Below are 72,089 nucleotides of genomic sequence, written 5' to 3'. Positions count from 1 at the left end.
ATCTTATGGTCACTGTAAAACCCCAATCGCTCTTATGGTCACTGTAAAACCCCCACAGCTCTTAGGACCACTGTAAAATCACTGTTGCTCCTTTGGTCACTGTAAAACCCCTACAGCTCTTATGGTCACTTTAAAACAACTGTAGCTCTTATGGTCACTGACAAAACGACTACAGTTCTGATGGTCACTCTAAAACTACTGCTGCTCTGATGGTCACAGTAAAACCCCTCCAGCTCTTATGGTCACTGTAAAACCAGTGTATCTCTTATGGTCACTGTATAACCACTGCAACTCATATGGTCACTGTGAAACCCCTGCCGCTCTTATGATCATTGTAAAACCACTGCAGCTCTTATGGTAACTGTAAAACCACTACAGCTCTTATGATCACTGTAAAACTACTGCAGCTCTTATGATCACTGTAAAACCACGACAACTCTGATGGTCACTGAAAAAACCTTTACAACTCTTATGATCACTGTAAAACCACTGCAACTCTTACGGTCACTGTAAAACCCCTATAGCTCTTATGGTCACTGCAAAACACCTGCAGCTCTTATGGTCACTGTAAAACCACGAAAGCTCTTATGGTCACTGTAAAACCACTACAGCTCTGATGGTCACTGTAAAACCACTGCAGCTCTGATGGTCACTGTAAAACCTCTACAGCTCTTATGGCCACTGTAAAACCACTATCGCTGTTATGGTCACTGAAAACCCTTACAACTCTTATGATCACTGTAAAACCACTGCAGCTCTTATGGTCACTGTAAAATCACTACAGATCGTATGGTCACTGTAAAACCCCTATAGCTCTTATGGTCACTGTAAAACCCCCACAGCTCTTATGACCACTGTAAAACCCCTACAGATCTTATGATCACTGTAAAACCACTGAAGCTCTTATGGTCACTGTAAAACCACTACAGCTCTGATGGTCACTGTAAAACCACTGCAGCTCTGATGGTCACTGTAAAACCACTACAGCTCTTATGGCCACTGTAAACCCACTATCGCTGTTATGGTCAATGAAAACCCTTACAACTCTTATGATCACTGTAAAACCACTGCAGCTCTTATGGTCACTGTAAAATCACTACAGATCGTATGGTCACTGTAAAACCCCAATAGCTCTTATGGTCACTGTAAAACCCCCACAGCTCTTATGACCACTGTAAAATCACTGTTGCTCTTGTGGTCACTGTAAAACCCCTACAGATCTTATGATCACTTTAAAACCACTGAAGCTCTTATGGTCACTGTAAAACCACTACAGCTCTGCTGGTCACTGTAAAACCAATGCAGCTCTCGTGGTCACTGTAAAGCAATACAGCCCTTATGGTCACTGTAAAACCCCTACAGCTCTTATGATCACTGTAAAACCACTGCAGGACTTATGGTCACTGTAAAACCACTACAGCTCAGATGGTCACTGTAAAACTACTGAAGCTCTTACGATCACTGTAAAACCAGTACAGCTCTTATGGTCACTGTTAAACCACAGCAGCTCTGGTGGTCACTGTGAAACCACTGCAGCTCTGATGGTCACTGTTAAATCCCAATAGCTCTTATGGATAGTGTAAAACCCGCACAGCTCTCATGGTCACTGTAAAACAACTATAGCTCTTATGGTCACTGTAAAACCACGACAGTTCTGATGGTCACTGTAAAACCACGACAACTCTGATGGTCACTGTAAAACCACTACAGCTCTTATGATCACTGTAAAACCACGACAGCTCTTATGGTCTCTGTAAAACCTCTGCAGATTTTATGGTCACTGTAAAACCAATACAGCTCTTATGGTCACTGTAAAACCCCTATAGCTCTTATGCTCACTGTAAAACTACTACAGCTCTTATGGTCACTGCAAAATCCCTGCAGCTCTTATGGTCACTGTAAAACCCTTACAACTCTTATGGTCACTGTAAAACCACGACAGCTCTCATGGTCACTGAAAAACCTCTTCAGCTCTTATGGTCACTGTAAAACAACTACAACTCTTATGGTCACTGTAAATCCCCTACAGCTCTAATGGTCACTGTAAAACCACTATCGCTGTTATCGTCACTGAAAACCCTTACAACACTTATGGTCACTGTAAAACCACTGCAGCTCTTATGATCACTGTAAAACCACTGAAGCTCTTATGGTCACTGTAAAACCACTACAGCTCTGCTGGTCACCGTAAAACCACTGCAGCTCTTATGGTCACTGTAAAACAATACAGCTCTTGTGATCACTGTAAAACCACTGCAGAACTTATGGTCACTGTAAAACCTCTACAGCTCTTATGCTCACTGTAAAACCACTGTAGATCTTATGATCACTGTTCAACCACTGCTGGACTTATGGTCACTGTAAAACCCCTATAGCTCTTATGCAGAGTGTAAAACCACTACAGATCTTATGGTCACTGTAAAACCCCAATAGCTCTTATGGTCACTGTAAAACCCCCACAGCTCTTAGGACCACTGTAAAATCACTGTTGCTCCTTTGGTCACTGTAAAACCCCTACAGCTCTTATGGTCACTTTAAAACCACTGTAGCTCTTATGGTCACTGACAAAACGACTACAGTTCTGATGGTCACTCTAAAACTACTGCTGCTCTGATGGTCACAGTAAACCCCCCCCAGCTCTTATGGTCACTGTAAAACCAGTGTATCTCTTATGGTCACTGTATAACCACTGCAACTCATATGGTCACTGTGAAACCCCTGCCGCTCTTATGATCACTGTAAAAGCACTGCAGCTCTTCTGGTCACTGTAAAACCCCTATAGCTCTTATGGTCAGTGTAAAACCACTGCAACTCTTATGGTCACTGTAAAACCCCTATAGCTCTTATGGTCACTGCAAAACACCTGCAGCTCTTATGGTCACTGTAAAACCACTGTAGCTCTTATTGTCACTGTAAAACCACTACAGCTCTTATGGTCACTGTAAAAACTCTACAGCTCTTATGGCCACTGTAAAACAACTACAACTCTTATGGTCACTGTAAATCCCCTACAGCTCTAATGGTCACTGTAAAACCACTATCACTGTTATGGTAACTGAAAACCCTTACAACTCTTATGGTCACTGTAAAACCACTGCAGCTCTTATGGTCACTGTAAAACCAATACAGATCGTATAGTCACTGTAAAACCCCAATAGCTCTTATGGTCACTGTAAAACCCCCACAGCTCTTATGACCACTGTAAAATCACTGTTGCTCTTATTGGTCACGGTAAAACCCCTACAGCTCTTATGGTGACTTAAAAACCACTGTAGCTCTTATGGTCACTGAAAAAACGTCTACAGCTCTGAAGGTCACCATAAAACTACTGCTGCTCTGATGGTCACTGCGAACCCCCTCCAGTTCATATGGTCACAGTAAAACCCCTCCAGCTCTTATGGTCACTACAAAACCAGTGTATCTCTTATGGTCACTGTATAACCACTGCAAGTCATATGGTCACTGTGAAAACCCTGCCGCTCTTATGATTACTGTAAAAGCACTGCAGCTCTTATGGTAACTGTAAAACCACTACAGCTCTTATGATCACTGTAAAACTACTGCAGCTCTTATGATCACTGAAAAACCACGACAACTCTGATGGTCACTGAAAAAACCTTTACACCTCTTATGGTCACTGTAAAACCACTACAGCTCTTATGATCACTGTAAAACCACTGCAACTCTTATGGTCACTGTAAAACCCCTATAGCTCTTATGGTCACTGCAAAACACCTGCAGCTCTTATGGTCACTGTAAAACCACTACAGCTCTGATGGTCACTGTAAAACCACTGCAGCTCTGATGGTCACTGTAAAACCTCTACAGCTCTTATGGCCACTGTAAAACCACTATCGCTGTTATGGTCACTGAAAACCCTTACAACTCTTATGATCACTGTAAAACCACTGCAGCTCTTATGGTCACTGTAAAATCACTACAGATCGTATGGTCACTGTAAAACCCCAATAGCTCTTATGGTCACTGTAAAACCCCCACAGCTCTTATGACCACTGTAAAACCCCTACAGAACTTATGATCACTGTAAAACCACTGAAGCTCTTATGGTCACTGTAAAACCACTACAGCTCTGCTGGTCACTGTAAAACCACTGCAGCTCTTGTGGTCACTGTAAAACAATACAGCCCTTATGGTCACTGTAAAACCGCTACAGCTCTTATGATCACTGTGAAACCACTGCAGGACTTATGGTCACTGTAAAACCACTACAGCTCAGATGGTCACTGTAAAACTACTGAAGCTCTTACGATCACTGTAAAACCAGTACAGCTCTTATGGTCACTGTTAAACCACAGCAGCTCTGATGGTCACTGTGAAACCACTGCAGCTCTGATGGTCACTGTTAAATCCCAATAGCTCTTATGGATAGTGTAAAACCCGCACAGCTCTCATGGTCACTGTAAAACAACTATAGCTCTTATGGTCACTGTAAAACCACGACAGCTCTGATGGTCACTGAAAAACCCTTCCAACTCTTATGGTCACTGTAAAACCACTACAGCTCTTATGATCACTGTAAAACCACTGCAGCTCTTATGGTCACTGTAAAACGCCTATAGCTCTTATGGTCACTGTAAAACCACGACAGCTCTGATGGTCACTGAAAAACCCTTCCAACTCTTATGGTCACTGTAAAACCACTACAGCTCTTATGATCACTGTAAAACCACTGCAGCTCTTATGGTCACTGTAAAACGCCTATAGCTCTTATGGTCACTGTAAAACCACTGTAGCTCTTATTGTCACTGTAAAACCACTACAGCTCTTATGGTCACTGTAAAACCCCCACAGCTCTTATGACCACTGTATAATCACTGTTGCTCTTATTGGTCACCGTAAAACCCCTACAGCTCTTATGGTGACTTAAAAACCACTGTAGCTCTTATGGTCACTGAAAAAACGTCTACAGCTCTGATGGTCACCATAAAACTACTGCTGCTCTGATGGTCACTGCGAACCCCCTCCAGTTCATATGGTCACAGTAAAACCCCTCCAGCTCTTATGGTCACTACAAAACCAGTGTATCTCTTATGGTCACTGTATAACCACTGCAAGTCATATGGTCACTGTTAAACCCCTGCCGCTCTTATGATCACTGTAAAACCACTGCAGCTCTTATGGTCACTGTAAAACCAATACAGATCGTATAGTCACTGTAAAACCCCAATAGCTCTTATGGTCACTGTAAAACCCCCACAGCTCTTATGACCACTGTAAAATCACTGTTGCTCTTATTGGTCAATGTAAAACCCCTACAGCTATGAGGGTCACTGTAGAACCCCTACTGCTCTGATGGTTACTGTAAAACCACTGCAGCTCTTATGGTCACTGCAAATCCACTGCAGCTCTTATGGTCACTGCAAAACCCCTGCAGCTCTTATGGTCACTGCAAATCCACTGCAGCTCTTATGGTCACTGCAAAATCCCTGCAGCTCTTATGTTCACTGTAAAACCACTACAGCTCTGATGGTCACTGTAAAACCATTGCAGCTCTGATCGTCACTGTAAAACCCCTACAGTTCTTGTGGTCACTGTAAAACCACTAGAGCTCTTATGGTCACTGTAAATCCCCTACAGCTCTTTTGCTCACTGTAAAACTACTTCAGCTCTTATCGTCACTGTAAAACTACTACAGCTCTTATGGTCACTGTAAAACCATGACAGCTCTGATGCTCACTGTAAAACCCTTACAACTCTTATGGTCACTGTAAAACCACTAGAGCTCTTATGATCAGTGTAAAACCACTACAGTTCTTATGGTCACTGAAAAACCCTTGCAACTCTTATGGTCACTGTAAAACCACTACAGCTCTTATGATCACTGTAAAACCACTGCAGCTCTTATGGTCACTGTAAAACCCCTATAGCTCTTATGGTCACTGCAAAACCCCTGCAGCTCTTATGGTCACTGTAAAACCACGAAAGCTCTTATGGTCACTGTAAAACCACTGCAGCTCTGATGGTCACTGTAAAACCACTACAGCTCTGATGGTCACTGTAACACCACTATCGCTGTTATGGTCACTGTAAATCCTTACAACTCTTATGGTCACTGTAAAACCACTGCAGCTCTTATGGTCACTGTAAAACCACTACAGATCGTATGATCACTGTAAAACCCCAATAGCTCTTATGGTCACTGTAAAACCCCCACAGCTCTTATGACCACTGTAAAATCACTGTTGCTCTTATGGTCACTGTAAAACCCTTACAGCTCTTATGAACACTGTAAAACCACTGAAGCTCTTATGGTCACTGTAAAACCACTACAGCTCTGCTGGTCACTGTAAAACCACTGCATCTCTTATGGTCACTGTAAAACAATACAGCTCTTATGATCACTGTAAAACCACTGCAGAACTTATGGTCACTGCAAAACCCCTACAGCTCTTATGCTCACTGTAAAACCACTGTAGATCTTATGATCACTGTAAAACCACTACAGATCTTATGGTCACTCTAAAACCCCTATAGCTCTTATGGTGAGTGTAAAACCCCCACAGCTCTTATGATCACTGTAAAATCACTGTAGCTCTTAGGGTCACTGAAAAACCACTGTAGCTCTTATGGTCACTATTAAACCACTACAGATCTTATGGTCACTGAAAAACCACTACTGCTCTGATGGTCACTGTAAAACCCCTCCAGTTCTTATGGTCACAGTAAAACATCTGAAGCTCGTATGGTCACTGTAAAACCAGTGTATCTCTTAAGGTCACTGTATAACCACTGCAACTGATAGAAAACCATAGAACATAGAACATGGAAAAATACAGCGCAGTACAGGCCCTTCGGCCCTCGATGTTGCGCCGACCAAATCCTACCTAACCTACACTAGCCCAATAACTTCCATATGCCTATCCAATGCCTGCTTAAATGACCATAAAGAGGGAGAGTTCACCACTGCTACTGGCAGGGCATTCCATGAACTCACAACCCGCTGCGTAAAGAATCTACCCCTAACATCTGAACTATACCTACCACCCCTTAATTTAAAGCTGTGTCCCCTAGTAACAGCTGACTCCATTAGCGGTAAAAGGTTCTCAGTGTCTACCCTATCTAAACCCCTAATCATCTTATACACCTCTATCAAATCTCCCCTAAACCTTCTTTTCTCCAATGAGAACAGGCCCAAGTGCCTCAGCCTTTCCTCATACGATCTTCCTACCATTCCAGGCAACATCCTGGTAAACCTCCTCTGCACTCGTTCCAATGCCTCCACATCCTTTCTATAGTATGGCGACCAAAGCCGCACACAATACTCCAGATGAGGCCGTACTAGAGTCTTATACAACTGCAACATGACCTCAGGACTCCGAAACTCAATTCCTCTACCAATAAAGCCCAGTACACCATATGCCTTCCTCACAGCACTATTTACCTGGGTGGCAACTTTCAGAGATCTGTGTACATGGACACCAAGATCCCTCTGCTCATCCACACTACCAAGTAGCCTACCATTTGCCCAGTAATCCATCTTCTTGTTACTCCTACCAAAGTGAATGACCTCACACTTAGCTACATTGAATTCCATCTGCCACCTTTCTGCCCAGCTCTGCAACCTGTCTATATCCCGCTGTAACCTGCCACATCCTTTTTCACTGTCCACAACTTCACCGACCTTTGTGTCATCCGCAAACTTGCTCACTCAGCTTTCAAGCCCCTCCTCTAGATAATTTATAAAGATGACAAACAGCAACGGTCCCAAAACAGATCCCTGTGGTACACCGCTAGTAACTGCACTCCAAGATGAACCTAGTCCATCAACTACTACCCTCTGTCTCCTTCCAGCCAGCCAATTCCTAATCCAAACCTCTAATGCACCCTCAATGCCATACCTCCGTAGTTTTTGCATTAGCCTACCATGGGGTACCTTATCGAACGCCTTGCTAAAATCCATATACACTACATCTACTGCTTTACCCTCATCCACCTCCTTAGTAACCTTCTCAAAGAACTCAATAAGGTTTGTGAGGCACGACCTACCCTTCACAAAACCATGCTGACTATCCTTGATCACAATATTCCTATCCAGATGTTCACAAATCTTATCCCTTACAATTCTCTCTAAGACTTTGCCCACAACAGAAGTGAGACTCACTGCCCTATAGTTACTATATGGTCACTGTGAAACCCCGGCAGCTCTTATGATCACTGTAAAACCACTGCAGCTCTTATGGTAACTGTAAAGCCACTACAGCTCTTATGATCACTCTAAAACCACTGCAAATCTTTCGATCACTGTAAAACCCCTCCAGCTCTTATGATCAGTGTAAAACCCCTGCAGGTTTGATGGTCACTGTAAAACCACTACAGCTCTTACGGTCACTATAAAACCACTACAGCTCCTATGATCACTGTAAAACCCCTACAGCTATGAGGGTCACTGTAGAATCCCTACTGCTCTGATGGTTACTGTAAAACCACTGTATTTCTTATGGTCACTGTAAAACCACTACAGCTCATATGGTCACTGCAAAAACCCTGCATCTCTTATGGTCACTGTAAATCCACTGCAAAACCCCTGCAGCTCTCATGGTCACTGTAAAACCACTACATCTCTGATGGTCACTGTAAAACCCCTACAGTTCTTATGGTCACTGTAAAACCACTACAGCACTTTTGGTCACTGTAAAACTACTACAGCTCTTATGGTCACTGTAAAATCACTTCAGCTCTAATGCTCACTGTAAAACCCTTACAACTCTTATGGTCACTGTAAAACCACTACAGCTCTTATGATCAGTGTAAAACCACTACAGCTCTTATGGTCACTGCAATATTCCTGCAGCTCGTATGGTCACTGTAAAACAACTACAGCTCTGATGGTCACTGTAAAACCACTGCAGCTCTTATGGCCACTGTAAAACGACTACAGCTCTTATGGTCACTGTAAAACCACTACAGCTCTTATGGTCACTGTAAAACCACTACAGCTCTAATGATCACCGTAAAACCACTGCAGCTCTTATGGTCACTGTAAAACCCTTCCAACTCTTATGGTCACTGTAAAACCACTTCAGTTCTTATGGTCACTGTAAAACCACTGCATCTCTGATGGTCACTGTTAAACCCTTACAAATCTTATGATCACTGTAAAACCACTGCAGCTTTTATGGTCACTGTAAAAACACTACAGATCGTATGGTCACTGTTAAACCCCTCTCGCTCTTATGGTCAGTGTGAAACCCCCACAGCTATTACGACCACTGCAAAATCACTGTAGCTCTTATGGTCACTGTAAAACCACTACAGCTCTTATGGTCACGGTAAAACCCCTGCAGATCTTATGGTCACTGTAAAACCACTACACCTCTTATGGTCACTGTAAAACTACTACAGCTCTTATGATCACTGTAAAACCACTGCAGCTCTGATGCTCACTGTAAAACCCTTACAACTCTTATGGTCACTGTAAAAACACGGCAGCTCTGATGGTCACTGTGAAACCACTGCAGCTCTGATGATCACTGTAAAACCCCTATCGCTCTTATGGTCAGTGTAAAACCCCCACAGCTCTCATGGTCGCTGTAAAACCACTATAGCTCTTATGGTCACTGTAAAACCACTACAGATCTCATAGTCACTGTAAAACCACTGCAGCTCTTATGGTCACTGCAAAACCCCTATAGTTTTTATGGTCAGTGTAAAACCCCCACAGCTCTTATGGTCACTGTAAAACCACTGTATCTCTTATTGTCACTGTAAAACCACTACAGATCTTATGGTCACTGTAAAATCCCTATATCTTATGATCAGTGTAAAAGTCTCACAGCTCTTATGAAAACTGTAAAATCACTGTAGCTCTTATGGTCACTGTAAAAACCACTACAGCTCTGATGGTCACTATAAATCTATTGCTGCTCTGATGGTCACTGTAAAACCCCGATAGATCTTATGGTCACTGTAAAACCCCTATAGCTCTTATGGTCAGTGTAAATACCCAACAGATCTTACGATCATGTAAAATCACTGTAGCTCTTATGGTCACTGAAAAACCACTATAGCTCTTATGGTCACTGTAAAACCACTACAAATCTTATGGTCACTGTAAAACCACTACTGCTCTGATGGTCACTGTAAAACCCCTACAGCTCTGATGGTCACTGTAAAACCCCTGCAGCTCTTATCACTGTAAAACCACTACAGCTCTTAAGGTCACCATAAAACCACTACAGCTCTGATGGTCACTGTAAAACCTCTGTAGCTCATATGGTCACTGTAAAACCACCATAGCTCTTATGGTCACTGTAAAACTACTGCAGCGCTTATGGTCACTGTTAAACAACTCCAGCTCTTATGATCATTGTAAAACCAGTATAGCCCTGATGGTCACAGGAAAACTACTGCAGCTCTGATGGTCACTGTAAAACCCCTCCAGCACTTATGGTCACTGCAAAACCACTATCGCTCTTATGCTCATTGTAAAACCACTACAGCTCTGATGGTCACTGTAAAACCCCACCAGCTCTTATGGTCACTGTAAAACCACTTAATCTCTTATGGTCACTGTAAAACCACTGCAGCTCTTATGATCCCAGTAAAATCCCTACAGGTCTTATGGTCACTGTGAAACCACTACAGCACTTATGGTCACTGTAAAACCACTACAGCTCTGATGGTCACTGTAAAACCCCTCCAGCTCTTATGATCACTGTAAAACCACTGCAGCTCTGATGGTCACTGTAAAACCCTTACAGCTCTTATGGTCACTGTAAAACCACTGCAGCTCTTATGGTCACTGTAAAACCACTGCAGCTCTTATGGTCAGCGTAAAACCCCCACAGAGCTTATGAACACTGTAAAATCACTGTAGCTCTTATGGTCACTGTAAAACCCCTACAGCTCTGATGGTCACTGAAAAACCCCTACAGCTCTTATGGTCACTTAAAAACCACTCAAGCTCTTATGTTCACTGTAAAAAACACTACAGCTCTGATGGTCACTATAAAACTACTGCTGCTCTGATGGTCACTGTAAAACACCTCCAGTTCTTATGGTCACAGTAAAACCCCTCCAGCTCTTATGCTCACTGCAAAATCTGTGTATCTCTTATGGTCACTGTATAACCACTGCAACTCATATGGTAACTGAGAAACACCTGCAGCTCTTATGATCACTGTAAAACCATTGAAGCTCTTATGGTAACTGTAAAACCACTACAGCTCTTATGATCACTGTAAAACTACTGCAGCTCTTATGATCACTGTAAAACCACTGTAGCTCTTATGGTCACTGTAAAACCCCTACAGCTCTTATGGTCACTGTAAAACCATTGTAGCTCGTTTGGTCACTGTAAAACCCCTATAGCTCTTATGGTCACCGAAAAACCACTGCAGCTCGTTTGGTCACTGTAAAACCACTACAGGTCTTTTGGTTTCTGTAAAACCACTACAGCTCTGATGGTCACTGTAAAACCACTGAAGCTCGTATGGTCACTGTAAAACCACTACAGCTCTTACCGTCACTGTAAAACGCTTACAGCTCTGATGGTCATTGTAAAACCACTACAGCTCTTATGGTCACTGTAAAATCACCACAGCTCCTATGATCACTGTAAAACCCCTACAGCTATGAGGGTCACTGTAGAACCCCTACTGCTCTGATGGTCACTGTAAAAACAAAGTATTTCTTATGTTCACTGAAAAACCACTACAGCTCATATGGTCACTGCAAAACTTCTGCAGCACTTATGGTCACTGCAAAACCACTACAGCTCTTATGGTCACTGCAAAATCCCTGCAGCTCTTATGGTCACTGTAAAACCACTACAGCTCTGATGGTCACTGTAAAAGCATTGCAGCTCTGATGGTCACTGTAAAACCCCAACAGCTCTTATGGTCACTGTAAAACCACTACAGCTCTATGGTCACTGTAAATCCCCTACAGCTCTTATGGTCACTGTAAAACTACTACAGCTTTTATGCTCACTGTAAAACCACTGCAGCTCTGATGCTCACTGCAAAACCCTTACAACTCTTATGGTCACTGTAAAACCACAACAGCTCTTATGATCACTGTAAAGCCACTACAGCTCTGATGATCACTGTAAAACCGCTGCAGCTCTGCTGGTCACTGTAAAACCTCTACAGCTCTTATGATCACTGTAAAACCACTGCAGCTCTGTTGGTCACTTTTAAACCCTTACAACTCTTATGATCACTGTAAAACCACTGCAGCTCTTACGGTCACTGTAAAACCACTACAGATCGTATGGTCACTGTAAAACTCCTATAGCTCTTATGATAAGTGTAAAACCACCACAGCTCTTATGACCACTGTAAAATCACTGTAGCTCTTATAGTCACTGTAAAACCACTACAGATCTTATGGTCACTGTAAAACCACTGCAGCTCTTATGGTCACTATAAAACCACTACAGCTCTGATGGTCACTGTAATACCACTGCAGCTCTTATGGTCACTGTATAACCCCTACAGCTCTTATGGTCACTGTAAAACCACTGTAGCTCTTATGGTCACTGTAAAACCCCTGCAGCTCTTATGATCACTGTAAAACCCCGATAGCTCTTATGGTCACTTTAAAACCACTGTAGCTCGTTTGGTCACTGTAAAACCCCTCCAGCTCTAATGGTCACCGAAAAACCACTGTAGCTCGTTTGGTCACTGTAAAACCACTACAGGTCTTTTGGTTTCTGTAAAACCACTACTGCTCATATGGTAACTGTGAAACCCCTGCATCTCTTATGATCACTGTAAAACAACTGCAGCTCTTATGATCACTGTAAAACCCCTCCAGCTCTTATGATCACTGTAAAACCCCTGCAGGTCTGATGGATACTGTAAAACCACTACAGCTCTTACGGTCACTGTAAAACGCCTTCAGCTCTGATGGTCACTGTAAAACCACTACAGCTCTTATGGTCACTGTATAACCAGGACAGCTCCAATGATCACTGTAAAACCCCTACAGCTATGAGGGTCACTGTAGAACCCCTACTGCTCTGATGGTTACTGTAAAACCACTGTATTTCTTATGGTCACTGAAAAACCACTACAGCTCATATGACCACTGCAAAACACCTGCAGCTCTGATGGTCACACTAAAACGACTACAGCTCTTATGTTCACTGTAAAACCACTACAGCTCTGATGGTCACTGCAAAACCACTACAGCTCTGATGGTCAATGTAAAACGACTACAGCTCTTATGGTCACTGTAAAAACACTGCAGCTCGGTTGGTCACTTTTAAACCCTTACAACTCTAATGAAAACTGTAAAACCACTGCAGCTCTTATGGTCACTGTAAAACCACTACAGATCGTATGGTCACTGTAAAACCCCTATAGCTCTTATGATATGTGTAAAACCCCCATAGCTCTTATGACCACTGTAAAACCACTGTAGCTCTGAAGGTCACTGTAAAACCCCTACAGCTCTTATGGTCACTGTAAAACCACTGCAGCTCTTATGGTTACTGTAAAACCACTACAGCTCTGATGGTCACTGTAATACCACTGCAGCTCTTATGATCACGGTATAACCCCTACAGCTCTAATGGTCACTGTAAAACCACTGTAGCTCTTATGGTCACTGTAATACCACTACAGCTCTTATGGTCACTGTAAAACCACTGTGTCTCTTATGGTCACTGTAAAACCACTGCAGCTCTTATGATCACAGTAAAATCCCTACAAGTCTTATGGTCACTGTAAAACCACTACAGCTCTCATGGTCACTGTAAAACCACTACAGCTCTTATGGTCACTGTAAAACCCCTATAGCTCTTATGTTCAGGGTAAAAAACCCACAGCTCTTATGGTCACTGTAAAACCACTGTAGCTCTTATGGTCACTGTAAAACGACTACAGATCTTATGGTCACTGTAAAACGACTACAGCTCTGATGATCACTGTAAAACCACTGCAGCTCTGATGGTCACTGTAAAACCTCTACAGCTCTTATGGTCAATGTAAAACGACTACAGCTCTTATGGTCACTGTAAAAACACTGCAGCTCGGTTGGTCACTTTTAAACCCTTACAACTCTTATGATCACTGTAAAACCACTGCAGCTCTTATGGTCACTGTAAAACCACTACAGATCGTATGGTCACTGTAAAACCACTGCAGCTCTTATGGTCACTGTAAAACCACTACAGCTCTGATGGTCACTGTAATACCACTGCAGCTCTTATGATCACGGTATAACCCCTACAGCTCTTATGGTCACTGTAAAACCATTGTAGCTCGTTTGGTCACTGTAAAACCCCTCCAGCTCTTATGGTCACCGAAAAACCACTGCAGCTCGTTTGGTCACTGTAAAACCACTACAGGTCTTTTGGTTTCTGTAAAACCACTACAGCTCATATGGTAACTGTAAAACTACTACAGCTCTTACGGTCACTGTAAAACCCCTGCAGCTCTTATGATCACTGTAAAACCACTACAGCTCTTATGGTAACTGTAAAACCACTACAGCTCTTACGGTCACTGTAGAACGCATACAACTCTGATGGTCACTGTAAAACCACCACAGCTATGAGGGCCACTGTAAACCCCTACTGCTCTGATGGTTACTGTAAAACCACTGTATTTCTTATGGTCACTGAAAAACCACTACAGCTCATATGGTCACTGCAAAACTTCAGCAGAACTTATGGTCACAGCAAAACCACTACAGCTCTTATGGTCACTGCAAAATCCATGCAGCTCTTATGGTCACTGTAAAACCACTACAGCTCTGATGGTCACTGTAAAACCATTGCAGCTCTGATAGTCACTGTAAAACCCCTACAGCTCTTATGGTCACTGCAAAACCACTACAGCTCTATGGTCACTGTAAAACCACTGCAGCTCTGATGCTCACTGCAAAACCCTTACAACTTTTATGGTCACTGTAAAACCACAACAGCTCTTATGATCACTGTAAAACCACTGCAGCTCTCATGGTCACTGTAAAACCCCTATAGCTCTTATGGTCACTGCAAAACCCCTGCAGCTCTTATGGTCACTGAAAAACCACGACAGCTCTCATGGTCACTGTAAAACCACTACAGCTCTGATGATCACTGTAAAACCACTGCAGCTCTGGTGGTCACTGTAAAACCTCTACAGCTCTTATGGTCAATGTAAAACGACTACAGCTCTTATGATCACTGTGAAACCACTGCAGCTTTTATGGTCACTGTAAAACCACTACAGATCGTATGGTCACTGTAAAACCCCTACAGCTCTTATGATAAGTGTAAAACCCCCACAGCTCTTATGACCACTGTAAAATCACTGTAGCTCTTATGGTCACTGTAAAACCCCTACAGCTCTTATGGTCACTGTAAAACCACTGCAGCTCTTATAGTCACTGTAAAACCACTACAGCTCTGATGGTCATTGTAATACCACTGCAGCTCTTATGGTCACAGTATAACCCTTACAGCTCTTATGGTCACTGTAAAACCACTGTAGCTCTTATGGTCACTGTAAAACCCCTACAGTTCTTATGGTCACTGTAAAACCCCTGTAGCTCTTATGGTAACCGAAAAACCACTGTAACTCGTTTGGTCACTGTAAAACCACTACAGGGCTTTTGGTTTCTGTAAAACCACTACTGCTCATATGGTAACTGTGAAACCCCTGCTGCTCTTATGATCACTGTAAAACCATTGAAGCTCTTATGGTAACTGTAAAACCACTGAAGCTCTTATGATAACTGTAAAACTACTGCAGCTCTTATAATCACTGTAAAACCCCTCCAGCTCTTATGGGCATTGTAAAACCCCTGCAGGTCTGATGGATACTGTAAAACCACTACAGCTCTAACGCTCACTGTAAAACGCCTTCAGCTCTGATGGTCACTGTAAAACCACTACAGCTCTTATGGTCTCTGTAAAACTACTACAGGTCTTATGGTCACTGTAAAACCACTACAGCTCTTATGGTCACTGTAAAACCACTGTGACTCTTATGGTCACTGTAAAACCACTGCAGCTCTTATGTTCACAGTAAAATCCCGACAGGTCTTATGGTCACTGTAAAACCACTGTAGCTCTGATGGTAACTGTAAAACGACTACAGCTCTTATGGTCACTGTAAAACCACTACAGCTCTGATGGTCACTGTAAAACCACTGCAGCTCTGATGGTAACAGTAAAACCCTTACAACTCTTATGGTCACTGTAAAACCACTACAGCTCTTATGGTCACTGTAAAACCACTGTGTCTCTTATGGTCACTGTAAAACCACTGCAGCTCTTATGATCACAGTAAAATCCCTACAGGTCTTATGGTCACTGTATAACCAGGACAGCTCCAATGATCACTGTAAAACCCCTACAGCTATGAAGGTCACTGTAGAACCCCTACTGCTCTCATGGTTACTGTAAAACCACTGGATTTCTTATGGTCACTGACAAACCACTACAGCTCATATGGCCACTGCAAAACACCTGCAGCTCTTATGGTCACTTTAAAACCATTGCAGCTCTGATGGTCACCCTAAAACGACTACAGCTCTTATGTTCACTGTAAAACCACTACAGCTCTGATGGTCACTGTAAAAGTACTGCTGCTTTGATGGTCACTGTAAAACCCCTCCAGCTCTTATGGTCACTGTAAAACCCCTCCAGCTTTTATGGTCACTGAAAAACCACTGTATCTCTTATGGTCACTGTAAAACCACTGTAGCTCTTATGGTCACTGTAAAACCCCTACAGCTCTTATGATCACTGTAAAACCCCTGTAGCTCTTATGGTCACCGAAAAACCACTGTGGCTCGTTTATTCACTGTAAAGCCACTACAGGGCTTTTGGTTTCTGTAAAACCACTACTGCTCATATGGTAACTGTGAAACCCCTGCTGCTCTTATGATCACTGTAAAACCACTGAAGCTCTTATGGTAACTGTAAAACCACTGAAGCTCTTATGATCACTGTAAAACCCCTCCAGCTCTTATGATCACTGTAAAACCCCTGCAGGTCTGATGGATACTGTAAAACCACTACAGCTCTAACGCTCACTGTAAAACGCCTTCAGCTCTGATGGTCACTGTAAAACCACTGCAGCGCTTATGGGCACTGTAAAACTACTACAGGTCTTTTGGTTTCTGTAAAACCACTACAGTTCTTATGGTCACTGTAAAACCACAGTGTCTCTTATGGTCACTGTAAAACCACTGCAGCTCTTATGATCACAGTAAAATCCCGACAGGTCTTATGGTCACTGTAAAACCACTGCACCTCTTATGGTCACTGTAAAACCCCTATAGCTCTTATGTTCAGCGTAAAAAACCCACAGCTCTTATGGTCACTGTAAAACCCCTACAGCTCTTATGGTCACTGTAAAACCCCTACAGCTCTTATGGTCACTGTAAAACCACTGCAGCTCTTATGGTCACTGTAAAACCACTACAGCTCTGATGGTCACTGTAATACCACTGCAGCTCTTATGTTCACAGTATAACCCCTACAGCTCTTATGGTCACTGTAAAACCACTGTAGCTCTTATGGTCACTGTAAAGCCCCTACAGCTCTTATGATCACTGTAAAACCCCTGTAGCTCTTATTGTCACCGAAAAACCACTGTGGCTCGTTTATTCACTGTAAAACCACTACAGGGCTTTTGGTTTCTGTAAAACCACTACTGCTCATATGGTAACTGTGAAACCCCTGCTGCTCTTATGATCACTGTAAAACCACTGAAGCTCTTATGGTAACTGTAAAACCACTACAGCTGTTATGATCACTGTAAAACCCCTCCAGCTCTTATGATCACTGTAAAACCACTACAGCGCTTATGGGCACTGTAAAACTACTACAGGTCTTTTGGTTTCTGTAAAACCACTACAGCTCTTATGGTTACTGTAAAACCACAGTGTCTCTTATGGTCACTGTAAAACCACTGCAGCTCTTATGATCACAGTAAAATCCCGACAGGTCTTATGGTCACTGTATAACCACTGCACCTCTTATGGTCACTGTAAAACCCCTATAGCTCTTATGTTCAGCGTAAAAACCCCACAGCTCTTATGGTCACTGTAAAACGACTACAGATCTTATGGTCACTGAAAAACCCCTATATCGTATGGTCAGTGTAAAATCCCCAAAGCTCTTATGAACACTGTAAAATCACTGAAGCTCTTATGGTCACTGTAAAACCCCTACAGCTCTTATGGTCACTGAAAAACCGCTGTAGCTCTTATGGTCACTGTAAAACCACTACAGCTCTTATGGTCACTGTACAAACCACTACAGCTCTGATAGTCACTATAAAACTCCTGCTGCTCTGATGGTCACTGTAAAACACCTCCAGATCTTATGGTCACTGTAAAACCTCTATATCTTATGGTCACTGTAAAACCAGTGTATCTCTTATGGTCACTGTATAACCAGTGCAACTCATATGGTCACTGTGAAACCCCTGCCGCTCTCATGATCACTGTAAAACCACTGCAGCTCTGATGCTCACTGTAAAACCCTTACAACTGTTATGGTCACTGTAAAACCACTGCAGCTCTGTTGGTCACTGTGAAACCACTGCAGCTCTGATGATCACTGTAAAACCTCTATAGCTCTTATGGTCAGTGTAAAACCCCCACAGCTCTCATGGTCACTGTAAAACCACTATAGCTTTTATGGTCACTGTAAAACCACTACAGATCTCATGGTCACTGTAAAACCACTGCAGCTCTTATGGTCACTCTAAAACCTGATAGCTCTTATGGTAAGTGTAAAACCCCCACAGCTCTTATGGTCACTGTAAAACCACTGTAGCTCTTATTGTCACTGTAAAGCCCCTACAGATCTTATGGTCACTGTAAAATCCCTATATCTTATGGTCAGTGTAAAAGCCCCACAGCTCTTATGAACACTTTAAAATCACTGTAGCTCTTATGGTCACTGTAAAAACCACTACAGCTCTGATGGTCACTATAAATCTATTGCTACTCTGATGGTCACTGTAAAATCCCAATAGATCTTATGGTCACTGTAAAACCCCTATAGCTCTTATGGTCAGTGTAAAAACCCAACAGATCTTATGATCATGTAAAATCACTGTAGCTCTTATGGTCACTGAAAAACCACTGTAGATCTTATGGTCACTGTAAAACCACTACAGCTCTTATGAACACTGTAAAATCACTGTAGCTCTTATGATCACTGTAAAACCCCTGCTGCTCTGATGGTCACTGTAAAACCCCTCCAGTTCTTATGGTCACAGTAAAACCCCTCCAGCTCTTATGGTCACTGTAAAATCAGTGTACTTCCTATGGTCACTGTATAACCACTGCAACTCATATGGTCACTGAGAAACGCCTGCAGCTCTTATGATCACTGATAAACTACTGCAGCTCTTATGATCACTGTAAAACCCCTGCAGGTCTGATGGTCACTGTAAAACCACTGCAGCTCTTACGGTCATTGTAAAACGCCTACAGCTCTGATGGTCACTGTAAAACCACTACAGCTCTTATGATCACTGTAAAACTACTGCAGCTCTTATGATCACTGTAAAACCCCTCCAGCTCTTATGATCACTGTAAAACCCCTGCAGGTCTGATGGTCACTGTAAAACCACTACATCTCTTACGGTCAATGTAAAACGCCTACAGCTCTGATGGACACTGAAAAACCACTACAGCTCTTATGCTCACTGTATAACCACTACAGCTCCTATGATCACTGTAAAACCCCTACAGCTATGAGGGTCACTGTAGAACCCCCACTGCTCTGATGGTTACTGTAAAACCACTGTATTTCTTATGGTCACTGCAAAACCACTACAGCTCATATGGTCACTGCAAAACCCCTGCAGCTCTTATGGTCACTGCAAAACCACAACAGCTCTTATGGTCACTGCAATACCCCTGCAGCTCTTATGGTCACTGTAAAACCACTACAGCTCTGATGGTCACTGTTAAACCAATGCAGCTCTTATGATCACTGTAAAACCACGGCAGCTCTTATGATCACTGCAAAACCACGGCAGCTCATATGATCACTGTAAAACCACTACAGCTCTGATGGTCACTGTAAAACTGCTGCAGCTCTGATGGTCACTGTAAAACTACTGCAGCTCTTATGATCACTGTAAAACGCCTATAGCGCTGATGGTCACTGTAAAACCCCTACAGCTCTTATGGTCACTGTAAAACACCTACAGCTCTGATGATCACTGTAAAACCACTGCAGCTCTAATGGTCATTGTAAAACACTGACAACTCTTATGGTCACTGTAAAACCACTACATCTCGTTTGGCACTGTAAAACCACTGCAGCTCCTTTGGTAACTGTAAAACTCCTACAGCTCTTATGATCACTGTAAAACCACTGCAGCTCTTATGGTCACTGTAAAACCCCTATAGCCCTTATGGTCACTGCAAAACACCTGCAGCTCTTTTGGTCACTGAAAAACCACTGTAGTTCGTATGGTCACTGTAAAACCACAACAGCTCTGATGGTCACTGTAAAACCACCGTAGCACTTATGGTCACTGTAAAACCCCCACAGCTTTTATGGTCACTGTAAAACCACTACAGATCTTATGATCACTGTAAAACCCCTATAGCTCTTATGGTGAGTGTAAAACCCCCACAGCTCATATGATCACTGTAAAATCACTATCGCTCTTATGGTCACTGTAAAACCCCTACATCTCTTATGGTCACTGAAAAACCACTGTAGTTCTTATGGTCACTGTAACACCACTACAGCTCTTATGGTCAATGTTAAACTACTACAGCTCTTAATGTCACTGTAAAACTCATACTGCTCTTATGGTCACTGTAAAACCACTACAGCTCTGATGGCCACTGTAGAACCACTGCAGCTCTTATGTTCGCTGTAAAAGCCCTACAGCTCTGATGGTCACTGTAAAACCACTGTATTTTTTATGGTCACTGCCAAACCATTACAGCTCTTATGGTCACAGTAAAACCACTGTAGCTCTTATGGTCACTGTAAAACCACTACAGCTCTTATGGTCACTGTAAAACCACTACAGCTCTGATGGTCACTGTAAAACTACTGCACCTCGTATGGTCACAGTAAAACCCCTCCAGCTCTTATGGTCACTGTAAAACCACTACAGCTCTGATGGTCAATGTAAAACCATTGCAGCTATGTTGGTCACTGTAAAACCCCTACAGGTCTGTTGGTCACTGTAAAACTACTGTATTTCTTATGGTCAGTGCAAAACCACTACAGCTCTGATGGTCACTGCAAAACCACTGCAGCTCTTATGATCACTGTAAAACCACTACAGCTCTTATGCTCACTGTATAACCACTACAGCTCCTATGATCACTGTAAAACCCCTACAGCTATGAGGGTCACTGTAGAACCCCTACTACTCTGATGGTTACTGTAAAACCACTGTATTTCTTATGGTCACCGAAAAACCACTACAGCTCATATGGTCACTGCAAAACCCCTGCAGCTCTTATGGTCACTGCAAAACCACTACAGATCTTATGGTCACTGCAAAACCCCTGCAGCTCTTATGGTCACTGTAAAACCACTACAGCTCTGATGGTCACTGTTAAACCAATGCAGCTCTTATGATCACTGTAAAACCACGGCAGCTCTTATGATCACTGCAAAACCACGGCAGCTCATATGATCACTGTAAAACCACTTCAGCTCTTATGATCACTGTAAAACGCCTATAGCGCTGATGGTCATTGTAAAACCCCTACAGCTCTTATGGTCACTGTAAAACACCTACAGCTCTGATGATCACTGTAAAACCACTGCAGCTCTAATGGTCATTGTAAAACACTGACAACTCTTATGGTCACTGTAAAACCACTACATCTCGTTTGGCACTGTAAAACCACTGCAGCTCCTTTGGTAACTGTAAAACTCCTACAGCTCTTATGATCACTGTAAAACCACTGCAGCTCTTATGGTCACTGTAAAACCCCTATAGCCCTTATGGTCACTGCAAAACACCTGCAGCTCTTTTGGTCACTGAAAAACCACTGTAGTTCGTATGGTCACTGTAAAACCACAACAGCTCTGATGGTCACTGTAAAACCACCGTAGCACTTATGGTCACTGTAAAACCCCCACAGCTTTTATGGTCACTGTAAAACCACTACAGATCTTATGATCACTGTAAAACCCCTATAGCTCATATGATCACTGTAAAATCACTATCGCTCTTATGGTCACTGTAAAACCCCTACATCTCTTATGGTCACTGAAAAACCACTGTAGTTCTTATGGTCACTGTAACACCACTACAGCTCTTATGGTCAATGTTAAACTACTACAGCTCTTAATGTCACTGTAAAACCCATACTGCTCTTATGGTCACTGTAAAACCACTACAGCTCTGATGGCCACTGTAGAACCACTGCAGCTCTTATGTTCGCCGTAAAACCCCTACAGCTCTGATGGTCACTGTAAAACCACTGTATTTTTTATGGTCACAGTAAAACCACTACAGCTCTTATGGTCACAGTAAAACCACTGTAGCTCTTATGGTCACTGTAAAACCACTACAGCTCTTATGGTCACTGTAAAACCACTACAGCTCTGATGGTCACTGTAAAACTACTGCACCTCGTATGGTCACAGTAAAACCCCTCCAGCTCTTATGGTCACTGTAAAACCACTACAGCTCTGATGGTCACTGTAAAACCATTGCAGCTATGTTGGTCACTGTAAAACCCCTACAGGTCTGCTGGTAACTGTAAAACTACTGTATTTCTTATGGTCAGTGCAAAACCACTACAGTTCTGATGGTCACTGCAAAACCACTGCAGCTCTTATGATCACTGTAAAACCACTACAGCTCTTATGGTCACTGTAAAACCTCTACAGCTCTGATGGTCACTGTAAAACTACTGCAGCTCTTAATGGCACTGTAAAACCACTACAGCTCTTATGGTCACTGTAAAACCTCTACAGCTCTGATGGTCACTGTAAAACCACTGCAGCTCTTATGGTCACTGTAAAACCACTACAGATCTTACGGTCACTGTAAAACCACTACAGCTCTGATGTTCACTGCAAAACCACTGTATCTCTTATGGTCACTGTAAACCCACTACAGCTCTTATGGTCACTGTAAAATCACTACAGCTCTGATGGTCACTGTAAAACTACTGCAGCTCTTATGATCACTGTAAAACCACTGCAGATCTGATGCTCACTGTAAAACCCTTACAACTCTTATGGTCACTGTAAATCAGCTACAGGTCTTATGGTCACTGTAAAACCCCTACAGCTCTTATGATCACTGTAAAACCACTGCAGAACTTATGGTCACTGTAAAACCCCTATAGCTCTTACGTTCACTGTAAAACCACTACAGATCTTATGGTTACTGTAAAAACCCTACAGCTCTTATGGTGAGTGTAAAACCCCCACAGCTCCTATGGTCACTGTAAAACCACTTCAGCTCTGATTGTCAATGTAAGATCCCCACAGCTCTTATGGTCACTGTAAAACCAATACAGCCCTGATGGTCACTGTAAAACTACTGCAGCTCTTATGATCACAGTCAAATCCCTACAGGTCTTATAGAACATAGAACATAGAACAATACAGCACAGAACAGGCCCTTCGGCCCACGATGTTGTGCCGAACATCTATCCCAGATTAAGCACCCATCCATGTACCTATCCAATTGCCGCTTAAAGGTCGTCAATGATTCTGACTCTACCACTGCCACGGGCAGCGCATTCCATGCCCCCACCACTCTCTGAGTAAAGAACCCACCCCTGACATCTCCCCTATACCTTCCACCCTGCACCTTAAATTTATGTCCCCTTGTAATACTCTGTTGTACCTGGGGGAAAAGTTTCTGACTGTCTACTCTATCCATTCCTCTGATCATCTTATAAACCTCTATCAAGTCAACCCTCATCCTTCGCCGTTCCAACGAGAAAAGGCCGATAACTCTCAACCTATCCTCGTACGACCTATTCTCCATTCCAGGCAACAACCTGGTAAATCTTCTCTGCACCCTCTCCAAAGCTTCCACATCTTTCCTAAAGTGAGGCGACCAGAACTGCACACAGTACTCCAAATGTGGCCTAACCAAAGTCCTGTACAGCTGCAACATCACTTCACGACTCTTGAATTCAATCCCTCTGCTTACGAACGCTAATACACCATAGGCCTTCTTACAAGCTCTATCCACCTGAGTGGCAACTTTCAAAGATCTATGTACATAGACCCCAAGATCCCTCTGTTCCTCCACCTGACTAAGAACTCTACCGTTAACCCTGTATTCCGCATTCTTATTTGTTCTTCCAAAATGGACAACCTCACACTTGGCAGGGTTGAACTCCATCTGCCACTCCTCAGCCCATCTCTGCATCATATCTAAGTCCCTTTGCAGCCGACAACAGCCCTCCTCACTGTCCACAACTCCACCAATCTTCGTATCATCTGCAAATTTACTGACCCACCCTTCGACTCCCTCATCCAAGTCATTAATAAAAATTACAAACAGCAGAGGACCCAGAACTGATCCCTGCGGAACTCCACTTGTAACTGGGCTCCAGGCTGAATATTTACCATCTACCACCACTCTCTGACTTCGACCGTTCAGCCAGTTTTCAATCCAATTGGCCAGGTTTCCCTCTATCCCATGCCTCCTGACTTTCTGCATAAGCCTACCATGGGGAACCTTATCAAATGCCTTACTAAAATCCATGTACACTACATCCACTGCTCTACCATCATCCACATGCTTGGTCACCTCCTCAAAGAATTCAATAAGACTTGTAAGGCCAGACCTACCCTTCACAAATCCGTGCTGGCTGTCCCTAATCAAGCAGTGTCTTTCCAAATTCTCATAAATCCTATCCCTCAGTACCCTTTCCATTACTTTGCCTACCACAGAAGTAAGACTAACTGGCCTGTAATTCCCGGGGTTATCCCTATTCCCTTTTTTGAACAGGGGCACAACATTCGCTACTCTCCAGTCCCCGGTACCACCCCCGTTGACAGTGAAGACGAAAAGATCATTGCCAACGGTACTGCAATTTCCTCTCTTGCTTCCCACATAATCCTAGGATATATCCCGTCAGGCCCGGGGGACCTGTCTATCCACAAGTTGTTCAAAATGTCCAACACATCTTCCTTCCTAACAAGTATCTCTTCTAGCTTACCAGTCCGTTTCACACTCTCTTCTTCAACAATACGGTCCCTCTCGTTCGTAAATACTGAAGAAAAGTACTTGTTCAAGACCTCTCCTATCTCTTCCGACTCAATACACAATCTCCCACTACTGTCCTTGATCGGACCTACCCTCGTTCTCGTCATTCTCATGTTTCTCACATACGCATAAAGTGCCTTGGGGTTATCCTTGATCCTATCCGCCAAGGATTTTTCATGCCCTCCCTTAGCTCTCCGAATCCCTTTCTTCAGGTCCCTTCTGGCTATCCTGTATCCCTCCACTGCTCTGTCTGAACCCTGTTTCCTCAACCTTATGTAAGCCTCCTTCTTCCTCTTTACTAGACATTCAACCTCCCTCGTCAACCAAGGCTCCCTCACACGACCATTTCTTTCCTGCCTGATAGGTACATACATATCAAGGACGCGTCATATCTGCTCCTTGAAAAAGTTCCACGTTTCCACCACATCCTTCCCTGACAGCCTATGCTTCCAACTTATGCTTCTCAAATCCTGTCTTACAGCATCGTAACTTCCCTTCCCCCAATTGTAAAATCTACCCTGTTGTGCGCACCTATCTCTCTCCATGACCAAGGTGAAAGTCACAGAATTGTGGTCACCATCACCAAAATGTTCACCCACTAACAAGCCCATCACTTGTCCCGGCTCATTACCGAGTACCAAATCCAATATGGCCTCCCCTCTGGTTGGACAATCTACATACTGAGTTAGAAAAGCTTCCTGGACACACTGCACAAACACCGCCCCATCCAATCTACTTGATCTAAAGAGCTTCCAATCAATATTTGGGAAGTTGAAGTCGCTCATGACTATGACCCTGTGGCTTCTGCACCTTTCCAAAATCTGTTTCCCAATCTGTTCCTCCACATCTCTGCTGCTATTGGGGGGCCTATAGTAAACACCCAACAATGTGACTGCACCTTTCCTATTTCTGACTTCAGCCCATACTACCTCCAAAGGCAGATCCCCCTCAAACTTCCTTTCTGCAGCCGTTTTACCATTTCTAATTAGCAAAGCCACCCCCTCCTTTTTTACCACCCTCCCTAATCTTACTGAAACATCTGTAATCAGGAACCTCCAACAACCATTCCTGTCCCTCATCTATCCACGTTTCCGTGATGGCCACAACATCATAGTCCCAGGTACCGATCCATGCCTTAAGTTCACCCACCTTATTTCTGATACTTCTTGCGTTGAAGTATACGCACTTGAGCCCATCTCTGTGTCCGCAAGTACTCCCTGTCAGTGCTACCTTCTCCACAGCCTCCCTACATTCTTGGACATCCTGAAACACAGCTAGCTTACTTGCTGGACTACAAGTCTGGATCCCATCCCCCTGCCAAATTAGTTTAACCCCCACCCCCCCGAAGAGTGCTAGCAAACCTACCCCCCAGGATATTGGTGCCTTTCTGGTTCAGGTGCAACCCGTCCTGTTTGTACAGGTCCCACCTTCCCCAGAATGCAGTCCAATTGTCCAAATACCTGAAGCCCTCCCTCCTACACCATCCTCGCAGCCACGTGTTCAACTGCACTCTCTCCCTATTCCTTGCCTCACTGTCACGTGGCACCGGCAACAACCCAGAGATGACGACTCTGTCTGTCCTAGCTTTTAGCTTCCAGCCTAACTCCCTGAGTTCTTGAATGACCTCCCCATCCCTCTTCCTACCTATGTCGTTGGTGCCAATGTGTACCACGACTTCTGGCTGCACACCCTCCCCCTTAAGGATTCTGAAGACACGGTCCGAGACGTCTCAGACCCTGGCACCCGGGAGGCAACAAACCATTCGAGAGTCTCGCCCATGTCCACAGAACCGCCTGTCCGTCCCTCTAACTAGAGAGTCTCCTATAACTAGCGCTCTCCTGCTCTCCCCCTTTCCCTTCTTAGTCTCAGAGCCAGACCTCACGCCACTGACCCCTTCACTGCAGCTTACACCTGCAAGGCTTTCCCATCCAACAGTTTCCAAAGCTGTATACCTATTTTTTAGGGGAACGACCACAGGGGAACCCTGCACTGCCTGCTTCTTCCCCTTCCCACCTCTAACTGTTACCCAGCTACCTCTGTTCTCTGGCGTAACTATGTCCCTGTAGCATCTATCAATCAGCCTCTCGAATAACCCTCAGTTCATCCAACTACAGTTGAAGTTCCCTATCTCGTTCGGTGAGGAGCAGGATCTGACTGCATTTCCTGCAGACGAAGTCGGCAGGAGTATCGGTGGTCACCCCTACTCAAACATCCTGCATGAAGAACATTGCACTGCCTGCGCTGCCATGACTGTACACTTTGTCTCCAAAACAAGAACACTGAGTCAATAACACTGAGTCGCTTACCAGTGGACTTTAAAGTTAGGTTAGAGGAGGCCCTAGAAAGTAGGGCCTGGGGTCTAGAACACACCCACTCAAATACTACTCACTCACTTTCCCGACCAGCTCTGCGCTCCGACCTCACTTCCGCCCGGCTCGGGCCGCTCTCCACTGTAAAACCACGACAGCTCTGATGGTCACTGTAAAACCACTACAGCTCTTATGGTCACTGTAAAACCACTACAGCTCTGATGGGCACTGTAAAATTACTGCAGCTCTTATGGTCACAGTAAAACCCCTCCAGCTCTTATGGTCAATGTAAAACCACTGTAGCTCTTATAATCACAGTAAAATCCCTACAGGTCTTATGGTCACTGTAAAACCACTACAGCTCTTATGTTCACTGTAAAGCCACTACAGCTCTGATGGTCACTGTATAGCTACTGCAGCTCTTATGGTCACTGCAAAACCCCTCCAGCTCTTATGGTCACTGTAAAACACCTCCAGCTCTGATGGTCACTGTAAAACCACTACAGTTCTGGTGGTCACGGTAAAACCCTTACAGCTCTGATGGTCACTGTAAAACCACTACAGCTCTTATGGTCACTGTAAAACCACTACAGGTCTGATGGGCACTGTAATATTACTGCAGCCCTTATGGTCACAGTAAAACCCCTCCAGCTCTTATGGTCACTGTAAAAACCACTCTAACTCTTATGGTCACTGTAAAACCACTGTAGCTCTTATAATCCCAGAAAAATCCCTACAGGTCTTATGGTCACTATAAAACCACTACAGCTCTTATGTTCACTGTAAAACCCCTCCAGCTCTTATGGTCACTGTAAAATTACTGCAGCTCTTATGGTCACAGTAAAACCCCACCAGCACTTATGGTCGCTGCAAAACCACTGCAGCTCTGATGGTCACTGTAAAACCATTACAGCTCTTATGGTCACTGTAAAACCACTGCAGCTCTGGTGGTCACGGTAAAACCCTTACAGCTCTGATTGTCACTGTAAAACCACTACAGTTCTGATGGTCACTGTAAAACCACTGCAGCTCAGATGGTAACTGTGAAACCCCTGAGGCTCTTATGATAACTGTAAACCACTGCAGCTCTTATGGTCACTGTAAAACCCACTACAGATCTTATGATCACTGTAAAACCCCTCCAGCACTTATGACCACTGTAAAACTCTGACAACTCTCATGGTCACTGTATAAACACTACAGCTCTTATGGTCACTGTAAAACCACTACAGCTCTGATGGTCACTGTAAAATTACTGCAGCTCTTATGGTCACAGTAAAACCCCACCAGCACTTATGGTCGCTGTAAAACCACTACAGCTCTGATGGTCACTGTAAAACCACTGCAGCTCTGGTGGTCACGGTAAAACCCTTACAGCTCTGATTGTCACTGTAAAACCACTGCAGCTCTTATGGTCACTGTAAAACCCCTATAGCTCTTATGGTCGGTGTAAAACCCCGACAGCTCTTATGTTCACTGTGAAACCACTACAGCTCTGATGGTCACTGTAAAACCACTACAGCTCTGATGGGCACTGAAAAATTACTGCAGCTCTTATGGTCACGGTAAAACCCCTATAGCTCTTATGGTCGGTGTAAAACCACTACAGCTCTTATGGTCACTGTAAAACCACTGCAGATCATATGGTCACTGAAAAACCTCTGCAGCTCTTATGTCACTGTAAAACGCCTCCATCTCTTATTGTCACTGTAAAACCACTACAGTTCTGATGGTCACTGTAAAACCACTGCAGCTCTGGTGGTCACTGTAAAACCCTTACAGCTCTGATTGTCACTGTAAAACCACTGCAGCTTTTATGATCACTGTAAAACCCCTATAGCTCTTATGGTCGGTGTAAAACCCCCACAGCTCTTATGGTCAATGTAAAACCACTGTAGCTCTTATGGTCACTGTGAAACCACTGCAGATCATATGGTCACTGAAAAGTCACTGTAGCTCTTATGGTCACTGTAAAACCGCTACAGCTCTTATGGTCACTGTAAAAACCACTACAGCTCTGATGGTCACTGTAAAAGTACTGCTGCTTTGATGGTCACTGTAAAACCCCTCCTGCACTTATGATCACTGTAAAACTCCGACACCTCTCATGGTCACTGTCTAACCACTACACATCTTATGGTCACTGTAAAACCCCTCCAGCTCTTATGGTCACTGTAAAACCACTACAGCTCTGATGGTCACTGTAAAACCCCTTCAGCTCTGATGGTCACTGTAAAATCACTACAGCTCTGATGGTCACTGTAAAGCCACTACAGCACTTATGGTTACTCTAAATCCCCTATAGCTCTGATGGTGACTGTAAAACTACTGCAGCGCTTATGATCACTGTAAAACCCCTATAGCTCTGATGGTCTCTGTAAAAACACTGCAGCTCTTATGGTCACTGTAAAACCACTACAGCTCTGATGGGCACTGTAAAACCACTGCAGCTCTTATGTTCACTGTAAAACCCCCACAGCTCTGATGGTCACTGTAAAACCACTGTATTTCTTATGGTCACTGCAAAACCACTACAGCTCTTACAGTTACTGTAAAACCACTGTCGCTCTTATGGTCACTGCAAAACCACTGTATGTCTTATGGTCCCTGTAAAACCACTACAGATCTTATGTTCACTGTAAAACCCCTATAGCTCTTATGGTCACTGTAAAACCACAACAGCTCTGATGGTCACTGTAAAACACCTACAGCTCTTATGGTCACTGTAAAACCACTACAGCTCTGATGGTCACTGTAAAACCCCTCCAGCTCTTAATGTCACTGTAAAACCACTGCAGCTCTGATTGGCACTGTAAAACCACTGCAGCTCTTATGTTCACTGTAAAACCCCCACAGCCCTGTTGGTCACTGTAAAACCACTGTATTTCTTATGGTCACTGTAAAACCACTACAGCTCTGATTGGCACTGTAAAACCACTGTTGCTCTTATGGTCACTGCAAAACCACTGTATGTCTTATGGTCCCTGTAAAACCACTACAGATCTTATGGTCACTGCAAAACCCCTATAGCTCTTATGGTCAGTGTAAAACCCCCACAGCTCATATGATCACTGTAAAATCACTGTCGCTCTTATGGTCACTGTAAAACCCCTACATCTCTTATGGTCACTGAAAAACCACTGTAGTTCTTATTGTCACTGTAAAACCACTACAGCTCTTATGGTCAATGTAAAAACCACTACAGCTCTGATGGTCACTGTAAAACTACTGCAGCTCTTATGATCACTGTAAAACGCCTACTGCGCTGATGGTCACTGTAAAACCCCTACAGCTCTTATGGTCATTGTAAAACCCCTATAGCTCTGATGGTCACTGCAAAACCCCTAAAGCTCTTATGGTCACTGCAAAACCTCTACAGCTCTGATGGTCACTGTAAAACCACTACAGCTCTGATGGTCACTGGAAACCCCTCCAGCTCTTAATGTCACTGTAAAACCACTGCAGCTCTTATGGTCACTGTAAAACCACTACAGCTCTGATGGCCACTGTAAAACCACTGCAGCTCTTACAGTCACTGTAAAACCCCCACAGCTCTGATGCTCACTGTAGAACCACTGCATTTCTTATGTTCACAGCAAACCACTACAGCTCTTATGGTCACAGTAAAACCACTACAGCTCTTACAGTTACTGCAAAACCACTGTCGCTCTTATGGCCACTGCAAAACCACTGTATGTCTTATGGTCCCTGTAAAACCACTACAGATCTTATGGTCACTGTAAAACCCCTATAGCTCTTATGGTCAGTGTAAAACCCCCACAGCTCATATGATCACTGTAAAATCACTGTCGCTCTTATGGTCACTGTAAAAACCCTACATGCCTTATGGTCACTTAAAAACCACTGTAGTTCTTATGGTCACTGTAAAACCACTACAGCTCTTATGGTCAATGTAAAAACTCCTATATCGCTGATAGTCACTGTAAAACCCCTACAGCTCTTATGGTCACTGTAAAACACCTACAGCTCTGATGATCACTGTAAAACCACTGCAGCTCTAATGGTCATTGTAAAACACTGACAACTCTTATGGTCACTGTAAAACCACTACATCTCGTTTGGCACTGTAAAACCACTGCAGCTCCTTTGGTAACTGTAAAACTCCTACAGCTCTTATGATCACTGTAAAACCACTGCAGCTCTTATGGTCACTGTAAAACCCCTATAGCCCTTATGGTCACTGCAAAACACCTGCAGCTCTTTTGGTCACTGAAAAACCACTGTAGTTCGTATGGTCACTGTAAAACCACAACAGCTCTGATGGTCACTGTAAAACCACCGTAGCACTTATGGTCACTGTAAAACCCCCACAGCTTTTATGGTCACTGTAAAACCACTACAGATCTTATGGTCACTGTAAAACCCCTATAGCTCTTATGGTGAGTGTAAAATCCCCACAGCTCATATGATCACTGTAAAATCACTATCGCTCTTATGGTCACTGTAAAACCCCTACATCTCTTATGGTCACTGAAAAGCCACTGTAGTTCTTATGGTCACTGTAACACCACTACAGCTCTTATGGTCAATGTTAAACTACTACAGCTCTTAATGTCACTGTAAAACCCATACTGCTCTTATGGTCACTGTAAAACCACTACAGCTCTGATGGCCACTGTAGAACCACTGCAGCTCTTATGTTCGCTGTAAAACCCCTACAGCTCTGATGGTCACTGTAAAACCACTGTATTTTTTATGGTCACTGCAAAACCACTACAGCTCTTATGGTCACAGTAAAACCACTGTAGCTCTTATGGTCACTGTAAAACCACTACAGCTCTTATGGTCACTGTAAAACCACTACAGCTCTGATGATCACTGTAAAACTACTGCACCTCGTATGGTCACAGTAAAACACCTCCAGCTCTTATGGTCACTGTAAAACCACTACAGCTCTGATGGTCACTGTAAAACCATTGCAGCTATGTTGGTCACTGTAAAACCCCTACAGGTCTGTTGGTCACTGTAAAACTACTGTATTTCTTATGGTCAGTGCAAAACCACTACAGCTCTGATGGTCACTGCAAAACCACTGCAGCTCTTATGATCACTGTAAAACCACTACAGCTCTTATGGTCACTGTAAAACCTCTACAGCTCTGATGGTCACTGTAAAACTACTGCAGCTCTTAATGGCACTGCAAAACTACTACAGCTCTTATGGTCACTGTAAAACCTCTACAGCTCTGATGGTCACTGTAAAACCACTGCAGCTCTTATGGTCACTGTAAAACCCCTCCAGCTCTTAATGTCACTGTAAAAACACTGCAGCTCTTATGGTCACTGTCAAACCCCTCAGCTCTTCTGTTCACTGTAAACCCACTACAGCCTTGATGGTCACTGCAAATCTCCTGCGGTTCTTATGATCACAGTAAAATCCCAACTTGTCTTTTGGTCACTGTAAAACCACTAAAGCTCTTATGGTCACTGCAAAACCCCTACAGTTCTTATGATCACAGTAAAATCCCTACAGGTCTTATGGTCACTGTAAAATCACTGCAGCTCTTATGGTCACTGAAAAACCACTGTAGCTCTGATGGTCACTGTAAATCTACTGCAGCTCTTATGGTCACTGTAAAACTCCTCCAGCTCTTAATGTCACTGAAAAACGACTACAGCTCTGATGGTCACTGTAAACCACTGCCGCTCTGATGGTCACTGTAAAACCTCTACAGCTCTTATGGTCACTGTAAAAGTACTACAACTCTTATGGTCACTGTAAATCCCCTACAGCACTAATGGTCACTGTATAACCACTACAGCTTTGATGGTCACTGTAAAACCCTTACAACTCTTGTGGTCACTGTAAAACCACTGCAGCTCTGATGGTCACTGTTAAGCCCTTACCACTCTTATCATCACTGTAAAACCACTGTATTTCTTATGGTCAGTGTAACACCCCTATAGCTGTTTTGGTCACTGTAAAACCACTACAGCTCTTATATTCACTGCAAAACCACTGTAGCTCTTGTGGTCACTGTAAAACCACTACAGCTCTTATGGTCACTGTAAAACCACAACAGCTTTGATGGTCACTGTAGCACTACTGCAGCTCTTATGATCACTGTAAAACCACTACAGATCTTATGGTCTCTGCTAAACTACTGTAGCTCTTATGGTCACTGTAAAACCACTGTATTTCTTATGGTCACTGTAAAACCCCTATAGCTCTTATGGTCAGTGTAAAATCCCCACAGCTCTTAAGATCACTGAAAAACCACTGTAGCTCATATGGTCACTGTAAAACCACTGTAGCTCATATGGTCACTGTAAAACCCCCACTGGTCTGTTGATCACTGTAAAACCACTGTATTTCTTATAGTCAGTGCAAAACCACTACAGCTCTTATGGTCACTGTAAAACCACTACAGCTCTTATGGTCACTGTAAATCCCCTACAGCACTAATGGTCACTGTAAAACCACTACAGCTCTGATGGTCACAGTAAAACCCTTAAACTCTTATGGTCACTGTAAAACCACTGCAGCTCTGATGGTCTCTTTTAAGCCCTTACCACTCTTATCATCATTGTAAAACCACTGTATTTCTTATGGTCAGTGTAAAACCCCTAAAGCTCTTATGGTCACTGTAAAACCACTACAGCTCTTATGGTCACTGTAAAACCTCTACAGTTCTGATGGCCACTGTAAACCACTGCCGCTCTGATGGTCACTGTAAAACCTCTACAGCTCTTATGGTCTCTGTAAAACCACTACAGCTCTTATGGTCACAGTAAATCCCCTACAGCACTAATGGTCACTGTAAAACCACTACAGCTCTGATGGTCACTGTAAAACCCTTACAACTCTTATGGTGACTGTAAAACCACTGCAGCTCTGTTGGTCACTTTTAAGCCCTTACCACTCTTATCATCACTGTAAAACCACTGTATTTCTTATGGTCAGTGTAAAACCCCTATAGCTCTTATGGTCACTGTAAAACCACTACAGCTCTTATATTCACTGCAAAACCACTACAGCTCTTATGGTCACTGTAAAACCACTACAGCTCTAATGGTCACTGTAAAACCACTACAGCTCTGATGGTCACTGTAAAACTACTGCACCTCGTATGGTCACAGTAAAACCCCTCCAGCTCTTATGGTCACTGTAAAACCCCTACAGCTCTGATGGTCACTGTAAAACCATTGCAGCTATGTTGGTCACTGTAAAACCCCTAAAGGTCTGTTGGTTACTGTAAAACTAATGTATTTCTTATGGTCAGTGCAAAACCACTACAGCTCTGATGGTCACTGTAAAACCTCTACAGCTCTGATGGTCACTGTAAAACCACTGCAGCTCTTATGGTCACTGTAAAACCACTACAGATCTTATGGTCACTGTCAAACCACTTCAGCTCTGATGATCACTGCAAAACCACTGTATCTCTTATGGTCACTGTAAACCCACTACAGCTCTTATGGTCACTGTAAAACCACTACAGCTCTGATGGTCACTGTAAAACTACTGCAGCTCTTATGGTCACTGTAAAACCACTCAGCTCTTCTGTTCACTGTAAACCCACTACAGCCCTGATGGTCACTGCAAATCTCCTGCAGTTCTTATGATCACAGTAAAATCCCAAATTGTCTTTTGGTCACTGTAAAACCACTACAGCTCTTATGGTCACTGTAAAACCACTGCAGCTCTAATGGTCACTGCAAAACCCCTACAGCTCTTATGATCACAGTAAAATCCCTACAGGTCTTATGGTCACTGAAAAACCACTGTAGCTCTGATGGTCACTGTAAATCTACTGCAGCTCTTATGGTCACTGTAAAACTCCTTCAGCTCTTAATGTCACTGAAAAACGATTACAGCTCTGATGGTCACTGTAAACCACTGCCGCTCTGATGGTCACTGTAAAACCTCTACCGCTCTTATGGTCACTGTAAAAGTACTACAGCTCTTATGGTCACTGTAAATCCCCTACAGCTCTTATATTCACTGCAAAACCACTGTAGCTCTTGTGGTCACTGTAAAACTACTACAGCTCTTATGGTCACTGTAAAACCACTACAGCTCTGATGGTCACTGTAAAACTACTGCAGCTCGTATGGTCACAGTAAAACCCCTCCATCTCTTATGGTCACTGTAAAACCACTACAGCTCTGATGGTCACTGTAAAACCATTGCAGCTATGTTGGTCACTGTAAAACCCCTACAGGTCTGTTGGTCACTGTAAAACTAATGTATTTCTTATGGTCACTGTAAAACCACAACAGCTTTGATGGTCACTGTAACACTACTGCAGCTCTTATGATCACTGTAAAACCACTACAGATCTTATGGTCTCTGCTTAACCACTGGAGCTCTTATGGTCACTGTAAAACCACTACAGATCTTATGGTCACTGTAAAACCCCTATAGCTCTTATGGTCAGTGTAAAATCCCCACAGCTCTTAAGATCACTGAAAAACCACTGTAGCTCATATGGTCACTGTAAAACCACTACAGCTCTTATGGTCACTGTAAAAACCACTACAGCTCTGATGGTCACTGTAAAACCCCTACAGATCTTATGGTCACTGTAAAACCACTACAGCTCTGATGGTCACTGTAAAACCCCTACAGATCTTATGGTCACTGTAAAACCACTGCAGCTCTGATGGTCACTGTAAAACCCCTACAGATCTTATGGTCACTGTAAAACCACTACAGCTCTGATGGTCACTGTGAAACCACTGTATTTCTTTTGGTCACTGCAAAACCACTACAGCTCTTACTGTCACAGTAAAACCACTACAGCTCTGATGGTCACTGTAAAACCACAGCCGCTCTTATGGTCACTGCAAAACCACTACAGCTCTTAACGTCACTGTAAAATCACTACAGCGGGTAACCTGGGAAGTAACCGAAGGGGATCGCCTCCTCTGGACTTTGATACCCATGTATGGGAATGCGAGCAGGATTAGAAAGTTGGCAGCTTCCCTGGAATTGTTGGCCAATAATACTGCCGATGCATTGGCCGAAACCCAATTTCTACATGGCAGCCATAACTACCGAAATGATTGCCACTAGACTAACGACGCTTCAGAACAGGATGGCTCTGGTTTATTTTCTACTGGAGAAGGGTAGAACCTGTGCACTAATTGGAGGGGAATGTTGTACGTACATACCTGAAATCTCCTCTAACATTACTGATATCTCCAAACACGTGCGAGACAAAATCACCAAGATAAGGGAGGCCAGTAATTGGTATAAAAATGAAAAAGCATGGGAATGGGGGATTTGGGGATTGACAGGTTGGTGAAGGTGGTTAGTCAATCTAGCTATCTATGGATTATTGATATTAATGGGTCTGGTGGTTGGGTTCAATGCCCTAAAATGGGTAATGAGCTGACTGATGACATCCCTTGGGGGAGGAACCCAAATAAATCATCAGATGCTTTTACAATCAGCAGGTGATATGCACCAAGGAGGAAGTCAAAGAATGCTTCTAGAGTTCGAGGGACAAACAACACAAATGTAAAATATAAGATTGTGATTCTCATTGCCAAAAGGCGTAAGAGGGCAGAAAATAAGAAAATGGATGAAAGGAGACTTAGTAAGTGCAGAAACTACAGATTTAAAAAGGGGGACGGGGGAATTGTGGAAAATAAGAAATGTAGTTTTCTGCAGGCGATATAGAAATGTAATTGTTGTAAGTGCTAGTGGAGTGTAATTTCTGTAGATGGGGAGGGGTGAGTCATGGAATTCTTGTAACATGTAGTATGCTTCAGAGTAAGATTTCAATGAACATAGGGGGTCTTTCAAAGAAGTAGTTTTAAAGAAAATAGTTTTAAGTTGGGAAATAACTATGGACTGCCGCTGGACAGGACTGCTCCGAGTGCTATCTTACAGGAGCCGAGTGCTGGCATAAACCAGCTGGTGGCCGCCATGCTGTGGTACCGGCTGGTCACTTTGGTCCCTCCTCCTGGCTTTGTCGCTGACATCCAGAGAACGTTGGTCGACTACTTCTGGGACAAAAAGATGCACTGGGTCGCTGCGCAGGTTCTGAGTCTCCCCATTGAGGAGGGTGGTCAGTCGCTGGTGTGCGTCCGCACCCAGGTCGCGACCTTCCGCCTTCAGACCTTGCAGCGATACCTTTACGCCGAGCCTCCTCCTAGGTGGTGCGCCCTGGTGACGTATTTTTTCCGCCAGGTGCGTAACCTCAACTACGACACGCAGCTCCTGTTCGTCGATCGTGACGGTTTGGAGGTCGCCCTCAAGGTGCTGCCTGTCTTTTACCAGGACCTGATCACTGTCTGGAACATGGTCGAATCGCGTCGCACCTACCCTCCGGCAGGAGTAGCGGCTGTCGTCAGGGAGCCGTTGCTCAGGAATCCGCACCTCCGTGCTCGCGGGTTCGAGTGGCTGTCAGAGGGGAGGGCCGTGGGGGCGAGGGCGACCAGGGTCGGGGACGTACTGGGTGCCGGGGGCCTGGGCTGGACGTTGCCGCAAGACATAGCGAGCAGGGCAGCGGTAGACGTCCGGTACGTGGCCACCGGCATCCGACGCCTTAAAACGGCGGTGCTCGGACCCGACGTAGTGCACCAGTTGGAGGACGCTCAGGTGTGCGGTGGGATCCCGTCCGCGCTCACCCCTGCCCGGACGGAATTTCACATCGGCCCCAAGGTCCCGTACTTCCCGCGGGAGCCTGTGCCCCACAACCTGAGCCGCCTCCGAAATTTTAATTTTGTCCCGTTCAAGGACGTTAAAAGGTGTGCCCTGTACAGACTGCTGCTGCACACCATCCACCTCTTCTCCCTCATCCACCGCCCGGACACGCCCTGGCGTGCCCATTTGCCACCGGGCGGTGGGGATCCCCAGTGGAGGGCCCTCTACGCTGGAGTCCTCCCCCTTTCTCTCGGGGATCTGGGGTGGAGGGTGCTGCACGCAGCAGTCCCCTGCAACCGCAGATTGCGGTGGTTCACGGACTCCCAGCCCAACTGCTTGTTCTGTGGTGCTGTGGAGTCCGTGGACCATGTGTATATTGGGTGTGGGCGTTTGCACTTCCTTTTTGATTTTCTTAAAAACCTCCTCCTCTGCTTTTGGTTGCACTTCAGTCGCACGCTCCTGATCTTCGGGCACCCGGTGCGGAGGAGGGAGGGCAGGTCTGAAGCCCTCCTCGTGGGTCTGCTCCTGGGCCTGGCCAAACTGGCCATAAACAGGTCCAGGCAGCGGGCCGTGGAGGGGGTCGTTAGGGCCGACTGCCTGCCCCTCTTCCGCGGTTACGTTAGGGCCCGGGTGTCCTTGGAGAAGGAGCACGCGGTGTCCACCAACACCCTGGAGTTGTTCAGGGAGAGGTGGGCGCCACAGGGAATGGAGTGCATCATTTCCCCCTCCAACTCTATTTTGATTTAGTCCCTGCCCTCCCCTTCACTGTTTGTTCACACAGCATTGCCCTTTGACGTGAAGGGCACTGCTTGTCACAGGCCACTCGGGTGTTTTCCTTCTTCTCCTGGTGGTGGATATTGAATAAAGATTTGTGCACTTTGCGTCTCTCACTGTGTCTCACAACTACACACACACACCATGGGTGCTGGGGAAAATAAGCACTACCGCAGTTAGGCGGTAGTGTGGGGTTAATTAGGAAAAAAAATAGGAGACCCCTGAAAAAAAAACTATGGACTGTTGTAGCTGACCACAAAAGAAGAAGTAAGGGTATTGTCACAATAAAGCTTATAGTAACAAAAGGAATGCAGTCATTCAAGAACACGGACAGCCTGACACGGAGATAAGGAAAGAGAAAAACAAGTGAAGCAATTATGTTAATATTAGACAAATAAGGGAATGAAATGAAATAAATGATTATGATAAGGTGAGAATAGGGAAAAGGGATGTGAGCCTGCAACACACAAACTGTATAAAATGATTGTAGAGCTGATATCTGTTCACTTATTTCCATTCTAGCGGGGTGCCCGGACTTGCAAGTTTGTAATAAATTTTCCTTGTTTCCATGGCTTTGTCTCTGGATGATTTGTAAGTGAGTTTTGTTTCTAACGTTGTGTGACTGAGGTTTATGTGAAAATGAACAGGAAGGAAAAGTGAAAAGTAGTGAAAAGTAATTGCAGCTCCATGAATTTAAAGCCTGTGATTCCCGTGATCATTCAAATAAGCAAACATCAGTTATTTATAATGAATGTTGGGTGCAAGTCATTGGATCCATTGTGGGATACTTGATCTGAAAGTAAGATGCAGTTTCATTCAGCAGTATTAGTACTCATAAACAATTGATTACTATACTTGTTCAAAAGACTTGCTTAAGTAATTGTGCAATTATTGTCATTACAATGACTTGATAATTAATGTTATAATATGAGCTATTAAAATGATTCATTATTTCAAAAACGCTTTGATGTAATGTTGATTGGATATTTATTAAGATCAGTAAAGTAAGGAATAAAATATAGCAGCTAGGTTTATGGATTAGTGGGCGGCACTGTGGCACAGCGGTGAGCACTGCTGCCTCACAGCGCCTGAGACCCGGGTTCAATTCCCGACTCAGGCGACTGACTGTGTGGAGTTTGCACGTTCTCCCCATGTCTGCTTGGGTTTGGTCCGGTTTCCTCCCACAGTCCAAAGATGTGCGGGTCAGGTGAATTGGCTATGCTAAATTGACCGTAGTGTAAGGTAAGGGGTATATGTAGGGGTATGGGTGGGTTGCACTTCAGCGGGTTGGTGTGGACTTGTTGGGCCGAAGGGCCTGTTTCCACACTGTAAGTAATCTAATCTAATTTTAAAAAGATTTTAAAAAATTCAGTCATTATAGAACTGGAGTTAGATGAACTTAGGATCATTCGCGAGGCAGAGGGTGTCATAGATCGGAGCTTGAGGGAAGTAGTAACTCCAAAGATTGCAGACAGATGGGTGACAGTGAGGGGGACTGGGAGGAAGCAGCCAGTGCTGGGACCCCCGAGGTCGTTCCCCTCAAGAGCAAGTATACCTTTTTGGATACTTGTGGGGGGTACGACTTAACCGGGGGAAAGCAATGGGGTTCAGGACTCTGGCAGAAGGGAAGGGTGGAGAAAAGCAGAGCAATAGTTATTGGGGACTCGATAGTTTGGGGCACAGATAGGCGATTTTGCGGGGGCGAGAGAGAGACTCACGACTGGTATGTTGTCTCCCAGGTGCAAGGGTACTTGTCGTCTCTGATCGTGTTTTCTGGATCCTTAAGGGGGAGGAGGAGCAGCCCGAAGTTGTGGTCCACATTGGCAACAACGACATAGGTAGGAAGAGGGATGAGGATGTTAGGCAGGCTTTCAGGGAGCTAGGTTGGAAGCTCAGAGCTCGAAAAAACAGATTTGATATCTCTGGTTTGTTACTCGTGCCACTTGATAGAGAGTCGAGGAATAGGGAGAGAGAACAGTTAAATGCGTGGCTACAGGGATGGTGCAGGAGTGAGAGATTCCGGTATCTGGATAACTGGGGTTCTTTCTGAGGAAGGTAGTCCTATAAACAGGATGATCTACACCTGAACCTGATGGGCACTAGTATCCTTAGGGGGAGGTGTGCTCGTGCTCTTTGGGAGGGTTTAAACTAACTCTGTAGGGGGATGGGAACCTGGACTGTAGCTGTAGGGTGCAGGACCTGGAGTGTAGGGAGGTTAGGAACATGGCATCAATCTCCAAGGAGGGTCCCTGTAAACAGGAAGGTGTCTTGAAGTGTGTATACTTCAATGCGAGAAGTATACGAAATAAGGTAGGTGAACTTGCAGAGTGGGTTGGTACCTGGGATTTCGATGTTGTGGCTATTACGGAGACATGGGTAGAACAGGGACAGGATTGGTTGTTGCAGGTTCCAGAGTTTAAATGTTTTAGTAGGGTCAGAGGTGGGGGTAAAAGAGGGGGAAGTGTGGCATTGCTTGTCAAGGATAGTATTACAGCGGTGGAATGGACGATGGATGAAGACTCGCCATTTGAGGTAGTTTGTGCTGAGCTTAGAAATAGGAAAGGTGAGGTCACCCTGTTAGGAGTTTTTTACAGGCCTCCTAATAGTCCTAGAGATGTAGAAGAAAGTATTGCGAGGATGATTCAGGAGAAGAGTGAAAGTAATAGGGTGATTGTTATGGGGGACTTTAACTTTCCAGATATTGACTGGGAAAGCTATAGCTCGAGTACGTTACATGGGTCGGTGTTTGTTCAATGTGCGCAGGAGGGTTTCTTGACACAATATGTAGACAGGCCAACAAGAGGTGAGTCCATACTGAATTTGGTTCTAGGTAACGAACCACGCCAGGTGTTAGAATTGGAGGTAGGTGAGCACTTCGGGGACCGTGACCACAATTCGGTGACTTTTACTCTAGTGATGGAGAGGGATAAGTGTGCACTGCAGGGCAAGAGTTATAGCTGGGGACAGGGAAATTATGATGTGGTGAGGCATGACTTAGGATGCGTGGCTTGGAAAGGTAGGCTTCAAGGGAAGGGCACAATCGATATGTGGAGCTTGTTCAAGGAGCAGCTATTGGATGTCCTTGATATGTATGCACCTGTCAGGAAGGGAGGAAAGGGTCGTGTGAAGGAGCCGTGGTTTAATAAGGAATTGGAATCCCTTGTTAAAGGGAAGAGGGCGGTCTATGTAAAGATGAAGCGTGAAGGTTCAATTGGGGCGATTCAGAGATATAAGGTAGCCAGGAAGGATCTAAAGAGAGAGCTAAGAGCAGCAAGGAGGTAACATGAAAAGTCCTTGGTTGGTAGGATTAGGGAAAACCTAAAGGCTTTCTAGAGGTATGTCAGGAATAAAAGAATGACTAGGGTAGGAATAGGTCCAGTCAAGGATAGTAGTGGGAAGTTGTGCATGGAAGCTGAAGAGATTGGATAGAAACTGAATGAATACTTTTCGTCAGTATTCACTCAGGAACAGGACATTATTGCCGATGTGAATATTGAGTCACAATTAATTAGAATGAATGGGGTTGAGGTATGTAGGGAAGAGGTGTTGGAAATTCTGGAAAGGGTGAAAATAGATAAGTCCCCTGGGCCTGATGGCATTTATCCTAGGATTCTCTGGGAAGCAAGGGAGGAGATTGCAGAGCCATTGGCCGTGATTTTTATGTCCTCGTTGTCTACAGAAATAGTGCTAGATGACTGGAGGATAGCAAATGTAGTTCCCTTGTTCAAGAAGGGGAGTAGGGATAATCCTAGTAACTATAGGCCGGTGAGTCTCACTTCTGTTGTGGGCAAAGTCTTAGAATTGTAAGGGATAGGATTTATGAATATCTGGATAGGAATAATGTGATCAAGGATAGTCAGCATGGTTTTGTGAAGGGCAGGTCGTGCCTCATAAGCCTTATTGAATTCTTTGAGAAGGTGACTAAGTAGGTGGCCAGGGTAAAGCAGTTGATGTGGTGGATATGGATTTTAGTAAGGCGTTTGATAAGGTTCCCCATGTTAGGCTATTGCAACAAATACGGAGGTATGGCATTGAGGGTGCATTAGAGGTTTGGATTAGGAATTGGCTGGCTGGAAGAAGAGAGAGGGTAGTAGTTGATGGTAAAGCTTCACCGTGGAGTGCAGTTAATGGCGGTATTCCTCAAGGATCTGTTTTAGGACCATTTATGTTTGTCATTTTTATAAATGACCTGGAGGAGGGGCAAGAAGGTTGGGTGAGCAAGTTTGCGGATGATACGAAAGTCATTGGAGTTGTTGACAGTGAGGAAGGATGTGGCAGGTTACAGCGGGATATAGATAAGCTGCAGAGCTGGGCAGAAAGGTGGCAAATGGAGTTCAATGTAGCTAAGTGTGAAGTGATTCACTTTGGTAAGAGTAACAAGAAGATGGAGTACTGGGCTAATGGTCGGATACTTGGTAGTGTGGATGAGCAGAGGGATCTTGGTGTCCATGTACACAGATCTCTGAAAGTTGCCATCCAGGTAAATAGTGCTGTGAAGAAGGCATATGGCGTACTGGCTTTTATTGGTAGAGGAATTGAGTTCCGGAGTCCTGAGGTCATGTTGCAGTTGTATAAGACTCTGGTGCGGCCGCAGCTGGAGTATTGTGTGCAGTTTTGGTCGCCATACTATAGGAAGGATATGGATGCACTGGAACGGATTCAGAGGAGGTTTACCAGGATGTTGCCTGCTATGGTAGGAAGATCGTATGCAGAAAGGCTGAGGCACTTGGGGCTGTTTTCATTTGGAGAAAATAAGGTTAAGGGGTGACTTGATAGAGGTGTACAAGATGATTAGGGGTTTAGATAGGGTTGATCATGAGAACCTTTTTCCATGTATGGAGTCAGCTATTACGAGGGGCATAGCTTTAAAATAAGGGGTGGTAGGTATAGGACAGATGTGAGGAGTAGATTCTTTACTCAGCGAGTCATGAGTTCATGGAATATCATGCCAGTAGCAGTGGTGGACTCTCCCACTTTATGGGCATTTAAACGGGCATTGTATAGACATATGGAGGATCGGGGGCAAATGTAGGTTAGGTGGGCTTGGGTCGGCGCAGCATCGAGGGCCAAAGGGACTGTACTGCGCTGTAATTTTCTATGTTCTATGTTCTAGAACAAAATGCTTTCTTTTTCAACAAAAATATAGGGTAATACAAGAATTATGAATTTCCATCTCATGGTACCTTCATAAAGACATGGTATTTTGATTCCTATGGTTCATATTATGATCGGTGTTCAGACATTTGTGTCAGAATTTGGAAGGAAATTATTAGATAATAAAAGTGAACAAACGAAGCAGTCAATGACATTTGATATATAAAGCCGTTTTCATAATTGTGTCAACATTGTACAATGATGAATAATGTTGGACTAGAAGCGACAGGAGAATTAACATGTTCAAAGCAATTATTTTCTTGCAATGAAATGAAACCAATAATCATTTCACAGTGCGCATGATTTGAAAAAGCAGTCATTTATGTGTTATATAAACTGAAGACAACATTTCTTTTTGCAAAAATGCAGGACTTCCACAAATTCGATAATTAAGTTTTTGAAGATACAACAAAATGATTGTAATTTGAAATTTCTCTTGCACACAGATTTAAAGTAAGTAAACTGAACGATTTTTACAATGACAACATTTTAGTTGTTTGTGTGGTTGTATTACAGTCAATATCCTTGATACAGTCGAGTTATTGTTTTCAATAACAAAAATCATTTTTAACTACTGAACTAAAATAGAAGGTATCAATTGCACTTGTTGCACGTAATAGTAAACGAATGCTACTGTTGTCATTGGTTTCAGTAGCAATAAGGTACTTGCTCAGGTTATTCTACTGAACAGTAATCAGGTGGTCTTGATGACCTTTGTGTTACTTTATGTGCACTGTTTACTGTGAACATTGATTTCTATAAAATTAGGATATTTCCATGAATGGGAAACAGACTGATAATTGGGTATGAACCGATCTTATTTAAAATCAGAAAATTTTTTGATATTTACCAGGATTGCTGAGTGAATCGTTCTTAAACCTTCATGTCATAAATGGGATAAGTGAGAGATATGCAACATCAACTTTCAAATGAACACACCCTGATATTTTTAAACCATTTCAATGTCACATTCAATATAAATAGGTGACTGGAATGCGAAAATTAAATCCCACACAATTCATAACCTGATCAATAATTTAAAAAATTATAAGTAATTACAAGTGGCATTTGTTTACTGACCAAATAATCGATCTTTTCTCATATTTAGAGCATTGACTCGTAAAATTATATGTGTTGTTTGAACTAAGCTCTTCAGAACAAGAGAAAATTAATGACGATCATTACTTCGTATAACTCAGCTATGTGACTGCAACATTCTTAAATCCTTTCTAAAGAATATTGATTGAGTGGAGTTAGATACATCTTGCTATTCGTGACTCGAAGAAAGTATGTAGCAGATACTATGATTATTGGAATGAACAATGATACCTCAAAGAGTCGACTGCTATTGTGATTGGAGCCACAGTAAATGTTACCATCAAAGTAAATTATAATCAAATCAATTCAAAAATGTTTCCAAGGTTAAAATAAATACAATATTCGCAATGATTGAGAAATTATACATTGTAATGGCCTTGCGTTATTTTTGTATGGAAGCATGATTCCACGTTTATACCCCTTACAGGATTGCACAATTATTAGATATAAGATATCAGCAACAAATGGATTTTAAAAATTATATTCGTGAATTTATGAACAACGAGGTACCTCATTTTTAAAATAAATATTTTATTGACAACATGCCTTTCCACTTAACTAAAACTAAACTACAAACATATTGAATAAATACTAGCTTAAGTTACATTCAAGTTACTTAAATTAGATAATGTCCTATTACTTTATTCGATCTTACTCATCTCACTGAGGGTCCCGTCCCTAGGAGGACCCCCTTCAGTACCCATATTCTTTTCCTTCCAGTCTCCTCCTCGCGGGGCACCACGTGCACCCATAAAGATTCCCACAGCTATACCACTGCCCTGACTATGACTGTTGATGTTGTCAGTTTCAATATAATTTGAAAAGAGCCACCACGTCTTATAAAACTATTTAATTTTGTGGTGCACCATATTTGTGAGGGCATCCTGGGTGAAAGATATCTTATCTTGATATAAGACTGAGTAATGTGCAGAAATGATGAGCAATATTGCAGTGAAAAGTAACTGGAGTTTTCTGAATTTCAAAGGCTGAGGTTACCATGATCTTTTAAATGAGCAAGAATTTTGCAAGGGATATTATTGGTCTTTTTGTGTTTGCATTGGCCTGAACAAACAGGTTTTAATATTGTAGCATTAACAATAAAAATAATGAATGAAATAAAAAAAAGACATTGCATTTGTTAAAACGTCTAAGTTAAAGTGCTGTGTAATTATTGAAATTGAAAATCGTTTCCAAAATCCGGATGGATAAGTTAATATACTTAATATTTTGGAAACACTTTGCTTTCTTCGTTTAGTTTTCTTGAAGAGTCAAGTCAATTTTATTAATTTAATTTTCATCATGATACATGTTTTGACATTTTTTTCAGAATTGTGGGGATAATAATTAAGCCAAGAAAGTGACGATTATTGTGAACAAAAGATAGAGTTAATGACATTTGGTACAGAAAGGAATTCTTATGAATGTATGATCATTGTTCATTGACAACTAGTGTTGGAAGGAAAAGGAAAATTGTCAACTTTTCCAATTTTTTTCTTCTTATAATGAAATTAAAATGTTAAAAAAAATCATTTTGGAGGGCACATGATTTGAAAAAAGGAAACAATCATTTAATGTGACATTTGATGTGAAGACTCGTTCCCGTTTCCCCCATTGTAGTCTTTCAAATAATTTAAAACATAGTGTTTGTTGAACTGAAGAACAAATGGATATACCCCCATTGTTTTCTCGTACACCAAAAAATGAAAATTTAAAGCAATTTTTCATCACAATGACATCGTTCTGAATGTAATCATTTCACACGCAATAAATGTTTGTATTGAATTAAAATTTCATCATAGCTGTCTGAGTGTTTTCCCCTGACAGTGAGTAAAGACTCAGGAGGCAGGCAGACCTCAGGCAAGTGGAAGATGTTTACTCATGCTGCAGCCAGTTGATTCAGGTGCCATCCCCCGAGCCCAAACTGGGAAAGGAGATCCATGACACTCTGTAACGTGTACTGTAAAAAGGAGCATTTTTCTGAACTTGCTGAATTACAATGGTCACATGCAACGTGGGTACAGCCTTTCCCTCCTCATCCAAACACCCAATCCAAACACATAATCTCAGATGGGCATTCTAATGAACAACCCCAGTTCCTTATTATCTCATGTTGTTTCACAGTTACAATAATCTTCAGGCCTTTGGGGTTTTCCATGCATCTTGTTCATTCGGATTACAAAGCTAATTACTGCACTCCTTTGTGCCTCTCAGGATGCCTTATCTGTAGGGACATTTTGAATTCTATTCATTGTATGCTATTTTATCAAAGCCAGTTACTCCTCATATTGTTCCTAATTATATCTGTACAAAGAAATACACATTCAATTAATTTTAATTTACTTGCTATAAGATTAGTAATATGACGTGTTATAAAGTTAATTATACAGTGCAAAATTAAATAGCCACTCATACTGTTAGGACTTTATAATTAAAGGGCAGTGAACATCATATCGAAGTTAATTCCTAAAACTAGCTAACTTCACATCTCGGTATAAATGCTTTTCTATAATGCTTTTAAATAGGTATTTGTGACATGTATCTAACTTACATTGCAAATTACCCCTATGATATTCAAGTATCTGTAATTAGAACCTTTGTTTAATGCTCTAAGTAACTTTAAAATAATAGTTATTCCTGACAAAAGACCCCTGTCTGTTGTCCTAATAACTGCTTAGCGAGCTAATTGGGCTACATCCTGAGGCTGCTGTTTATTCATTTACTGGGACATTTATCCTTTCATTAATGAAGATCGGGGTTTGTCGTTTGTCAGTATGTAGGCTGGAATTTTCTGGAATGCCGTACTTCTAGCATTGGAGAGGGTCTATTGAAAATGTTTTTTTAAATTCAAGGCTGGAACAGACTGTTATTCATATTTATCTCCCCTCTGACAGGTGCTTCATTTTGATTGTCAGGCAGGTTTTTATGATCCAACATGGACCATTCTGTTCCAGATAGGAGCAGAACATCCCAACAACAGCACATCAACTAGGATTCCAGTATTAAAATCAAAATCAGCATTCGCAACCATTGATATCTGTAGAGTACAATACGTTTACGTCACTGAGCCATAATTCCACACTTAAAGCTGGATATACTGGATTTGATCGATTATTAAGTATTAGATATAAACAACATTTAATCTTAACAACATTTTTACCAAACGTAAAAATGATTAGAAATCTCATTTAGCTGTATGTGATGGGAAGCAATGAACAGTTATTATTGGAGTGTAGAGCAATCAGATGCGTCTTAATTTGTAAGGCTGAATATTAATCCAATGATTTCTGTGAACATTCAAATGAGTTAGGAACGGATATTTACTGTGAGTGTTGGATGGGGAATCATTGGTTGGTTTGTGGTTGTTGATCTGGAATAAAAGATCTGTTATTCTTTGTAATATTGGCACTATGAAATCATGGATTAAGCTAAAATGTGAATTTGACGATGTTTGTTACAAACATAAGCAGAATTATTGTGTGATTGTTTGAATGCCAATGAATTGATAATTAATTTTAGAACTTTGGCAAAGTAAATGATTAAAGATTACCAAATGGGTTTCCTCTGATATTGATTAGGTATTTCTTAACATCAGTCAAATAAGAATTAAAATGCTGGAATGATGGTATGGAAATGACATTAGACATTTCGGGAACATTGATCAGAAATGGTTTGTCATTCATAATTCTCAGATATTCAAGCATTTTATACTTGGTGTCTCTGCTTTTCTTCTGGATAAATATAATATATAATTAGAGCAAGTTATTTATTATATTTACTTCATCCATTTTTATATCATCAATAATTTGACATTTGAGTCAACATTACAAAGAAAATAAGTCGATAAGGAACTTATCTTTTCACAGAAAAATACAGTCAATGGCATTTATCGAGGTTTATGTTTCAATATTGTTTCTGAATAAACAGATGAATATGTTTAATGGGGATATGTTCATAATGTAATGAACCACAATTACATTTTTATCATAGATTTGGACTGAAAACCTATCAGAAAATTTGCCTATGTTTAGGACTTACTTCATTTTGATTAGCATTCTCAGTCATAAATAATAGTGTCATCATTAGTCTCGGAAAGATGTAGTGTATAAGTTATCAGATGGTGTCACTCACATATCTTTGGATCTGGTGAGAATGTGATGCTTCCTGTAACTAATCGACACCACACCAAAGTACTTTTGAAATACTGAATCATTTGAACTGTTCATATGACATCATTAGTTACCAAGTCATTGTCATTACAATAATTGCACAATTATTTAAGAAAGTCTTTTGAACAAGCCTAGTGAAATTCACATTTTAATTTACTCCATTGTTTCTTAGTCCTAATACTACAGTTGAAAACTGTGATTTTATTTCAGGTCAAGTATCCCATAATGAAACCAAAAACTACCCATCTAACATTCATTGTAAATATCTCATGTTCGTGTATTTGAAAGATCACCATAAAATTGAGGCTACTTTTATTTATTTTCACTGCAATAATTGCAGTGCGTTTCCACACATTCCTCGATCACATAGCAAAATGAGATTTCTCATCATTTCTAAAGTCATTGATAGAATTTGAGAATTCAATTGTTGCTGATATCTAATAATTATTTAATCCAGTATGTGGTATCAATGTGGAATTACGACTCAGTACATGAAGTACTTAAAAATATTGCAGTGAACAATCGCTCAATCATTGTTAATATCAATTCTTATTTCATCTATGGAAACGTATTTGAATTTATTTAATTACATGTCACTTCAATGCCAACATCCATTGTGTTTATAATCACAATAAGAGTTAAGTACTTTTCATACAACAAAATCTTGTGAAATGCATACTTTTTAAAAGTCAAATGAAAAAAAATTTACATCTATTAACAATGACGGTAAATTTTGTATTTTTTGAAGTTGAGCATTTTTGCAAAGAAGGGATGTTGTCTTTAGCTGAATACTCACATTGAATGAATAATTCACAGTATCTGCTGTTTATTCTCTTCATGTTCCTAAGAAAAGAAATTAACTAGTTCTGTTGGTTCCAAATTCCTGGAAAATATTTTAAAATGTAGTCGCTTGAAAGATGAAATGCCTGATGATCGCATGATTGTTTTTGTTTTAAACAGCTTAATTCAAACATTTCAAACACTCAAATCATTATTCTGCAACGTTACAAAGATGAAAAACAAGTCAATTTCTTCTTCTGTTAAAAGCAAACAAATGCCACTTCCTATTATTCAGTAGTCAACAAATTACAAATAACTATAGTTATGTCCTTTGATCAAATTAAATTTCTAATTATTGTTCATTCTTGAATTGTCAGGAATTTGCTTTGCTGTTTTCCATTCAACTATTCATATTGAATAGTTTCATTCATATTGAATGAAAGATTGATGTGCTTTGACAATATTGCAGAGTGCTAATTTGAAATTTGATTTTATTAGATTTCCTCCAGTATGGAAACAGTCCCTTCGGCCCAACAAGTCCACACGAACCCTCTGCAAAGTAACCCACGCAGACCCATTTCCCTCTGACTAATGCACCTAACACTATGGGCAATTTAACATGGCCAATTCACCTGATTCATCTTTGGACTGTGGGAGGAAACCCACACCGACATGGGGAGTACGTGCAAACACCACACAGACAGTCGCCTGCGGCTGGAATCGAACCTGGGACCCTGGTGTTCTGAGGCAGCACGGTGGAATATCTCTCATTTCTTGTGCATGGTGACTCTGTGGCTAGCACTGCTGCATCACAGTGCCAGGAGCTTGAGTGCAATTCCATCTTAGGGCGACTGTCTGTGTGGAGTTTACATATTGACCTTGTGTTGCATCTTTCCTGAAGAAGTGTTTCTGCCCAACACGTTGATTCTTTGACTTCTTGGATGCTGCCTGGACAGCTGTGCTTTTCCAGCACCATGCTCTTAACATTAAAAATATTTGCCTGCTTATTTGGAACAAAAACTGAAACTTTCCTTTGTAATATTAATCTCCTCTGCTTTCTATTCATTCAAATTCTCATATCAATTGCTCCTCATTTCCTTCTTAACTCTGATGCACATCTCGAAATTCTTTTCACAATAAATTCGATGTGAACTATAAATTAGCATCTCAACAAGAGAACTAAAGGACGGCTGCATAGAATTCTTGAACAGCCTTTATATTTGAATGATAAAGCAATTCATTCCAAAAAAAATCTCTGCACGTCTGTATTTTTTTCTTTCAGTTAAATAATCCTGCAAATAGCTTATAATGGTCAGTAGATCTTTCCGAATGAGTATCTAATCAATGTCACTGCAAAATGCCGAAAAGTATTGAATCGTTTTATTTGTAAAATGCAAAGATTTGTTATTAATTCGTTGTTACAACAATAAGTAAACCACATTTTATGCAACCACTGAGGTCAAGTGACCTGTGGCCAGTAGTCGAACATTCTATATATTCCTATAGCTGGAGAAATAGGAGCTTAAATGAGGTCAAACTAAGTGAAACAGTAGCCAGAGTCAATCGGCTCCAGAAAACGGTGGAAACACAGATCAAAGAGGTCAGAAAGGTTCAGGAGATACAGTTTAAACCAACCCGAGACTTGTGTTTTGGAGACGTTGAGGCAGACTTCCTGGCGCCTTGACTTCCAGCCAGTGCCTGAGAATTATACACCCCTCTTGGGAATGACAACAAGTGAAAGGCGTGTGCACGAAACCCACTGTATGCTTAGAATTCAGAATTTTGCCAAAATGTTTTGAAACGTTTTCCAAATCATGCAAATAGCGTCAACATTATTGAAATCATATTACTCGTAATGGTCTTCAAGGCCACCTAATTATTGTTCAGGTAAAATCTCTTTGTAGTATCTTATTTTTCTCAGGATGAATAACCACAGGAAATATCACGTTCTCACCAGATCCAATGATATGCAAGTAATACGTTCTTATAATTTACACACTATATCTTTCCCAGACCGACTATCAGACTCAATACTCATGGTTGAGGATGCTAATCGTAACATGTATCGCGATGAAGCAAGTCCTGAATATAGGCAAGTTTTCTGATCGTTTTCGAGTCCAAGAATTACAATAAAAATGCAATTGTGTCTCAGTACATTGTGAACAAATCCCCATTAAACATATTCATCCGTTCAGTCAGACCCAATATTGAAAACAAAAATCCATAAATGCTGATGACTGTATTTTTCCAAGAAAGAAAGTCCTTGTTGACTTATTTTCTTTGTAATGCTGACTTGAATGTCTAAATATTGACGATATGAAACATTGCATGAATTAAATGCATCATTTATTTGAATTACATATTATGTTTCTCCAGTAGAAAAACAGAGACACCAAGTATATAATTCTTGAAGACCTGAGACTTATGAATGACAACCCAATTCTGATCAATGTTCACTGAATGTTGATGTCTTTTCCAAACCATCATGCCAGCATTTTTATTTCATTTGACTGATTTTAGTAAATACCTAATCAACTTCCGAGCAAAACTGATTGGAAATATTGAATAATTTTCTTTGCAGTGTTCTAACTTAATTATGAATTGATTTTCATTCCAATAATCACGTAATGATTCAGTTTAGGTTTTGTAACAAACCTCGTCAAATTCACATTTTAATTTAATCCATTAATTCTTAGTACCAATATTACAAAGAATAATAGATCTTTTATTCCACGTGAACACAACCACAAACCATCTAATGATTCCCCATCCAACACTCACAGTTAATTCCTGCTCCTTTTTCATTTGAATGTTCACAGAAATCTTTGGATTAATATTTGGCCATACATTTTAAGATATGTTGAATTGTTTTGCACTCCAATGGTTACAGTTCATTTCTTCACATCATGGACAACCAAATGAGATTTGTAACCATTTGTAACCATTTTTAAGTTTGCTAAAAAATATTTTAAGATTAATTGTTGGCCTTTACCTAATATTTGATAATTAATCAAATGCAGTACATCCAACTTGAAGTGTGGAGTTATGGCTCAGAGACAAAGACATATTGTACTGTACAGATACCAATGATAGTGAATGCTGATTTTTAATTTCATACCTGAATGCTAGTTGATTTGCTTTTGTAGAGGGTGGTCCGCTCTCATCTGTAACATGTTGTCCCATACAAAATGCCCAACAAACAAAAAGGGGCAGCCTGCCTTAGAATTAAAACACATTGTGTCAGAGGGGAGATAAACAAAGATAACGTTCTTTTCCGCTTTCTCTTTAAGAAAAACAAAGACATTTTGAACAGACGGACTCCATCGCCAGGACTACAGCATTCTGGGCAGTTTTTGTGAAGAGCATGCTGGTATACAGACAAAAGACTAACACTGATCTTCATTAATGAAATCATATTTGCCTCAGTGAATGACTGAATACCAGCTACAGGATACAGCCCAGTTAAGCCCCTGAGCAGGTATCAGGATAAAACGCAGGTGTCATTTGTCAGAAATAGTTCTATTTTAAAGTTACTCAGAACACTAAAGAAAGTTCTATTTATAGATTCTCACGAATCATAGAGGTAATTTGTTAAGTAAGTTAGGTACATGTAACCAACGCTTAATAAAAGTTTTATAGAAAAGCATTTATTCATAGATGTGAAGTTATCTAGCTTCAGGAAATAACTTGTATATAATGTTAACTGTCCATTAAGTACAATGTTCTGACTGTGAGAGTGGCTGTACAATTTTACACTGTATAGCCAACTTTATAGAATAACACAGTCCATACTACTAATTTTTTAGCAAGCAAGTGGAAACTGACTGTCATTTTTATTTCTTTGTGCATATACAATTAGGATAGAGGTCAATATGAGGACAAATTGCCTTTGATAAAATAGAATGCAATGAATGACAGAATTCACGATGTCCCTGCAGATAAGGCATCCTGAGAGGCCCGAAACAGTGTAGCCATTAACATTGGAATCTGAATAAATGAGATGTGTGGCCTGGAGATTATAGTGCCTGTTAAACAATATGAGGTAATAGGAATTATGCGTTTGGACTGGGTGTCTGGATGAGGAGGGGAGGGATGTAACCACATCGCATGTGATCATTGTAATACTAAAAGTGCATAAAATGTAACTTTTTGTTGTACACTTTACAGTGTGTCTTGGATCTCCCTTCCGAGATTGGTTTCAGGGTATGATCCTTTCATTAACTGATTGCTGCATGAGTAAATTTTCCACGTGCCTGAACTCAGCCTCCCTACTAAGTCTTCATTCCCTGTGGGGAAAACACTCCGACAGCTATGACGGAATTTCAATTCATGACAAATGCTTATTGTGTGTGAAATGATTGCATGCAGAACAATAAAATTTTCATTATAAAATTATTTTACATTTGCTTTTCTGTGTGTGCAAGAAAACAATGGAGGTACATCCATTTGTTCTTTCATTCAACTAACATTAAATTTTAAATTATTGAAAAGACTATAGTCGGAGGGAAGTAGGCTTCACCTCAAATGTCACATGAAATGACTGTTTCCTTATTTAAAATCATGTACCCTCAACAATGATTTTTATTTTAATTTCGTCATTAATAAAAAAACTTGAAAATGTTGACAATATTTTTCCTCCAACACTAGTTGTCAATGAATAATAATCACAGAATTATGAGCATTCGTATCTGTACCAAGTGTCATTACTCCAACTTTTCGGCACAATATTAGTCACTTTCATGGCCTAGTTATTTTCCTCCTAATTCTGACATAAGTGTTGCACCATTTATCATGATAAAAATTACATTTATAAATTGTAATGACTCTACAAGAAAACTACGGAAGAAAACTCTTGCATTGTCGCATGTTTGAACAAAAACAATTTAGTTCAATGGTGCTGATTTTTTTTCAAATCATAAAAGTATCTTTAATATTTTAATTTTCAGCTTATCAATCTTAAAGAATATCGAATAAACATCAGAGCAAAGTGCTTTCAAAATATTAAGTCAATTTACCCGTCAGGATTCTGGAAACAATGATCAATTACAATAATTACATAGCACTTTAAATTTGACTTTGTAATAAATGTAATGTCGTTTTTTTAAATATTTCATTCATTATTTGTTATTGCCAATGCTACAATATGAATACTTATTTCTCCAGGCGAATGCAAACGGAATAATATCCCTGGCAACATTATTTGCAAATATCTGAATTTTGCTGATTTGAAAAATCACAGTAATCTCAATCTTTGAAATTCAGGGAATTCCACTTACTTTTCCCTGCAATAGTGCTCTTCATTTGTAAACATTACTCAGTCTAATATCAAGATGAGATACTCACTATTCTTAAATTGACTAATAGAATTTTAAAAGTCAATTTGTTCCTAATATCTAATAATTGATCAGTCCAGTAAGGGATGTATGTATGTGTCGAATTATGTTTCCATAGAATAGCTAATGCAGGGACATTGCAATATACAATCTCTCAATCATTGTGAATATTGTATTTATTTCAAACATGGAAACATTTTTGAATTGATTGGATTATAAATTATTTCAATGCTGATATTTGCTGTGTTTCTAATCGCAACGTCATTAGACTAATTTTTATCTGCAAAATCAATTCAATTCACGTATTTTTTAAGTATACAGGAACGGATTGACATCTGTCTTGTTTCATTATACAATCACAATAAATGCTGAGTTCTTAGAATTCGCACATTTCTGGAAAGAATGAAAGGTGTCTGCAGCTAAAGTCACATTGATTGACTAATTCATCATTTTGTTTCAATTTCAATGCAGAGCAAAACATTTTAATTTTCATTTCATAAAATGGGAAACTGTTATGAATATATAGAATTATTTTATTTATTTTTGATTATGAGTAGACTGTAATCACACTTTTGTCAATTTCCCTCCACAAATTATCATGACTTTCACATTTAATTAAGTTATTTGTTGACTTATTGCGTCATTATAGTAAATTGCTATTTCATTCTCTGTCCATTGCATACAGGAGCCATCTAATTATTTCCAATCTAATTAACACGATCGCTATCTGATTAGTTTTCACTTGAATAACCAGAGTGAGCATGCAATTACAGCCCTGTCTTAGGTGGGAACATTATGAATGGATCTTGTGCAGCTCTGGTAGTGTCTCTCCAACTAGACCAAGGCTCGCGATTTCAATTTCCACCTTGCACAGAGCTGAATCTCTGAATCTCAGAGCTAGCATTTCTGAATTTTGATTAGAAAATATCCAAGAATTGATTGAATTGCCTTTCAATTCGTTTTTAAATAGGCTTCTATTTGCTGTGCATTCCAACAATCACGGTATCTGTTATATATCTTCTTCGGGTCACTAATAACATGGTGTATATCTTTTTCGATTAGATTAGATTACTTACAGTGTGGAAACAGGCCCTTCGGCCCAACAAGTCCACACCGACCCGCCGAAGCGCAACCCACCCATACCCCTAACCTAACAGTATGGGCAATTTAGCATGGCCAATTCACCTGACCCGCACATCTTTGGACTGTGGGAGGAAACCGGAGCACCCGGAGGAAACCCACGCTGACACGGGGAGAATGTGCAAACTCCACACAGTCAGTCGCCTGAGGCGGGAATTGAACCCAGGTCCCTGGCGCTGTGAGGCAGCAGTACTAACCACTGTGCCACCGTGCTGCCCTATCTAATTCCACTCAATCAATATTCCTTGGAAAATATTTGAGAATACTGCAGTTTTAAAGATGAAACATACGACATAATGATAGCCATTAATTTTGTATTGTTCTGACGAGCTTAGTTCAAGCAGCACATAGAACTTTATGCTCCAGTGCTATAAATATGAGAAAAATCAATTACTTCTTCAGTAAAATTTAGAAGAGCCACTTGATATTAATTATCAGTTTATAATTATTTATTAGTTTATGAATTGCGAAAATGTGTTTTGAGTTTTCCACTCACCAACTTATATTGAATATGAGATTCAAATGCTTTGAAAATGTCAGGATGTGTTCATTTGAAAGCTGACTTTGCATAGCTATCAATTATCATATTAATTGCATGATGTTTTAAGAACGTTTCACTCAGCAATCTGAGTAAATATCAACAATTGTCTGATTTTAAAATGATCTTTCACACCTAATTATCAATCTGTTCCTAATTTTTGTGAGTATCTCAAATTTATTGAAATCAATGTTCACACTAAACAGTGCACATAAAGCAACACAAAGGTGTTCATCACCACCTGATTATTGTTTAGCAGAATAACCTGATTTCGTACCTTATTTTTCCTGAGACCAATGATAACAGTAAGCATTTGATAACTGTTCCATGCAATATGTGCAACTGATATCCTATATTTCAGTTCAGTAATTAGAGACGATTTATGTTTTTTTAAAGCAATAAGTCTAATTTATCGCAGATATTGTCTACAACGTAATGACACTAAAAAATGATTTTTTTTGTCATTCTAAAAACCTTTAAGATTCCTTTCTTTGTGTACGTTACAGAGAAAATTCAAATTCCAACAATTTATGTTGTATAATTCAAAATGCTCTAAATTTTGAATTTTTGAAATTCCTCCATTTTTGCAAAAACGAAAGTAGTCTCAGTGGATACGTCACATTAAATGACTGCTATTTCAATTTGTGTGCACTGCAAAATTATTATTGCTTTCATTTCATTGTAATAAAATAACTCATTTGTACATGTTGATTTTTTTTGTCGTTTCTCTTCCAACATTATCCATCATTGTACAATAATGACACAATTATTAAAATCGATTTATATACCAAATGCCATTGACTGCATCGTTTGTTAACTTTCATCATCTATTAATTTTCTTCCTAATTGTGACACAAGTGTCGAAACATTGATCATAATATACATAATGTGAATTGAAGTAACATGGAAATGAACAGATGGAAATTCATAATTCTTGCATTACCTGAATTTTTGGGTTAGAAAAGGAAAATAATTGTTTAATGATCACTGAATGGCTCATGTTTTCTTCAATCCATAAAGCCAGTTAGTGCATTTTATTCCTCAGATTACTCATCTTCATAAATATCCAATCAAGACCATAGCAAAGTGCTTTTGAAATACTGATTGATTTCAATTGTTCACATGTCAATATTAATTACCAAGTCATTCTTCTGACAATAATTGCACAATTATTTAGGAAAATCTTTCGAACAAGCATAGTGAGATTCACATTTTGATTTAATACGTTGTTCCTTAGTACCAATACCACAGTTTGAGACTTTGAGTGTTTATTTCAGGTCTAGCATCCCACAATGGAACCAACGATATTCCATCCAACATTCATTGTAAATATCTGATGTTTGTTCATTTGATAGTTCAGCATACTCACAGCCTAAAAATTCACAGAACTGTAACTATTTTTCACTACAATAATTCATGTTCGTTTCCACACATTCCTCAGTCACATCGCAAAATGAGATCTCTCATTATTCCTAAATTCAGTGATAGAATTTGAGAATTCAATTGTTGCTGATACTGATAAAATATTCAAATATGTGGTTTAAATGTAGAATTATGGCTCAGTACATAAGTATATTGTCGTGCACAATCTCTCAATCATTGTTAATATCAATTCACATTTTACTCGTGGTAAGAGCGTTGAATTCTTTTAATTATTTCACTTTAGTAGTAACATTTATTGCATGTATAATCACAATAAGACTTACGTATTTTTCATGCAACAAAATCATGTAAAAATAATCTGCTTTTCAACAGTCAAACGGAGAAGAATTTACATATCTTTATTGTTTCATTAAACAATGAGAAATTTTGAATTTTCGGACTTTGAACTTTTTTGCAAAGAATGGATATTATCTTCAGCTGAACACTTGCGTTGAATGACTAATTCTCACTAAATGCTGTTTATTCTCTTTGGGTTCCCAAGAAAATAAATTAACTAGTTCTGCGGATTCTAAATTCCTGGAAAATATTTGAGAATGTTGTGGTCTTAAAGATGAAGAAGGCAAAGTGATCGTACCTTTTTTCTTGGAAAGTGGTTACTTCAAACATTTCAAACACATGGATTGTTATTCTGCAGGGTAAAAAAAGATGAAAAGCAAGTCAACTTCCTCATCAGTAAAATCAACAAATCCTGTTATTCAGTAGTCAATTCTTATTAATTTTTTATTTTTATTTATAAAACATTGTAATTCATTTAATATTCTTATGTTCTTCGATCAAATTAAATTTCCAATTATTGGTCATCCGTGATTTGTCAGGAATTTGGTTTTTCTGTTTTCCATTCGACTATTCATATTAATGTAAGATTGATATGCTTTGATAATATCGGAGTTATTTTATTTGAAATTTGACTTTGCATGTCAATCAATTATTTGACTTCTTCCATGTCAGGGAGAAGAGTGGATCAATGGTTATCAGTAGTGCCTCACAACACCAGGAAAATGGGTCTGTATGGAGTTTCTATGTTCTCCTGTGTCTACGTGGCTTTGTTCTGGCTTGCTCCCACAATCTAAAGATGTGGATCTGTGATGAAGTCGCCATGCTAAATGGCCCACTGTGTTCAGGGATGTGCAGGTTAGTTGTATTGGTCGGGGTAAATGTCGAGTAATAGGGTAGGGGAATGGGTCTAAGTGGGTTATTCTTTGGAGGGTCAGTGTGGCCTTGTTGTATCAAATGGCCTGTTTCCACACAGTAGGGATTCTTTTGTCGTATAATTGATTCGCTCAACAAAGCTAACTTTTTTTGAAAATTTTGACTTTAAAAAAATCTTTAACACTCGATTATTATCATGCTCCTAAATCTTGTAAAATATCTGCGTGTTTTTGAAAGCAATGCGAACATATAACACTGAACATAAAGCCAAACAAAAATCTTCATGACGATCTAATTACGATCAGTGGAATGATCAGAGTAACTATCTGATTGTTCCTGAGATCAATCCCCACTAACACCGTAAGGATCTGGTTATCATTCCCTCCCCTAAATGTAGTAGTTGTCCTCTGGTATTTCAGTTCAGTAATTACACACGGTACTGGGTGTTCAAAGCTGTGGTTATCCTTTATTATGAATGGCCAAGGATTTTAATGGCAAGTGCTTTTGTTGGTTCTGATTTGTTGCATGTTCCAAACAGGTTTTCACTCTAAACATTGCAATGAAGTGTTTATTTGGTTTTATTCAAATGCCAATGCTAAGATTTTCAGTTCATGTTTATTAAAAATATTAGGAGAAAGTGAGGAAAGCAGCTGCTAGAGATCTGAGTTCTGAGTGCGGATCTGGAAAGACACAGCTGGTCAGGCATCATCTGAGGAGCTGAAGAATTGACGTTTCACGCTTGAGGCTGTCATCAGAAAAGATTCCTGAGGAATGGCTTATGCCTGCAACATCAATTCTCCTGCTCCTCGGATGCTGTCACAGCTGCTGTTTTATCAGAGCACCGCACTGTCAACATTAAAATATTTTTTTCTGATTTTTCTGAGCAACTGCTGAAAGTTGCCCGTAAATTTAAATTACTGTGCTTCCTATTCACTGAATTTCTCATGTTAATTGCTTCTCATTTCTTTCTTAAATCTGATATATATCTCGAAATGCTGAACACAGTAAAAGTTATATAAAGTCTAAATTAGCATTCTCGATATGAAAGCCAATGGAATAAGCAATTCATTAAAAAAAACTCTGCACGTCTCCATCTCTTTAAATTCAATAATTGTGCACATAGATTGTAATTGTCAATAGATTTCTCTTAATGAGTACCTCACAAAAATCACTGTAAACAGCTGAAAATTATTGAATCGTTTTATTCGTTAAAATGCATACGATAATCATTAATTCATTCTTACAACAATAAGTGAACCATATTTTAGAAATCCACTGTGGTCAAGTGATCAGTGACACATAATTCAACATTCAAAATATTCCTCCAGCTGGAGAAATCAGAGCTAGGTCAAACTAAAGCAAACAGTATCGAAAGTAAACTAGGAGAAGGTGAGGAGTGCAGATGCTGGAGATCAGACCTGAAACATGTGTTAATGGAAAAGCGCAGCACGTCAGGCAGCATTAAAGGAGCAGGAGAATAGACGTTTCGGGCTTAAGCCCTTCTTCATGAAACGTCGATTCCCTGCTCCTTTGACGCTGCCTGACCTGCTGCGCTTTTCCAGCAACACATTTTTCAGTAGCGAAAATAAAACAGCTCCAGAAAATAGTGAAAACCCAGGTCAAAGAGGTTAGAAAAGTTCCGGACGTCCAGTTACAACCAGCCGGAGAGTTGTGTATTGGAGAATTTGAAGCAGACTTCCTGGCACTTTGAATTCCAGCCAAGGTGGAATTATGAGCATTATGCACCTCGCTTGGGAATGAGAACAGGTGAAGGGTGTTTGCACGGAACCCAGTGGATGCTTAGAATCCAGAAGCTTTGCACAATGTTGTTAATCATGGTCTAAGTCATGGAAGAACCTCAACACTATTGAAATCTAAGTGTTCGTGTTGGTCTTCAAGGCCACCTAATTACTGTGCATTGAAAAGCTATTTGTAAGTATCCTATTATTCTCAGGATGAATAACCACAGCAAGCATCGCCCTCTCACCAGATCCAAAGATACGCAAGAGAAACCTTCTTATAATTTACGCATTACATCTTTCCCAGACCAATAATCATATTAAATTATTATGACTGAGGATGCTAATAGTAACATGTATCGAGATGAAGAAAGTCCTGAATATTGGCAAGTTTCTTGCAGGTTTCCAGTCCAATAAGCACGACAAAAGTGGAATCAGAGCTCAGTACATCAGAAGCTGCAAATATTTCAATCAGATCCCTATGAAACTTATTCATCTGCTTTTACAGAGATAACATTGAAAACACATCCTCTGAACATTCTGTTGACTTTATTTTCCGATGATTCCCATATTCTTTATCTATTTATTTTCTTCATAATTCCGACTGAAATGTGTAAATATGGATGACATGAAAATGACATGAATTATATATTATATTTCTCCAGAAACAAAGGAGATGCAGGAAGTACAGAAATCTTGAATATCCGAGAATTTCGAATGATAATACAATTCTAATCAATAATGATTAATGTTTCATATTTCTTCCAACTCATCATGACAGCATTTTGATACTCAGTTCACTAATGTTAATAAATATCTAATCAACATCAGAGCAAGCATTTTAGGAAATATTGAAACATTTACTTTGCCAGAGTTCTAAACTTAACTATTCATTCGTTGCCATTCGAAGACTTGTACAGTCAGTCAATTTATGTTTTGTAACAAATATTGTGAGAGTCACATTTTAATTTAATCCGTTATTTCTTAGTGCCAATATTCCAATGAAAACGCATCTTTTATTCAAGATCAACGCATCCACAAGCCAACCAATGATTTTCCATCCAACATTCACAGCATATATCTAATCCTTTCTCATTTGATTGTTCACAGAAATCATTGGATTAATATTCAGCCCGATAAATTTCAAATGATCATATTAAAGGCGAAGTCTTTTCCATGTGAAAACTGCTTTAAATTTGCTTTTTGATGTGTGCAAAGAAAACTGGAGGTATATCATTTTGATGTTGAGTTAAACTAACACGACATTTTGAATTTTTGGTGCTGTTACAATTTGGGAAAAAAATAAATTAAAGATCGCTTTGACTTGACAAATCATGTGCATTCCAAAGTGATTTTTATTTTCATTTCATTACATAAAAAAATTGTTTTGAAGATGAGAATTTTTTTTATTTTTATTCCATTAGTTGACAATGAACAATAATCACACTACTATCCAAATTCCCTTTTCTATCAAAAGTCATTGACTGCATCGTTTATGAATTGAAATCCTCACTTTCACTGTCTTATATTCTTCCCAATTCTGACATTGATCATGATAAAAACTACAAGAAATCCAGAGCAAGGAAATGTGTAACTGCTCTGTTGCCTGCCTTTTTGTGCAGAAACAATTTTGTTCAATTATCACTGAATGAATTTTTTCAATTCATCAAGTTACCTTCTGTATTTTGTTTCTCAGTTTATCAATCTGAATGAATATCCTATCGATATCAGATCAAAGTGCATTCAATATGTTGAATCAATTTCTCCATCAGGATTCCTGCATCAATTACAAATTTATCAGCATTACAGTAATTACAAAACTTTAACGTATTCTTTGTAACAAGTGAGCTTTTTTTAAATTATTCTATTAATTCTTGGAGTCAATGCCAAAATATAAATATTCCTTTTTTAATGCCAACATACCCACAAAAGTACCAATGAATTTCGTTCCAAACCTCAATTAAAAATATGATTGTTACTCGTTTGAAAGATTATCGTAATCTCAGCCTTATGCATTCAGAGAAAAATACACTTCGTTTCTACATGTTGTTCCGTCAAGTAGCTACCTCATTCGTCTTATTTTCGCTAATATATTTGTTGCTAATATCTAATTTACAATAATTGTTCAATCCAGTAAGGGGTATTAATGTGAAATTATGGCTCCGTACAAAAATTAATATGAAGGAATTGCAGTGCACAATCTCTCAATCATTGTGAATATTGATTTTCATGTTAACCATGGAATTATTGTTGAATTGAATTGTTTATATTTTACTTCAAAGTTAACTTCTATTATGTTAAACATCTCAATTGTTTCACTTAACAATGCCAGTAAATTTTGAATTCTTGGAAATTTTGGAATTTTTGGGAAGAACCAAACTGCTTTGACCATTTGGAAGTATTTCATTGATTATTATTTATCAGTGTTCAGTAATAACAGAATTATGTAAAATTGCCGTTCCACAAATTATCTCGTTGATTATATTACTTACCAGTGTTGAAACAGGCCCTTTGGGCCAACAAGTCCACACTGACCCTCCGAAGTGCAACCCACCCAGACCAATTCCCCAACATTTTATCCCTTCACCTAACACTAGGAGCATACTTTAAAGTTTGCTATGAACTGTTTTTTTAAGATTAATTATTGATTGTATCTAATATTTAATAATTCATCAAATCCAGTATATCCAGCTTTAAGAGTGCAATTATATCTCATTAATGTAAACGCATTAAAACGTATAGTTTACAAACAACAGCAATTGCTGATTTTTATTACAAGACTGGAATCCTTATTGATTTGCTGTTGTAGGGGTGGCCTGCCCCCATCTGGGGCAGAATGGCCCATGTTGGCTCATGTATGTGACTATTATTACACACAAAACATGGAGTCAATGACATTTGCTATAGAAAGGAATTCTCCTAAATGTGTTATTATTGTTCATTGACAACTCATATTGGAGGAAAAAGTAAAATTGTCAACATTTCCAAAGCAATTTTTTCTTATAATGAAATTAAAATAAAAGTCATTTTAGAGGGCACATGATTTGAAAAAAAAAATTAAGGTGACATTTGAGCTGAAAGCTCGTTTCATTCCACCCCCAGACAAACAAATAGAGTCAGCCTACCTGAGAATTAATATACAAGATAGTTGAGGGGAGATAAACAGGACCAACATCCTGTTCCGGCCTTTAATGAAATAAGAAAACAATAACATTTTGAACGGACCTACTCCAAGGCTTTGAATACAGTACTCCAGACAGTTTTTGGAAAGAGTATTAGCTACCATTTGCAGGCTGACAGACAAACGACCAATCCTGATCTTCATTAATGAAAGAATAATTGTCCCAGTGAAGGAATAAACAACAGCTTCAGGATACAACTTAGTTAACCCCCTCAGTAGCTATCAGGGAAACAGACCGGGATTCGTTTGTCAGAAATCGTTATTATTTTCAAGTTACTCAAATCATAAAAAAAAGTTCTAATTACAAATCATTTAGTCTTTTAGGGTTCATTTGCTACATAAAATAGATACATATAAACAAAGCTTAATAGAAATTTTATCTAAAAACATTTACACCATGATATGAAGTTAACTAGCTTTTGGAAATAACTTCAAGATGGGTTATCAACTGCCTATTAATTACAAAGTCCTGACAATAAGAGTGGCTGTATAATTTTACGCTGTATCACTAACATTATAATACCTTCCATATTACCAATCCTATATCAAGTAAGTTAAAACTAACTCTCTTTTGTATTTCTTTGTACATATATAATTCGGACAGTGGAAAATATGAGGAATAATAAGAAGTGCAATGAATAACAGAAGCCAAAATGTCCCAACAGATAAGACAGCCTGAGAATTCCGAAGGATTGTGACAATTGTCTGTAAAATCTAAATAAATATGATGCGTGGAAATATCCGAAGGTCTAGCGATTATAGCAACTGTTAAACAGCATGAGACGACGGGAAACTGGGACCATTAGGATGCCTACCTGAGATTAGGTGTTTTACAGGATTGGGTGTCTGTATGAGAAGTGACAGGCTGTACCCACATTGCATGTGACTGATGTAATGCAGAAAGTTTGCAAAAAATACTGTTTTCTTTTTCTCTACACATTACAGTGTGTCATGGATCTCCCTTCCGAGGTTGGCATCGTGGGGATGATCCTTGCATTACGTGGTTGCAGCATGAGTAAACATCTTCCACTTGCCTGAGCTCCGCCTGCCTCTTAAGTCTTCGTTCTCTGTCAGGGAGAACCACTCTCACAGGTATCACGAAGTTTCACGTCAATACAACCAATTATTATGCTCCAAGAATTACATGTAGAGTGATATAATTTTCATGACGAAATTGTTCTAGATTTGCTTCTTTGAGTGCAAAAAGACAAAATGTGTATGTCCACTTATTATTTAATATAACAAACTCTGAATGAGGGGTGGAGGTGGAACGAAACGAGTTTTCAGCTCAAATGTCACCTTAAATGTTTTTTTTTCAAATCATGTGCCTTCTAAAATGACTTTTATTTTAATTTCATTTTAAGAAAAAAGTTGCTATGGAAATGTTGACAGTTTTACTTTTTCCTCCAATATTAATTGTCAATGAACAATAATCACACATTCAGGAGAATTCCTTTCTGTAGCAAATGTCATTGACTCTATGTTTTTTGTGCGTAATAATAGTCACATTCATGGTCTAATTATGTTCCTCGTAATTCTATCTGAATAATAATGTCTAAACATTTATCATGACATAATCTACATAAATACAATTGTCATGACTCTACAAGAAAACTATTGGAAGAAAGCATATCACTCTTGTATTGCCTGCATTTTTGAACAAAAACAATTTTTTTTCCATTGGTACTGAATTCTTTTTCAGTTCATAAAGCTACTTTTCATATTTTAATTTCCAGTGCATCAATCTCAGTGAATATCAATCAACATCAGAGCTAAATGTTTACAAAATATTAAATCAGCTTATCTGTCAGGATTCTGGAATAAATTATTAATTGTGATAACTACACATCACTTTTACTTACACTTTGTAACAAGTACAATTTTGTTTTAAATTTCATTCATTATTTCTTGGTGCCAATGTTACAGTGTAAAAATCTGCTTGTTTAGAGCAATACATATACAAAACACAAACAATGTCCCTTTTAACTTCCTTTGCAAATATCTGATTTTTACTCGTTTGAAAGATCACAGTAATCTCAACCTATGAAATTCAGAGAAGTCCAAATAATTTTCACTCAATATTACTCTTCATTTCTACACATTGCTCAGTCCAATAGCAAGACGATATATCTCATTGTACATAAATTCATTAATAGTGGTTTTAAAATCAATTTGTTGCTAATATCTAATATCTAATAATTGTTCAATCCAGTAAGAGGTGTATATATGGAATCATGGAGGTATACAATAACGAATACATGGACATTGCAATGAATAATCCCTCAATCATTGTGAATATTTTAAACTTCGAAACATTTTGGATTTGATTTGATTATAATGCGTTTCAATGCTAACATTTATTCTGTTTCTAATCAAAATAACAGTTGAATGTTTTGCATGTGAAAAATAATTTAAATTCACTTGTATTTTTTGAAGTACACAAAAACGAATTGACATCTCTCTTGTTTCATTAAACCATCACAGTCAATGGTGACTTCATGGAAAATGTACATTTTTGGAAAGAATGAAAGTCGTCTTCAGCTGGTTAGTTAGATTGACTGACTAAATCATCATTCTGTTCCACATTACGTGTAGTGCAAAACATAAAATGAGAAGCTTATGAACATATGGAATGATTGTATTAATTTATATTTATTATTGTACGGTAAGCACACAATGGTGTCAATTTGTCTTTGCAAAAATTATCATGGATTTCAAATTTGATTAAGATATCTGTTGACTCATTCCACCATTATTGTAACTTTTGTCATTTTCTGTGAATTACATACATTAATCGTCTCATTAATTTCAATCCAATTATCACATTCAACACCTGATTAGCTTTCACTTGAGTAACCACAGTGAGCACGTGATTATAGCCCTGCCCCTCCTGGTGGGAACATTATGCAGCCCTGGCAGTGGTCTGTTACAAGACAAAGAGCCATGGGTTCAATTCCCACCTTGCACTGAGTTGTGCCAGAGCAGCTCTGAATGTTGATCAGGAAATATCGCGTAATCGATTGAATTTCCTTTCAATTCAAAATGAAATATGTTTCCATTTGTTGTTCGTTCCAATAATCACAGCATGTGCCACATATTTTCTTCATGTCACTAATAGCAACATGTATATAATTTCTTTCCATCAATATTCCTTGGAAAATATTTGAGAATTTGCAGTCATAAAAGCTGGAATATAGGAAGTAATGATAGCCATTAATTTTCTTTTGTTCTGAACAGCTGAGTTCAAACAGTGCGTTCAACTTTATGCTCCGGTGTTACAAATATGAGAAAAATCAATTAATTCCTCAGTAAAATAAACAAATGCCGCTTGCTATTATTAATCAAATTAAAATTATTCATCAGTTATGAATTGTGTGAAACTTATGTTGAGTTTTCCACTCAACTATTTATATTGAATGCGAGATTGAAATGCTATGAAAATATCAGGATGTGTTCATTTGAAAGTTGACTTTGCATATCTCTCAAATCTTATTTATTGCATAATGGTTTAAGAACGTTTCACTCAGAAATCCTCGTAAGTATCAAAATTGTTTGAATTTTAAAAAGTTCAGACACAACCAGTTATCAATTTGTTCATAATTGATGTGAATAGCTCCATTTTATTGAAATCAATTTTCACACAAAACAGTGCACATAAGACACACGAAGGTCTTCATCACCATCTGATTAACATTCAGTAGAATAACTGAGTAAGTATTTTATTGTTCCTGAGACTAATGACAACAGTAAACATTTGTTTATTATAGCATGCAGGAAGTGCAATTGACATCTTATATTTCAGCTCAGTTTTTAAAGATAATTTATGTTGCTTAAACCAATAAATCTACTTTGTCACGGATTTTAGCTGGAACAGAAATTACACTAAGAAGTAAATCTTTGTCATTCTAAAAATCTTTAAGCATTCTTTCTTTTCTGTGTATGTAAGAGAAAATTCTAATTCCAATCATTTTAGTTGTAGGATACAATAAACACTAAATTTCGCATTTGTGAAAGTCCTACATCTTTGCAAAAAAAAAGAATGTAGTCTTCAGTGTATATGACACGTCAAATGAATGTATTTTTCAAATCATGTGCGCTGCACAATGATTACTGGTTTCATTTTATTGTAAGAATATAATAGCTTTGAACATGTTGAATTTCTTGTCGTTTCTATTCCAACAGTATTCATCATCGTGCAACAATGACACGATTGTTAAAATCGCCTTACATGCCACATGTAATTGACCTTCTGTTCACAATCATGCTCACTTTCATTATCTGTCATGTATCTTCCAAATTCTGACACATGGCTAAGCATTGTTTATAATATTAGTTATATAAATTAAAATAACATGTCTCTACCAGGAAATCATAAGATGGAAATTCAAATTCTTCTATTGCCTGTATTTCTGAGTAGAAAACGAATAATTTTGTTCAATAATCACTGAATGGCTCTTTTTTCCTTCAATTCATAAATCTAGCTCCTATATTTTATTCCTCAGTTTACTGGTCTTAATAAATGTCGAATCGACATTACAGCAAAATGCTTTTGAAATATCATTTTAATTGCTCACATTAGAACATTAATTATCCAGTCATTGTTATGACAATGATTACGTAATTATTTAAGAAAGTGTTTTGTAGATATATAGAGAGATTCACATTTTACTTTAATCAATTGTTTCTGAGTACTAATACTGCAGTATGAAACTGCGTTTTTTTTTTCAGGTCACGTATCCTACAATGGATCTAAGGACTTGTCATCCAACATTAATTATAAAAATCTGATGTTTACTTATTTGAAAGATCACTGTAATCACAGCCTTAAAATTCATGGAACTGTAATTATGTTTTGCTGCAATAATGCCAGTTCGTTTCCAAACATTCATCAGTCACATAGCAAAATGAGATTTCTAATTATTTTTAAATTCATTGGTAGAATTTTACAATTCAGTTATTACTCTTACGTATTAATTATTCAATCAAGTACGTGGTTAAAATTTGGAATTACCGCTCTTTGTATGAATAACTGGAAATGTATTGTAAGTTATAATTTCTCAATCATTGTTAACACCAATTCTTATTTTACCCGTGCTAACGTGGTTGAATTCAGTTAATTATTTCACTTCAGTGCCAACATTTATTGCGTGTATAATCACAATAAGAGTTAAGCATTTTTCATGCAACAAAAATCACGTAAAATTCATATGGTTTTCTCAAAAGTCATGTCTCTTTATTGTTTCATTAAAAAAAGACTATTTATTTTCAATGTTTGGAAGTTTAACTTTTTTTGCAAAGAAGTGATGTTGTCTTCAGCTGAATACTCGTATTGAACGACTAATTCACAGTAAATGCTGTTTATTCTCTTCGGGTTCTCAAGAAAAGAAAACAATAAACTGCTTCTGCTTGTTCTAAATTCCTGGAAGATATTTGAGAATGTTGCGGTCTTAAAAATGAAGAAATGTAAGTGATCGTCCCTTTTTTTTTGAAAGAGCTTATTTCAAATATTCACATAAATCGCTCTTCTGCTGTGTTATTAAGATGAAAAACAAGTCAATTTCTTCGTCAGGAAAATCAACAAATGGTACTTCCTGTCATTCATTAGTCAGCGAATTACTTACAGTTGTTATTAAACATTGCACTTCATTTAAATATTATTATGTCATTCGATCAAATTACATTTCTAATGATTCTTCATTCGTGATTTGTCAGAAATTTGTTTCTTTTTGTTTTCCATTCAGCTTTTCATGCTGAATGTAAGGTTGATATGCTTTAACAATATCGGAGAGTGTTCACTTTGAAATTTGACTTTGCATGTCTCATTTATTTGACTTCTTCCATGCCAGGGAGAACAGTGGATCAGTTGTTATTAGTACTGCCTCACATCACCAGGGACTTGGGTTTGATGCCATCCTCGTGCGACTGTCTGTATGGATTTTCCAGTTCTCCCTGTGTTTATGTGGCTTTGTTTTAGTTTTCTACCACAATCCAAAGTTGTGCAGGTTTGGTGAACTGGCCATGCTAAATTGCCCATTGCATTCAGGGATGTGCAGGTTAGGTGCATTGGTCAGGGATAAATGTCGAGTAATAAGGTAGCTCAATGTGTTTGAGTGGGTTATTTGTTGGACCGTCAGTGTGTCCTTGTTGGGCCAAATGCCCTGTTTCCACAGAGTAGGGATTCTATGATCGTATAATCGCGTTTCACAAAACAAAACTAGCTTTATTTAAAAAAAATGACTGTAAAAAATATCTTTACCACTCAATTATCAAGGTGTTCCTAAACCTTGCAAGGTATCTCAATTTTATTGAATGCTATGCGAACACAAACACTGAACACAAAGCCACATAAAGATCTTTTTGACCATCTAAATACTGTTCAATGGAATAAACACAGTTAACTATCTTATTGTTCCTGAGATCGATCGCCACTGCCACAGTAAGGATATGGACATCATTGCCTCCAATAAATGCTATAGTTGTCCTCTTGTATTTCAGTTCAGTAATTATGTATGATACTGTTTGGTCGAACCTGTGGTTATCCTTTCTTATGAATGTACAAGGATTCCAATGGCCACAGATATCGTTAGGTCTGATTTGTGCATGCTCACGAACAGGTTTTCAGTATAAATATTATTTAAAAAATGTTAATTCGAATTTATCCAACTGCCAATACTAAAATTTTCAGTTCATGCTAATTAAAAATATTTGGAGAAAGTGAGGAAAACAGATGCTGGAAATGAGAGTCAATAGTGTGGTGTTGGAATATCACAACCGGCCAGGCAGCATATGAGGAGCAGAGTGATCGAAATTTAGGGCATGAGGTAATCATCAGTAAAAATTTTTGATGAAGGGCTCATGCCTGAAACGTCGATTCTTCAGCTCCTGGGATGCTGCCAGAGCTGTTTGTTTTTGCAGCACCACGCTCTCAATATTAAAAATGCTTATCTGCTTATTCAGAGCAAATGCTGAAAGCGGCCCCTAAATTTAATGTAGTGTGCTTTCTATTCACTAATGTTCTCAAGTTAATTACTCCACAATCTCTTCTTCGATCTGAAACAAATCTCGAAATACTGAAAACAATAAAAGTTATATCAATCATAAATTAGCCTGCACATTTGTATGAAAAAGTAATTCCTTCCAAAAAAGACTCCGCACATCTATGGCTCTTTCGATTCATAATCCTGCAGCTAGATAATAGTTGTCTTTTGATCTCTCTTAAGTAACATTTAATCAATGACACTGTAAAGTGATTAAAAATATTGAATTGTTTTATGTGTTAAAATGACTTAATTATCAATTAATGGTCAATTCATTGTTGCAACAATAAATAAACCACATTGTATCTATTCACTGAGGTCGAGTGACCCGTGGCCCGTACGTGAACATTCTAAATATTCCTACAGTTGGAGAAATCGGCGCAAGTGACAAACTAAAGCAAACAGTAGGCAAAATAAATCAGCTCCAGAAAACGGTGGAAAGCCAGGTCAAAGATGTCACAACCAGCCCGAGAGTTGTGT

The sequence above is a fragment of the Hemiscyllium ocellatum genome, chromosome 20 (genome assembly GCF_020745735.1).
Source record: "Hemiscyllium ocellatum isolate sHemOce1 chromosome 20, sHemOce1.pat.X.cur, whole genome shotgun sequence".
Lineage (NCBI taxonomy): Eukaryota > Metazoa > Chordata > Chondrichthyes > Orectolobiformes > Hemiscylliidae > Hemiscyllium > Hemiscyllium ocellatum.
The sequence above is the reverse complement of the archived record's forward strand: the minus strand, read 5'-3'. Positions refer to the sequence as shown.